At 42.0% G+C, this 72,089-nt stretch overlaps 1 protein-coding gene across 1 annotated transcript; it reads right to left on the reverse strand.

Moving 5' to 3' along the window:
* Positions 1–7,140: 7,140 nt before the first annotated feature.
* On the reverse strand, positions 7,141–39,269 carry LOC115162088 (uncharacterized protein C14orf132). Its single transcript, XM_029713089.1, has 2 exons — positions 38,750–39,269; positions 7,141–7,789 (listed from the first exon to the last, which is right to left on the reverse strand). The coding sequence occupies exons 1-2, from the start codon at positions 38,774–38,776 to the stop codon at positions 7,568–7,570; spliced, it is 249 nt and encodes an 82-aa protein (XP_029568949.1). The 5' UTR covers positions 38,777–39,269; the 3' UTR covers positions 7,141–7,567.
* Between the last annotated feature and the right edge of the window lie 32,820 nt (positions 39,270–72,089).

Below are 72,089 nucleotides of genomic sequence, written 5' to 3' on the forward strand. Positions count from 1 at the left end.
AAATATTCCATTACCGTACTTCGAAGCATGTCAACCGCTGTTTAAAATCAATTTTTTATGCTATTTTTCTCGTAAAAAAGCGATAATATTCCGACCGGGAGTCGTTGTTTTCGTTCAAAGACGAAAGAATAAAAACATGGGGTCGCCTCGTGCATGCGCCTCCAGTCTCTGTTCTCTGATCGACCACTATGAAAATGCGCTAATGTTTTTCAGCCAGGGCCTGCAAAGCCACCATTCAGCTTTTTGCCACCTTCTGAGAGCCTATGGAAGCCGTAGGAAGTGTCACGTAACAGCAGAGATCCCCTGTTTTGGTTAGAGATGATCAAGAAGGCCAAGAAATGGTCAGACGGGGTACTTCCTGTACAGAATCTTCTCAGGTTTTGGCCTGCCAAATGAGTTCTGTTATACTCACAGACACCATTCAAACAGTTTTAGAAACTTCGGAGTGTTTTCTATCCAAAGCTAATAATTATATGCATATTCTAGTTTCTGGGCAGGAATAATAATCAGATTAAATCGGGTACGTTTTTTATCCGGCCCTGAAAATACTGCCCCCTATCCATAACAGGTTCACGCTTTTTTTGGTTACTACATGATTCCATATGTGTTATCTCATAGTTTTGATGTCTTCACTATTATTGTACAATGTAGAAAATAGTAAAAACAAAGAAAAATCCTTGAATGAGTAGGTGTTCTAAAACTTTTTACCTGTAGTGTATATTCCTTAATTCCATTCTTCTAATTTTAGGTTGTGTGTATTGTGTGTTTTGTTGTAAATTGTTAGATATTGCTGCACTGTTGGAGCTAGAAACACAAGCATTTCACTACACCCCCAATAACGTCTGCTAAACATCTGTATGTGACAAAAACAATTTGATTTGATTTAAATTTTCATTTAAAAAAAACTGTTTTTACGTAGAATTAAGCATAATGACTAGGTTGCAAGAAAATCTGTTAGAGGTGTTTGAAAAATGCTAAATTCTCCAACTTATGTTCACGGGGCCTAGATCCCTTCTGGATCACCCCCCAGCCGTCCTCACATACTTTGTGCCCCCTCAGATTTTGGGGGTGCATGATGCCCCTGTATGCACTGTATGAGCAGACTACAGTATTTGGATGTGTTCAGCATATACAAGTTCCATTGATGTTATTGATGAATCCATTTTGATAAAAATGTGTGGGAGTAATTTTCTTTCACATGAGACACTGCCTTACGTGGAGTGAAGAAGAACATAACACATTAGGATAATTCATGAAAGCTGTCAGGTCTTTCTACAGCCTACAGCTTGAGATAATCTTTTAACATTTTTATTCCACAAAATGTGTACCATTTTCCCAATGAATTATAGGAGAATAAAGACTGATATCTTCACGGCACAATTCATACAACTTTTATTTGAAAATGAAATCATTACATTTTTTGTCTTATTCTGAATGACAAAGCACTGCCACCTTCTGGTGTGATACTGTAGCATATCCGAGAAACTGGACCAAAGACAGTAAAGTCCAGAAGTGATGAATATTTTTGCCGGCATCCAATCCATATTAGCTGATTTATCACAGACAAACCTGTTCAAACCTGAAATGTTGAAACCATTCAGTCTGATGTTGTCTCTCATTCTCATCCACATCAGGCTCACAACAACAGCCAAATTAAAGCAGGTTCAACACCATCTCCTCCTAGATGTCTAAGAGTTGTTCATACGTGTGGAAAATGTGTTCACCTGACTCTGATGTCAAACTGATTGAGACCAGTGGAACCTATCTGCCAAAGAGCCGTCATGGAGGACACAGCCAGGCCTCATCCACTGTGTCAACAGCAAGTAATAAGCAGAGGTCTGGGCCATCAATCTCGTCAGCAGGTTTAACAGGGGATTGATGGGTTAATCAGAGGAAGAGCCAAAGCCAAGCAGTTGCTACAAGGAACCTCTCCTTCACCTGAATGATTATGTTCTAAATGAGAAGGCTTTGTTTATCATTTTTTAAATACTATTGTCACAGTTATAGACAAGTGCTAATTTAGTTTCTATTATCACGAGACAACAAACCCGTCCAATAGAATTTTCACTCTTTTTCTTTATGGGGCTAATCGTTCCTCTTCTTTCTGAATTCATCCTGGCACTTGAGCTGCTTCAAAGCATGCTGTTTTTGTTGGAATCTCTGTTCTGTAATCTTATCTCTTGAACATTGTTTTGGAATCTATTTATTAAACATTTTAGGCTATGGAAAAATCCATCAAGGTGAATCGAATGATGTTATGTATGGAAATGATATTGGTAACACTATGGAAACCATATCGCTCTATCAGATTACTCTGAGAAAGCGTTGCTATTATGGAATAAACTTGAAATTTCATGAATAAGCAAAGGTGAAAATTCGTGCATGACACTCTCATGTAAATGATCAAAATGCAATGCTTTGGTGTTGTGTTTCAATTGGTAGCTACCTTCTGTTGACTTCCAGTTCAATGGCCAATCCGCTTTCAAGCCTCGCTTAATCTTAATTAGAAGGGGAAACAACCGCATCTATCATGCTTATAATGGGATCTTCCTGACATCCGTCAAGCAGGTTTACCTCCAAGTCAAATTTGTGCTCTATGATAAAAAGGGCAGGGATTATTTGTTAAAAAACAAAGTCATTTTGGGTTTTACATTTGGATTTGTTTTCTCTGGCAGAATGCACTTTTAATATACAGTCATCATTTTATAGGCTAGGGGTGAGTTGAGTTACATGATTGGACATGGAATTTCTACTATAGTAAGCAATGGCAAATCAAAAATCCCATCCAGTGTAACATTACTGACATAGGAAGTCTAGATTGCTTTCTGCTGAACATACAGGAATATGTATTTTTTTTAAGTGGAGGTGTTGCCCAGTAAATGGCTTAATGAAATTTGAATGCACTTTCATTGATCCAATAAAGAGAGGAAAGCGACGTGTATCTAGTAATGGATTCTGGGATGTTGCCTTGAGTGTGACCTTGACCACTGGGGTGTTTCTAGGGTTACGCTCACCTCACACGCAGAAATGTTATGACTAAGAGGACAATAAAAAAGAGTGGAAAAGCTCTGGGAAATGACTCACTGACTAAAGCCAGGCATGGATTTGTCGTCCACACAAACAGATAAATTCAAACCATATTAGCAAAACTTAAACATTCTAGCTACCTTGACACCTGTATGGCGGCAGAAATATAGTGTGTCACTATTGCAAGCATCAATGAAGAAATTCAAATCGACACTCTGCTGTGCTTTTACTGACTGCCCTTTGTGCACCCTGGTTTCAGCGCTGGGATCAGGAGAGGGTTGGCTGGTCACGGCTTGCTTTGCAGCCCCAGTGAAGAGTGGTGTGTGCAGTGGGTCGGTGTTGGACGTGAGGGCTGTGCTAAGTGCGGCACAGCAGGGCACTGTGTGATGTGAATTCTCAGGAGGCAGCAGCTGTCCCAGAGGAGTGGAGTGGAGCAGAGACGGCGTGTCAGCTCAAGCCTGCGGTCCGGATTGTTGAGAAGTCCAGCTTGACTGAGTGTGTATCCATGCAGAATGCATAATGAGTGGTTACACACAGCGGCCCCTGTTTCTCCCACTCTCACATGCTGGGAAAAGAGCTGTACCTTATTCCACTGAAATGAGAAGTTATTAGGTAGTATTTTTTCATTCCGATCAAATTTGCTTTGTTTAGCAATGGATCGAACCTGGGCTCATTTAGAGATTTTGTGACATATTGGGTTTCTGGCTCTGTGTGTCATGATTGGCTAATAATGTGAAAGTGGAGTGAGGTGGCATATTGTCTGCATCATTATCACTATATGATTATCTGGCTTCTTGGCTTGAATGCAGCGTTTTAAAATCAATGTCACCAAATTACTCTGAGCATTTCTCCATAGCTTAGGTGCAATTTCTGTAGGCCACCGGCATTCTGTAGGCAACCGGGATTCTGTAGACCACTGGCATTCTGTAGGCCACCTGCATTCTGTAGGCCACCGGCATTCTGTAGGCCACTGGCATGATAAAAGTAATCTGAAACATCAGCGTTTCAATACCAACCAGTAGAGCTTCATATGAAACATAATGCAGCATTTCTGTGATCAATTGAGGTTGAGAAACTGCTTGGATATTGAAACACTCATCAGTCATCTCACACTGGTTAATGCCATTCAGATTATTATCTCTGAACATAATAATTATTGCATGTGAGGATGATATTGAGAATGAATGAAGAACATGAGAACATGCTTAATGACTTCTGTGACATATACTTGAATTATTTTTAGACAACTTTAATGAAATAACATTAGATCAAATAAAATGTATCCTCAAGGATGATTCTGTGTTTCTGTGAATGATCACACCCAGCCACATGACATTTATTGATAACATTTACCAAACTACATTTTAATAGTACATACATAATAACTGATACAAAAGACCATAGTTACACTGCAAGTGAAGAACAATGTGGATTATCACACCATCTATCTTTACAAATGGTATTTTCAGTAAGACCTTGAATACTTAGTTAACGAACTGGAACAACGTCATAATCAACTGCTCAGAGTATGCAGAGCGTACTCAAACATCCATGTATACGTCTTCTGAGTTATTGTCTTGAAAGAGTTTGCTGTTTGGACAATTTTATATGGATAATCTAGAATGGGGTTAATATCTGATTTCACATCAAATCCATCTACGCCCAAATTAAATTATATATATATATATTTTTTTTAATTGAGCTCAATCTCATAAAAAAAATCATACTTCTCCAGAAAAAGAGAGATTTCTTAATCAGCATATCATTAAGACCGCTTCAACAAGTCATCCATCTCTCCGTTAATGATTGATTAATCAAGGTTAATAACGGACCAACTTATCACACCAAACCATATGGATCGAAGGTCTCATCCATTATAATCAAAAGGACATTGTATCCCCTATCCCAGGACTACATCACGCGGTGACCGTCCCTGCCGTCACAGTCAAACAAATGCCAGCATCCCAAATGGTGCCCTATTCCCTACATAGTGCACTACTTTTGACCAGGGCCCACAGTGTGTTATTTGGGGAATAGGGTGCCATTTGAAAAGCAGACTTTGACTATTCACAAACTGTGACTGTATTAATGTTGTGTTTGACCTCCTGGGGTCTGCTCTACGATGAGGCAGAGACACATCAGAGATTTAGCCTCCCAGTCTCAACACTACACTTAAAGGGGAGCTTAGTGTCTGCCTGCTGAAATTTAGAGAGTGACTTTGGGGTTTGGAGGTGTGGATGCCCTCTGTCTGGTAACTTTCTCTGAATCCCACCGCTGACACCAATGTGCACCAAGGGCACACAGTAAAAGCAGTAGACAACTATTCTGGCTCTCCGGTGTAAACACAATATGTGAAGAGCAGGGCTTTCCTATCCTGTTCCTGGAGAGCTACTCTCCTGTAGGTGTTATCTCCAACCCTGTTCCTGGAGAGCTACTCTCCTGTAGGTGTTCTCTCCAACCCTGTTCCTGGAGAGCTACTCTCCTGTAGGTGTGTTCTCTCCATCCCTGTTCCTGGAGAGCTACTCTCCTCTAGGTGTTCTCTCCATCCCTGTTCCTGGAGAGCTACCCTCCAGTAGTTTTGCTGCAACCCCAGTTGTAACTGACCGGATTCTGCTCATCAACCAGCTAATTATTTGAACCAGGTGTGCTGTATTAGGGTTGGAATGAAAACCTAGAGGAGGGTAGCTCTCCAGGAACAGGGTTGGAGAGAACACCTAGAGGAGGGTAGCTCTCCAGGAACAGGGTTGGAGAGAACACCTACAGGAGAGTAGCTCTCCAGGAACAGGGTTGGAGAGAACACCTACAGGAGAGTAGCTCTCCAGGAACAGGGTTGGAGAGAACACCTACAGGAGAGTAGCTCTCCAGGAACAGGGTTGGAGAGAACACCTACAGGAGGGTAGCTCTCCCAGAACAGGGTTGGAGAGAACACCTACAGGAGGGTAGCTCTCCAGGAACAGGGTTGGAGAGAACACCTACAGGAGGGTAGCTCTCCCAGAACAGGGTTGGAGAGAACACCTACAGGAGAGTAGCTCTCCAGGAACAGGGTTGGAGAGAACACCTACAGGAGGGTAGCTCTCCCAGAACAGGGTTGGAGAGAACACCTACAGGAGGGTAGCTCTCCAGGAACAGGGTTGGAGAGTCCTGCTCTACTATATGAAATGCTTATGGTATCTAAGGGCAACCAGCAGTAGAAAACTATTTGAGCTCTAAAGCTCATATGTGGTGAGTATCATTCAACTTATGGTATCTAAGTTGACTCTTAATGTTATAGAGTATCAGCTAATGTATGATGTGATCGATGTCCACATGTAAAGAGCCTGTGTGTGTGTGTGTGTGTGTGTGTGTGTGTGTGTGTGTGTGTGTGTTAGGTAGATGTGCTAGGGAGTTTAGAGAGAGATAAACAGGTGTGCTGCACTGGGAACGAGAGACATGGTATCCTTGAGGCACATAGCGACAGAGATGCATCGCTATGGCAACTGGCAATTGTCGCATCCAGGGCTCATTAAAACTATTTGGCTTGGAAGGCAGTTTGGGTTACAATGTGTTTTGAGACTATAAAGAGGAAGAAAGATAATACTCGATCAAAATATACATCAAGACCGACATTGAAATGGTTACAGCAGTCATATCAAGATGTATGTACACTAGACTTGAATCCAAGTGACTTCTAAGTGTGAGGAATGTTGTTTCCACATGTAAACATCTGTGAAAAGTGTTCAAGGTGAACATCCATTCCTATAAATTGTAGTTCCCGCTCATATGGGTTTGAGGTCTGGTAGGAGCGTTTAAGAGAAATAGATTTAGGTTACCCCTACCATCTTAGATATAAATATGCTGGGAAAAGATTGTCTATTCAGCACTCAAGGCTCACTTAGGCAAAAAAGAGGAGAAAAGCGGAGAACTAGATTAACTTGATCCAAAACTGATACTGTCAGGTGGAACTATATTGTCATGCAGACAGTAAAGATCTTTAGACATTCTGTGTCTAGTATGTTTGTCATAAACTCCATATTTTGGGCAGATATATGTAGAATATAGTAACGACTGTGATGTTAAAGACATGTTAAAAACTTACCGGTGTTACTTTCCATTCAATGATCTCTAAACGCTCCAAACGGCACATTACTAAGGTTTTATTATCTGAATATTTTACGTCCAATGATTTCAAAATTTACCAATCACATCTGAGGGTATTCAGAGTACATCACTTTTCACTATTTAAAGCTTCATCAGAAAGCTTCATCAGAAATGTTAACATCTTAATGTATAGTCAACAGCACTAATGTATACAATATTCCATATTTTGACCTTTGGCTGCAGTAACATGACCAACATATTACACATATTAATTTCTGTAATTGTGAACAATGCCTTGTCTTTCAAATGCTTGGACAAGATGCCAATGCAAGAATCATTCACTGCTCTGTAACAGTGTAGACTGAGAGTGGCCGTTGGCTGCTGTGGTGTTCCTAGCTCATGTCCAAATGTCTTGTCCAGAAGCTTCCTCCTGCTGGCATGTCTCCATCATGGCTTCCACCACTCAGAAAGTGAAAGCGTACACCACTCCCACGACCACAATGTTCCCTATGGTGGCGGTGATTGCAATCCAAAGCCAGATGGCGTCGCGGGACATGGGCTCCCGCTCCGGCTGGTCATGGGCCGCCATAGAGGCGGCATGGACGCTGGCCGAGGAGTTGAAAAGTGAGTGGTCCGTGCTGTCGTCATCATTGGGCGAGTCCATGAAGGCCCCCGCCATGACCGACTGAAAGAGAAAATGAAGCGCATTCAACTCAGAGGGACAAATATCGGAGTTTTGCACAGTGCTTTAGACTTAGAATTACACTCATTTCATGTATAACTGGAAACACTGCTTCCCTATCAATATAGTCCAGAGGCCTAATCTTCTTCTCCCTTTCGATATTCATTAACTATTCAGTTCATTTATCTCCTTTCCAACGTTATCTTGGACTTGAGAAAGTAAATAGTCTGAAAACCTTGATGCTATGGCTCTGATTCATTGCGAATTCAGAACCCTTATCTAGAAAGGTGAAGCTATTTCAAATAGGCCATTGGAGCATTCAGTATATTAAGATTATTTGTAATACATTAAGACGTTTTCATTGAAAGCTATCTACAATAAGCTACTGGAATGCCAATGTTATGCTTTCTCCAGTGATAGTATGGAACCTATAGATTCCTACACCTACACATTCAGAACATACACACAGTATCTCAATACTATCGACAGTAGGGAGGAGGATGGCATGACAGAATCCATTATTCTTAGAAAATAATACACAGTTATACTCAGGTAGTCAAACCCCCAAAATACGATGGAGGGATAAGAAAAGTGTTCTCCTTCACACAGTGTGTAGCCTATACAACACCCATACCAGAAAATGACAAATCTGTCACTGAGGTCCCCTCTCATTAGAGGATGATGTGGTCCCGTGTGGCTCAGTTGGTAGAGTTTGGAGCTTGCAACGCCAGGGTTGTGGGTTTGATTCCCACAGGGGACCAGTATGAACATGGATGCTGTTGCTCTGGATAAGAGCGTCTGGTAAATGATGTGATGAGGCTGCTACCTGTTTCTGTGAACCCCTTCTGTGGTGATTAGTCTGTCACATGTGAAGGTAATTTTCAGTAGAGGGAAAGATGTATTTTGTGAACGTTGTCTGAAAGAAAATGCTAAATGAGAAAGAGGGCATAGAGTACCAGATCCTTTATGAGTGCCTTGTTTTCTGTGATTTCTTTAGGGATTGACTGTTTGCTCATTTATAGCAAATTCATGAGAAAGGGAGTTTGTGTATTGTACAGTAGGGGTACATTAAAGGTACAGCCAGAGTGACAGATTGAAGTCCCTAGAGACCTGGGCCCATATCCACAACGTGTCTCAGGGTAGCAGTGCTGATCTAGGATCAGGGTCCAGTTTCATAAAACATCTTAAGTACATCTTCCCCTTATCTTTTCCCTTAAAGTTTCTTTAACTTTAAGTCAGTTACACAAACCATTTTTAAGGTGAATTTCCCCCTTAAATTAAGTTAACAAGTTAAGGGTGCCCATGAGGTCCTTTAAGTGCTTCATTCAGTATACTGTAGATGCCAATGTAAACAGCATTTATGGAGGTGAATGTTGCTTTACTCTGACCTGGTTTCAAAAGGAAAACATCCACCAGCTAGCTAGGTACTTGGCTAAACCATGGAAGTTGCACTACCTGTTCACTCATGACTGCATGGCCAAGGCACGACTCCAACACCATCATTAATTTTGCAGACGACACAACTTGGTGTCCACCTGATCACCAACAACGATGAGACAGCCTATAGGGACGAGGTCAGAGATCTGGCCATGTGGTGCCAGGATAACAACCTCTCCTTCAACGTGATCAAGACAAAAGAGATGATTGTGGACTACAGGAAAAGGAGGACTGAACACGGCACCATTCTCATCGACGGGGCTGTAGTGGAGCAGGTTGAGAGCTTCAAGTTCCTTGGTGTCCACATCACCATCAAACTATCATGGTACAAACACACCAAGACAGTTGTGAAGAGGGCCCAACAAAGCCTATTGCCCCTCAGGATACTGAAAAGATTTGGCATGGGTCCTCAGATCCCCATAAACGTTCTACAGCTGCACCATCGAGAGCATCATGACTGGTTGTATTACTGCCTGGTACACCAGGTGGTGTCAGAGGAAGGCCCTAAAAATTGTCAAAGACTCCAGCCACCCTAGTCATAGACTGTTCTCTTTGCTACCGCACGGCAAGCGGTACCAGAGCGCCAAGTCTAGGTCAAAAAGGCTTCTTAACAGCTTCTGCCCACAAGCCATAAAACTCCTGAACAGCTAATCAAATGGCTCCCCAGACTATTTGCATTGTCATCGTCCCCCACCCCACCTCTTTTACGCTCCTGCTACTCTCTGGTTATTACCTATGCATTGTCACTTTAACTCTACCTAAATGTACATATTACCTCAATTACCTCGACTAACCGGTGTCCCCGCACATTGACTCTGTACCGGTACCCCCTGTATATAGCCTCCACATTGACTCTGTACCAGTACCCCCTGTATATAGCCTCCACATTGACTCTGTACCGGTACCCCCTGTATATAGCCTCCACATTGACTCTGTACCGGTACCCCCTGTATATAGCCTCCACATTGACTCTGTACCGTAACACCCTGTATATAGCCTCCACATTGACTCTGTACCGGTACCCCCTATATATAGCCTCCACATTGACTCTGTACCGTAACACCCTGTATATAGCCTCCACATTGACTCTGTACCGGTACCCCCTGTATATAGCCTCCACATTGACTCTGTACTGGTACCCCCTGTATATAGCCTCCACATTGACTCTGTACCGGTACCCCCTGTATATAGCCTCCACATTGACTCTGTACCGTAACACCCTGTATATAGCCTCCACATTGACTCTGTACCGGTACCCCCTGTATGGCTACAAAGCTAGCTACCTAGTTAGCTTGACATGCTAGAAAGTTATAGAAACAAGATGAGTAACTAAAATTATCTTCTGAATCAATTTGTTTCTCCTGTCATGAATGTAAAAGTCATATTTTCAGTCAGTGAATCAGGTCGTCTCAATGATAACCAGAGACTCCACGTGTCCAAATAATCATATTAATTATAATCAGAAAGGCCAAACTTATCCTAGATCAGCCCTATTTTGAGTTGCTTTGTGGATAAGGGCCCTGATCAAAGAAAGGGTTGTAATGACTTTTCCGTAGATCTGTTTTTCAGGTTTCCACCTGACTGCTCCAGCTATTCACACCTCAATGAGAATCAATAGTGAGGAATTAAAGAGACAGCTCATGTCAAATGTATTTCATCTCATGCCCAGTGGGAAAGCTATGGAGTATTACATTTAAGGATGTAATGTCATGGTTGTAAACTGGTTTTCTGGTTGAGAAGGTGTCAAATAATCAGGCTACCCAGAAGAAGGCACTGCCTTACCGATATGTTGGTTGGCTTACCCATTAAATTCTGCATCTGCGGTGAAAGGTGGCAGAGCTAGAGAGGTGTTTGTCAGACCATGAGACATCACGAAAATCAGTCTTGTCATTAAAACGTAAAGTGCCTTCGGAAAGTATTCAGACCCCTTGACTTTTTCCACATTTTGTTCCGTTACAGCCTTATTCTAAAATGAATTAAATACAATAAAGGTCCTCATCAATCTACACACAATTACCCATAATGATTTGGAAAAAACAGGTTTCTAGACATTTTTGCTAATTTATAAAAAACGTAAATATCACATTTATATAAATATTCAGACCCTTTACTCAGTACTTTGTTGAAGCACCTTTGGTAGCGATTACAGCATTGAGTCTTCTTGGGTATGATGCTACAAGCTTGGCACACCTGTATTTGAGGAATTTCTTCCAGCTCTGTCAGGTTGGATGGGGAGCGTTGCTGCACAGCTATTTTCAGGTCTCTCCAGAGATGTTAGATCGGGTTCAAGTCTGGGTCTGGCTGGGCCCCTCAAGGACATCCAGAGACTTGTCCCGAAGCCACTATTGCATTGTCTTTGCTATGTGCTTAGGCTTATTGTCCTGTTGGAAGGTGAACCGTCACCCCAGTCTGAAGTCACTGAGTGCTCTGGAGCAGAGTTTTCATCAAGGATTTCTCTGTACTTTTCTTCGTTCATCTTTGCCTTGATCCTGACTAGTCTCCCAGTCTCTGCTGCTGAAAAACATCCCCACAGTATGATGCTACCACCACCTTGCTTCACCGTAGGCAAGGTGCCAGGTTTCCTCCAGACATGAAGCTTGGCATTCAGGCCAAAGAGTTCCATCTTGGTTTCATCAGACCAGAAAATATTGTTTCTTATGGTCTGAGTGTCCTTTAGGTGCTTTTTTGGCAAACTCCAAGCAGGCTGTCATGTGCCTTTTACTGAGGAGTGGCTTCCATCTGGCCACTCTACCATAAAGGCCTGATTGGTGGAGTACTGCAGAGATGGTTGTCCTCCTGGAAGGTTCTCCCATCTCCACAGAGGAACTCTAGAGAAGTGTCAGAGTGACCATCGGGTTCTTGGTCACCTCCCTGACAAAGGCCCTTTTCCCCTGATTGCTCAGTATGGCCGAGCGGCCAGCTCTAGGAAGAGTCTTGGTGATTCCAAACTTCTTCCATTTAAGAATGATGGAGCCCACTGTGTTCTTGGGGACCTTCAATGCTGCAGAAATGTTTTGGTACCGTTCCCCAGATCTGTGCTTCAATACAACCCTGTCTCGGCGCTCTACGGATAATTCCTTCAACCTCATGGCTTGGTTTTTGCTCTGACAGTCACTGTCAACTGTAGGACCTTATATAGCCAGGTGTGTGCCTTTCCAAATCATGTCCAATCAATTTAATTTAACACAGGTGGACTTCAATCAAGTTGTAGAAACATCTCAAGGATGATCAATTGAAACTGGATGCACCTGAGCTCAGTTTCTTGTCTCATAACAAAGGGTCTGAATACTTATGTAAATCATGTATTTCTGTTTTTTCTATTTAATCAATTTTTGAAAAATTCAACAAATCTTTTTTTCAATTTGTCGTTATAGGGTATTGTGTGTAGATCGCTGTGGAAAATGTTTTATTTAATACATTGTAACGTTAAAAAAAATGTAGAAAAAGTCAAGGGGTCTGTATACTTTCCGAAGGCACTGTATGTAGCATCCGAACGGTTCGACCTACAAATCACGGAAAGGGGAGACTCATGAACCCGATGGTGTTCTCTCTTTTATTCTACGACCCCCACAAGTTGATTTCATTTATTTATTTGTATTTCACCTTTATTTAACCAGGTAGGCTTGTTGAGAACAAGTTCTCATTTGCAACTGTGACCTGGCCAAGATAAAGGATAGCAATTCGACACATACAACAACACAGAGTTACACATGGAATAAACAAAACATATAGTCAATAATACAGTAGAATAAAAGAAAACAAAAAGTCTATATACAGTGAGTGCAAATGAGGTAAGTTAAGGCATTAAATAGGCCATGGTGGCGAAGTTATTACAATATAGTAATTAAACACTGGAATGGTAGATGTGCAGAAGATGAATGTGCAAGAAGAGATACTGGAGTGCAAAGGAGCAAGATAAATAAATAAATACAGTATGGGGATGAGGTAGGTAGATAGATGGGCTGTTTACAGATGGGCTACGTACAGGTGCAGTGATCTGTGAGCTGCTCTGACAGCTGGTGCTTAAAGCTAGTGAGGGAGATATGAGTCTCCAGCTTCAGAGATTTTTGCAGTTCGTTCCAGTCATTGGCAACAGAGAACTGGAAGGAAAGACGACCAAAGGAGGAATTGGCTTTGGGGGTGACCAGTGAGATATACCTGCTGGAGCGCGTGCTACGAGTGGGTGCTGCTATGGTGACCAGTGAGGTGAGATAAGGCGGGGCTTTACCTAGCAGAGACTTGTAGATAACCTGTAGCCAGTGGGTTTGGCAACGAGTATGAAGCGAGGGCCAACCAACGAGAGCGTACAGGTCGCAATGGTGGGTAGTGTATGGGACTTTGGTGACAAAACGGATGGCACTGTGATAGACTGCATCCAGTTTGTTGAGTCGAGTGTTGGAGGCTATTTTATAGATGACATCACTGAAGTCGAGGATCGGTAGGATGGTCAGTTTTACGAGGGTATGTTTGGCAGCATGAGTGAAGGATGCTTTGTTGCGATACAGGAAGCCGATTCTAGATTTAATTTTGGATTGGAGATGCTTAATGTGAGTCTGGAAGGAGAGTTTACAGTCTAACCAGACACCCAGGTATTTGTAGTTGTCCATGTATTCTAAGTCAGAGCCGTCCAGAGTAGTGATGCTGGACGGGCGAGCAGGTGCGGGCAGTGATCGATTGAATGGCATGCATTTAGTTTTACTTGCGTTTAAGAGCAGTTGGAGGCCACGGAAGGAGAATTGTACGGCATTGAAGCTCGTCTGGAGGTTAGTTAACACAGTGTCCAAAGAGGGGCCAGAAGTATACAGAATGGTGTCGTCTGTGTAGAGGTGGATCAAAGAATCACCAGCAGCAAGAGCAACATCATTGATATATACAGAGAAGAGAGTCGACCCGAGAATTGAACCCTGTGGCACACCCATAGAGACTGCCAGAGGTCCGGACAACAGGCTCTCCGATTTGACATACTGAACTCTATCAGAGATGTATTTGGTAAACCAGGGGAGGCAATCATTTGAGAAACCAAGGCTGTCGAGTCTGCCAATAAGAATGTGGTGATTGACAGAGTCGAAAGCCTTGGCCAGGTCAATGAATACGGCTGCACAGTAATGTCTCTTATCGATGGCGGTTATGATGTCAATTAGGACCAGCGTGGCTGAGGTGCACCCATGACCAGCTCTGAAACCAGATTGCATAGCGGAGAAGGTACGGTGGGATTCGAAATGGTTGGTAATGTGTTTGTTAACTTGGTTTTCGAAGACCTTAGAAAGACAGGGTAGGATAGATATAGGTCTGTAGCAGTTTGGGTCTAGAGTGTCACCCCCTTTTGAAGAGGGGGATGACTCCGGCAGCTTTCCAATCTTTGGGAATCTCAGACGATACGAAAGAGAGGTTGAACAGGCTAGTAATAGGGGTTGCAACAATTTCGACAGATAATTTTAGAAAGAGAGGGTCCAGATTGTCTATGGGTCCAGATTTTGCAGCTCTTTCAGAACATCAGCTATCTGGATTTGGGTGAAGGAGAAATTGTGGGGGCTTTGGCGCGTTGCTGTGGAGGGTGCCGGGCAGTTGAGCGGGGTAGGGGTAGCCAGGTGGAAAGCATGGCCAGCCGTAGAGAAATGCTTATTGAAATTCTCAATTATAGTGGATTTATTTAAAGTGGTAACAGTGTTTCCTAGCCTCAGAGCAGTGGGCAGCTGGGAGGAAGTGCTATTATTCTCCATGGACTTTACAGTGTCCCAGAACTTTTTTGAGTTAGTACTACAGGATGCAAATTTCTGTTTGAAAAAGCTAGTCTTCGCTTTCTAACTGCCTGTGTATATTTGTTCCTAACTTCCCTGAAAAGTTGCATATCACGGGGACTATTCTATGTTAATGCAGAATGCCACAGGATGTTTTTGTGCTGGTCAAGGGCAGATAGGTCTGGAGTGAACCAAGGACTATATCTATTCCTAGTTCTACATTTTTTGAGTGGGGCATGCTTATTTAAGATGATGAGGAAGGCACTTTTACAGAATAGCCAGGCATCATCTACTGACGAGATGAGGTCAATGTCATTCCAGGATACTCCGGCCAGGTCGATTAGAAAGGCCTGCTCGCAGAAGTGTTTTAGGGAGCGTTTGACAGTGATGAGGGGTGGTCGTTTGGTCGCAGACCCATTACGGATGCAGGCAATGAGGCAGTGATCGCTGAGATCTTGATTGAAAACAGCAGAGGTGTATTTGGAAGGCGAGTTAGTTAGGATGACATCTATGAGGGTGCCCATGTTTACGGATTTGGGGTTGTACCTGGTAGTTTCATTGATAATTTGTTTGAGATTGAGGGCATCAAGCTTAGATTGTAGAATGGCCAGGGTGTTAAGCATGTCCCAGTTTTGTCACCTAGTAGCACGAGCTCAGAACATAGGCAGGGGGCAATCAATTCACATATGGTATCGAGGGCACAGCTGGGGGCAGAGGGAAGTCTATAGCAAGCGGCAACAGTGAGAGACTTGTTTCTGGAAAGGTGAATTTTTAGAAGTAGAAGCTCAAATTGTTTGGGTACAGACTTGGATAGTAATACAGAACTCTGCAGGCTATATTTGCAGTAGATTGCAACTCCACCCCCTTTGGCAGTTCTATCTTGGCGGAAAATGTTATAGTTAGCGATGGAGATTTCAGGGTTTTTGGTTTTCCTAAGCCAGGATTCAGGCACGGCTAAGACATCCGGATTGGCAGAACGTGCTAAAGCAGACGGTTTACGGTTACAGAAGTCAACAAATGAGAGCACCTGGGGAGTGGGAGTGGAGCTAGGCACTGCAGGACCTGGATTAACCTCCACATCACCAGAGGAACAGAGGAGAAGTAAGATAAGGGTACGGCTAAAGGCTATACAAACTGGCCGTCTAGCACGTCCGGAACAGAGAGTAAAAGGAGCAGGTTTCTGGGCACGATAGCATAGATTCAAGGCATAGTGTACAGACAAAGGTAAGGTAGGATGTAAGTACATTGGAGGTAAACCTAGGCATTGAGTAATGATGAGAGAGATATAGTCTCTAGAGACGTTTAAACCAGGTGATGTCATCGAATATGTAGGAGGTGGAACAACATGGTTGGTTAAGGCATATTGAGTAAGGCTAGAGGCTCTACAGTGAAATAAGACAGTAATCACTAACCAGGACAGTAATGGACGAGGCATATTGATATTAGAGAGAGGCATGCGTTGCCAAGTGAACATATGGGTCCATTGAGTGGTTGGGCTGACTGGGTACACGGCGATTCAGACAGTTAGCAGGCCGATGCTAACAAGCTAACAGTTAGTAGGCCAGGGCTGAACAAGCTAGCAGTTAGCAGACCGGGGCTGGCAAGCTAGCAGTTAGCAGACTGGGTTAGCAAGCAAGCAGTTGGCAGACCGGGGCTAGCAGTTAGCAGACCGGGGCAGGCAAGCTAGCAGTTAGCAGACCGGGGCAAGCAAGCTAGCAGTTAACAGACCGGGGCTAGCAAGTTAGCCTTTGGGGGACGTCGCAATGGGGGTAAGTCTGTTTTTTCCTCCTCGTGTGGTGACGTCGATAGACCAGTCGTGGAATTAGTAGGGTTCTAAGTAGCTCTCGGTAGCTAGTAGGCCGCTGTTAGCAGAATGGGCCTTCAGCGGACGTCGCACCTGAGGGGCCTGTTGGAATCCTCGGGCAGATTATGTCGGTATTCCAGTCGTAGAGGATCGGCAGGGTTCCGTGCCCCGTACCGACAGTAGAAGGGTTCCGGATATTGTAGCCCAGGAGTGGGCTTCGGTGGTAGCACAGGAGCCCTAGCTTCAGGCTAATTGGTGTTTGCTCCGGGATGCAAACGCTAGCCAGGAGTAGTCACCTGGGATTGCGGGTAGCTAGTTGCGAAGATCCAGATGAAAATGTTCAGAGTTTGCGGTGAAATCCGGGGATATGGGGAAAAATTTGGTTAAATAATAATAGGTCCGTTATGCTCTGGTTTGAGTAACGTTGTTCGAACTGGCGAGAGCTTTCCGAGCTAAAGGTTAGCTGATGACCGCTAGTAATGGTTTTCTGACTGATAGCTGGTAGGTAGTTAGCTGGCTAGCTTCAGTTGAGGGATTCCAGATCTGAAGTAAATAGAAATACTTTAGAAAAAAACAGATCCACACCACATTGGGTGAGGCGGGTTGCAGGAGAGTATTTAGAAGGTGAGGTTTAGGAAAATATTTTTTAAAAGATATGAGAAGAAAAAGATGTAAAAAGATATATACACTGCGTGCACAATTATTAGGCAAGTGAGTATTCTGATCTTATCATTGTTTCTATTCACATTTTCGAACTCCAAACCATATAAACTTGAATGCTTATTGGATTTAATCATTTTCAGGTGATATGTATTTGTGTAATGAGGGAGGGTGTGGCGAAAGTGAATAACACCTTATATCAAGGTGTGCATAATTATTAGGCAGCCTCATTACCTCAGGTAAAATGGGCCAAAAAAGAAATTTAACTGACACAGAAAAGCCAAAAATGTAAAATGCCTTTCAGGCGGATGCGACACTCTTTAAATAGCTAAACTATTGAGGTGTGACCACCGGACATTCAAACGTTTTGTTGCGAATAGTCAACTGGGGCGCAAAAAACGCATGGGGAAGAAAAGGTGCAAATTAACTGCAAAAGACTTGAGAAGAATTAAACGTCAAACTTCCAGGAACCCATTATCCTCCAGTGCCACCATATTCCAGAACGGCAACCTACCTGGAGTGTTCAGAAGTACAAGGTGTCAAGTGCTCAGAGACATGGCCAAGGTCAAGAAGACTGAAACAAGACCACCACTGAATAAGATTCACAAGTTGAAGCGTCAAGATTGGGCAAAGAAATACCTGAAGACAGATTTTTCAAAGGTTTTATGGACAAATGAAATGAAAGTGACTCTTGATGTACCAAATGGATGGGCCCGTGGCTGGATCAGTAATGGACACAGGGCACCACTTTGAGTCATGTGCCAGCAAGGTGAAGGAGGGGTACTGGTATGGGCTGCTATCATTGAGGATGAGGTAGGTGGACCTTTTCGGGTTGAAGATGGACTGAAACTCAACTCCCAAACCTACTGCCAGTTTCTGGAAGATTCTTTCGTCAAACAGTGGTACAGGAAGAAGTCCTCAGCATTCTAGAAGGCCATGATCTTTATACAGGACAATGCTCCATCACATGCATCCAAGTACTCCACTGCTTGGCTAGCCAGCAAGGGCCTCAAAGATGCCTGAATAATGACCTGGCCCCCTTCCTCACCTGACTTAAATCCTATTGAGAACTTGTGGGCCCTTCTCAAACGTGAGATTTACAGTGATGGAAGACAATACACCTTTTTGAACAGCATTTAGGAGGCCGTGGTTGCTGCTTCAGTGAAAATTGATCGTGAACAGATCAAGAAACTGACAGACTCCATGGATGGAAGGCTCATGGCAGTTACTGAAAATAAGGGTGGCTATATTGGTCACTGAATATTTTTGAAAGGCCAAAAATGTTATATAATTGTCATTTTGTGTTACTTATCTGTTACACTTTAAACATTTAGAATATTTTTGTAATTTAGTTGCCTAATAATTGTGCACACTTATATATTTCCCTGAGAAAGACAAAACTCACTTTTCCTTTGTTAAACATTCAGGTTTGAGGTTCAATAACATTTTGGATTGACTGAGAGCATTGTGTTTGTTCAACAATAAAATGAATCCCGAGGAATACAATTTGCCTAATAATTGTGCACGCAGTGTACAAGGGACATGACAGGACAAAGACAAAGACATCTGACTGCTACGCCATCTTGGATTCACAATGGATTCACAAAGTGTCACGGGACTCGTCTATATGTAACCGGTACCAGTAAAAAGAAATTAATGGTGTATGAAGGTTTTGTGCCTACCCAAAAATGTGTTTAAATATGCGTAAAAAAATAAATATATATATATATGTGTAAAAAAAAAATATTGTATCTCCTAGATATAGGACAAATACTTAAAATCTTGTTTCTTAATATTTTGTTTTTGACTGTTTTTTGCCATTCATGAATGAGTCATTTAACGCGTTTCTCTGGGCTATAGTAGTAAAGGCCAGATTCAAACCATTCAATTGAAGAGAAGATTCAAACCACTTGAAACAGAACTGGGGAATGTGAACAAAGAATCCATTGTGTAAATGGTTTTGAAACATTCTTTTTTTAAAAGCTAAGTACCCTGTTAACTAACGACTGCTTGATTGCTATTTAATGCTGTCAATAATTTGAATTCAATAAATACCTTACAAGGTTAATTAACTAAGAAAAACTGCAATGACATAAAAGTGTTGTTTCCATCACTGTTCCTTATTCCATCTTCTTAACATCACTGTCATACACACACAGACACACATACACACAGACACACATACACGTAGGCACACAACAACCCGACTGCCCCAGAGACCTACCCTCAAAGCCTGTGTGCCTTTGAAGACAAACCATTCTGTCCGAATGAGAGATGGAGCCAACAATTGCTTATTCGTTAACATTGGATTACACAAGTTCAGCTCCAACTAACCATTAAAGTGCTACGTTCAGGGTAATAGAGGTGTCTGTCACAGCCATAACGCCTTTTTGAAATGGCTTTCTGGCATATATATTGGCTTCCCAGTGTAGACCGTGCTAACTCACAACTGAGACAATAATTAAGAGACATCGACAAGATGCTAGGTCTGGAGCCTTGGTACTGCCCTGGCTAGACGACCTAGATTTATGAACTCAATTCAGTTGATTTTCGGCGCTCGCTCTTCATCACTGTCACAATCACATTCTACGTAAATCTCCAAGTGTACAGTTGGTCTTTTTATTCATTGTGCTTTCTCCGCCTCACAATTTCTTGTCTTGCTCGTATATATTTTGTTAGGATACCCACTGATCCTTTACATAATAAATGTGAAAAGAAGTGTAAGATGCATCATTCACAATATCGCTTGTGTTAAATATGACCACTTATTGTAGTATACAGTACATTACGCTAGCACATCCATAGAACACCATACTTCTGTCAATTTTTTAATCAGGAGAGAAAACAATGCATTTCAACAGAGCTCCCATAGGAATGAACATCCACCTCTGGTCTCTTGGCCCTCCCACCCTTATGGGAGGTCAGCTCCTGCTCAGCGCAGTCAAAGCTCTTCTCTGTTCTTATACCCCAATGGTGGAAACAGCTTCCCCCTGAATCTAGGACAGCGGAGTCCCTGTCCATCTTTCCAAAACGTCTGAAATCTTACCTCTTCAAAGAGTATCTCAGTCTTGTTCCCCCTTGCACTTGTCTTTTCCTACTAGCACTGACTTTTCTGATGACTTCTATATACAGGAAACATTTACTTACTACAACTGTGATATGTGGCTGTCTCACATAGCTATCTGAAGATGACTGTAAGTCAACTGTAAGTCGCTCTGGATAAGAGCGTCTGCTAAATGACTAAAATGTAAATGTAACATCAACAGAAAACAAACCACATCCTGGTATGAGTGTCAGGATAGTTCCTGTATGTAAGTGGCTGTCAACCCTACAGCCTGTACTGGAGCATATTTGTTAGAGAGCACTTTAGGATTCTTCTTTACAATGCAGCTGTCAGAAGCAGTCACTGTTTCTTTACGTTTCTACGGGCAGTTCCTCAAATAAGCCTTCAGCCTGTTGTTAGTCATGGCACTTTGCTCTCAGTTCACTAGGGATTCTTTACAATACACTACTCTGATGATACAAACTAGGTCCAGGAGAGATACTTGTGTAAAGAGATGGATCTAGATTCAAATCTCTCTTTAAGAGATGTCTCCCACACTACCTCCAGAGGTAGACATCTACACCAAATACACCGTCTGAGTGGTACAGTGCACAAGGGTTCTCCCACACCACATATCCTTTCAATAATTACCTTATTTACATTAATACCAGAAAACAGTATTTTTGCTCTGTTAACCAAATTGAAAATGAAAGGCTTTTAAAATATGCACACATTTGTGAATCATTGCATTAATAAAGTGTGCAACATTGTGTGCAATATGGCTTAAATGAGAAGCATCTGCATAGTTTGAATTGCTATCCCTATTTTGTTTGTCTATATACTATGGTATTTACTGGTAAGCTAATAGCTACACTCACACATGAAGCAGGAATGTACCTTTGGCCACACCACAGCCAAGGTTAGTGTAAAGAGAAAATGAGAAAATCTGATGATGAAGAGTGATAGATCTCACTAGACTTATTATAGTATTGTAAATGGCCCCCAAATGATCTTCCGTCCTATTCACCGGGTGCACCTCCATTACTCGGTGCCCAAAAGTTGTGATAAGTCCAGTCAATCTGGAAGGAGGCTAACAACTTTTTGTCTAAATTACACTATAGTGTCCTGGAAATAGGATGACATTGCTCAAGTAGACAAATATTTAGTAGAAAACAACTTTGCTGTCATCATCTTGTCAAATTTACTTTAGACAGATGACAATGTTGTCATTAGCTAGCAAAGGTTGTCAAAAATTTAAAACAATACTAAAGTTAGCTAGCTAAAATCCAGTGATCTCCCCTCAATCTTAGCTAGCTAGCTAAAGTTATACTGCATATAAAGTCAACATGGTGACATTAAAATGATGACAAAAGCTTTTCCTACTAATTATTTACCTCCTTTTGAAATGTTGTATTTCCAAGCCACTGTAATGCACTTCTGATGAAATCTTCATCAGCGCTCATTAACAATGCATTGAGTAGAATGCTCTTTCGGGTATGAGTCCAAAATGAATGTTCAAAAGAATATTGTGACGAAATGTGCAACCCATGAATAGCCAGAGGTTTCAGCAGGAAGAAAAAGGATGTAACGTGTTCAATCGCAAGTACAGAATCAATAGCCCAAAGCTGCTGTTTGCTCAGCGGAAACATAGAATGAGCGCTCACATGTCCACTTTGAACTGAAAACATAGTAGTGACACTGAGCACTTCCATCAGCTGTACATTACTCACCTGTGAAGAGCACTCTCTCTTATTTAAAAAATCACTCTCTTGTACAAATGGATTATTGAGACAATGGGTTTCAACTGTGACATTCTCCTCTCTTCTCCTAAACACACTGAAAATATAATCCATTAACTGTGTACACTCATTCAAATGTTTGGTATTTGGTATTTTTTTCGGATCCCCATTAGCTGTTGCAAAAGCAGCAGCTACTTTTCCTGGGGTCCACACAAAACATGAAACATGACATAATAGAGAACATTAATAGACAAGAACAACCCAAGAACAAAACTACATACATCTTTTTTTCATGGCACACGTAGCCTTCATATCAATACATACACACAAACTATCTAGGTCAAATAGGGAGAGGCGTTGTGCCGTGAGGAGTTGCATTATCTGTTTTATGAAACCAGGTTTGCTGTTTATTTGAGCAATATGAGATGGAACGGAATTCCATGCAATAATGGCTCTATATAATACTGTATGCTTTCTTGAATTTTTTCAGAATTTGGGGACTGTGAAAAGACCCCTGGTGGTGTAACAGTGTAGGTTCCGTCCCTCTCTTCGCCCCAACCCGGGCTCGAACCAGCGACCCTTGCACACATCAACAACTGACACCCACCGAAGCATCGTTACCCATCGCGCCACAAAAGCCGCGGCCCTTGCAACGCAAGGGGAAACCCTACTTCAAGTCTCAGAGCGAGTGACGTCACTGATTGAAACGCTATTAGCGCGCACCACCGCTAACTAACTAGCCATTTCACATTGGTTACAGTGGCATGTCTGGTGGGGTGTGTGTGTGTCAGAGCTGTGTGTACGTTGACTATGCGAACAATTTGGGATCTTCAACACATTGTTTCTTATAAAAAAGAAGTGATACAATCAGTCTCTCCTCAACTCTTAGCCAAGAGAGATGAGTATGCATAGCATTTATATCAGCCCTCAGATTACAATGAAGAGCAAGACGTGTCGCTCTAAAGACAAGACAAAACTAGACCCTGCAGAACTTGCTTTTTGGAGTGTGGTGTCAAAAAAGTAGAGCATCTCTTTATTACGGACAGACCTCTCCCCATCTTTACAACCATTGAATCTATATGTTTTGACCATTACAGTTTACAATCTGAGGTAACGCCAAGTAATTTAGTCTCCTCAACTTGTTCCACAGCCACACCATTCATTACCAGATTCAACTGAGGTCTAGAACTTAGGGATTGATTTGTACCAAAAACAATGCTCTTAGTTTTAGTTTTTGTTAAGGGTTTCAATGACTTCATTAGCTGTGGATGCTGATGTGTATATGGTTGAATCATCAGCAAACATGGACACACATGCTTTGTTTAAAAGTCATTGGTAAAAATAAATAAGTCTTCTTATTATCAATTTATTTCAACCAATCATCAGTCATTTGTGTCAGTGCAGTACATGTTGAGTGCCCTTCTCTATAAGCATGCTGAAAGTCTGTTGTCAATTTGTTTACAGGGAAATAGCATTGTAATTTGTCAAACACCATTTTCCCCAACCGTTTACTAAGAACTGACAGCTTGTTCCAAGCCATTATCATGCTTTCATTCATACAAACCGAGCAGGGAAAGCACACGCGTCTACAGAAAATGCCCCAAAGCGAGTTTCACCCATTTAATAAGGCTGTAACTGTATAATTATTGAGGGCACTACAAGCTTTTGAAACGTCCACATACTGTAGGGCTGGAACAATTACTGTATAGTTGTGTAACCAACGATTATGGATCAAGATCGCCATGAAGATAAAATCACTGTCATAACCGTTAAATATGCAGTACCAGTCAAAAGTTTGGACACACCTACTCAATGGTTTATCTTTATTTGTACTATTTTCTACATTGTAGAATAATGGTGAAGACATCAAAACTATGAAATAACACATATTGAATCATGTAGTAACAAATGAAAATCTATTTAATATTTAAGATACATCAAAGTAGCCACCTTTTGCCTTGATGACAGCTTTGCACACTATTGGCATTCCCTCAACCAGCTTCATGAGGTAGTACCCTGGAATGCATTTCAATTAACATGTGTGCCTTGTTAAAAGTTATTCTGTGGAATTTCTTTTCTTAATGCGTTTGAGCAAATCAGTTGTGTTGTGACAAGGTAAGGTTGGTATACAAAAGATGGTCTTTTACCAAATAGGGCTAAGTCCAAATTATGGCAAGAACAGCTCAAGTAAGCAAAGAGAAACTACAGTCCATCATTACTTTAAGACATGATGGTCAGTCAATTCGAAAAATGTCAAGAACTTTGAAAGCTTCTTCAAGTTCAGTCCAACCATCAAGCGCTATGATGAAACTGGCTCTCATGAGGACCACCACAGGAAAGGAAAACCCAGAGTTACCTCTGCTGCAGAGGATAAGTTCATTAGAGTTACCAGCCTCAGAAATTGCAGCCCAAATAAGTTCTTCACAGAGTTCAAGTAACAGACACATCTCAACATCAACTGTTCAGAGGAGACTGCGTGAATCAGACATTCATGGTCGAATTGCTTTAAGGAAACCACCACTAAAGGACACCAATAATTATTGGCTTGGGCCAAGAAACACGAGCAATGTACATTAGACTGGTGGAAATATGTCCTTTGGTCTGATGAGTCCAAATTTGAGAATTTTAGTTTCAACCGCCATGTCTTTGTGAGACACAGAGTAGGTGAATGAATGGTGAAGTCAAGGCATACTTAACCAGCATGGCTACCACAGCATTCTGCAGTGATACGTCATCCCATCTGATTTGCGCTTAGTGGGACAATTATTTGTTTTTCAACAGGACAATGACCCAACACACCTCTAGGCTGTGTAAGGGTTATTTGACCAAGAAGGAGAGTTATAGAGTACAGCATCAGATGACCTGGTCTCCACAATCACAAAACCTCAAACCAATTGAGATGGTTTGGGATGAGTTGGCCCGCAGACTAAAGGAAAAGCAGCCAATAAGTGCTCAGCATATGTGGGAACTCTTCAAGACTGTTGGAAAAGTATTCCACATGAAGCTGGTTGAGAGAATGCCAAGAGTGTGCAAAGCTGTCATCAAAGCAAAGGGTGGTTACTTTGAGGATTTTCTTTTTTTATTTCTTTTTTTATACTTTTTTGGTTACTACGTGGTTCCATGTGTTATTTCATAGTTTTGATGTCTTCACTATTATTCTACAATGTAGAAAATAGGTAAAATAAAGAAAAACCCTTGAATGAGGAGGTAGGTTCCAACTTTTGACCTGTACTGTATATATACAGTGCCTTCGGAAAGTATTCAGACCCCTTAACTTTCTCCACATTTTGTTACGTTACAGCCTTATTCTAAAATGCATTAAATAAATAAAAAATCCTCAGCAATCTACGCACAATACCCCATAATGACAAAGCAAAAACAGGTTTTTAGAATTTTTTGCAACTTTATTTAACATAAAAAAACTGAAAAACCTTATTTACATAAGTGTTCAGACCCTTTGCTATGAGACAAGAAATTGAGCTCATGTGCATCTTGTTTCCAATTTTCATTCTTGAGATGTTTCTACAACTTGATTGGAGTCCACCTGTGGTAAATTCAATTGATTGGACATGATTTGGAAAGGCACATACCTGGCTATGTAAGGTCCCACAGTTGACAGTGCATGTCAAAGCAAATACCAAGCCATGAGGTTGAAGGAATTGTCTGTAGAGATCCGAGATATGATTGTGGCGAGGCACAGATCTGGGGAAGGGTACCAAAACATTTCTGCAGATTGAAGGTCCCCAAGAACACAGTAGCCTCCATCATTCTTAAATGGAAGAAGTTTGGAACCACCAAGACTCTTCTTAGAGCTGGCCGCCCGGCCAAACTGAGCAATCGGGGGAGACTTTAGTCTGATGAGTCCTTGGGCAGGGAGTTGACCAAGAACCCAATGGCCACTCTGAGAGAGCTCTAGAGTTCCTCTGTTGAGATGATAGAAGCTTCCAGAAGGACAACAATCCTTGCAGCACTCCACCAATCAGGCCTTTTAAGTAGAGTGGCCAGACGGAAGCCACTCCTCAGTAAAAGGCAAATGACAGCCTGCTTGGCGTTTGCCAAATGGCACCTAAAGGACTATCAGACCATGAGAAACAAGATTCTCTGATCTGAATAAACCAAGATGGAACTCTTTAGCCTGAATGCCAAACGTCACGTCTGGAGGAAACCTTATACCATCCCTATGGTGAAGCAAGCTGGTGATGGCAGCATCATGCTGTGGGGATGTTTTTCAGTGGCAGGGACTGGGAGACTAGTCAGAATTGAGGGAAAGATGAACGGAGCAAAGTGCAGAGAGATCCTTGATGAAATCCTGCTCCAGAGCGCTCAGGACCTCAGACTGGGGTAAAAGTTCACCTTCCAACAGGACAACACCCCTAAGCACACAGCCAAGACAATGCTGGAGTGGCTTCTGGACAATACTCTGAATGTCCTCGAGTGGCCCAGCCAGAGCCCGGACTTGAAACCGATCAAACATTACTGGAAAGACCTGAAAACAGCTGTGCAGCGACACATTTTGCTATTCAAACAATTATAATGGTGACCGTGGTCATTTGGCTGACCAATACCGGCATCCAAAATGTCATGACCGTCACAGCTCTACTCCACACAGCATCAGCCACGTCTACCTGTCTCATAGCTACTACTTCCTCCCTCAACAAACAGAAAAGGACCCAACAATCAAAAGGTGTCTAAAACTTGAGAAACCAATATGACATGCTATCAAACAAAACATAAAGTGAAACACTTTCATGGATGCACACGTATAGCAAGTTTGGCTCATTGGCTTTGTTTACGAACTTGAATATGGAGTCCAATACCTATAAACCCCTGGTTCACATCACAATAAAACTCTGAGCTGTATTACTATTTTCCAATACAGACATTGTTACTCTATGTGCTATTAAAGACCAGACATTTAAACCTGCTATATCCTGACCTATGTAGATTTGTGGAAACAAGCTCATTCCATGTCCCTCAGTGATGCCTCCATCCTTCCATCGCTATGGTAATATATTCTATTCAAATCAAGCACACTTCGTCGTCTTAAAGGATATCACTATTTTGCATAGTTCATAACCAACCAATTGATTAGGAAAATGTGTTACAATTATTGGATTTCTGCCTCCACAATCCATAGTCATGGAATTTTTATAGGTCATATCGAGCCTACCTCAACTTAATGAGTGTGGTGTTTCATTTATAGCATGGAAAGCAATGCAGGAACATGCAACTAGTTTCTCTTTACACAGTAATATCTAGCGAGGCACCATTTCCCAAGTCTGATTGAGTCTAGGCGAGACCCAGATGTAGACACAGGAGGCAAATGGTTAGAGTCTTTGTTGTTTATTTAATCCAAAAGGAGTAGGCAAGAGAATGGTCGTGGACAGGCAAAAGGTCAAAACCAGGTTCTGAGTCCAAGAGTGGCAGACAGGCTCGATGTCAGGGCAGGCAGAAGGGTCAGGCAGGAGGGTACAGAGTCCAGAAAAAACAGGCAAGGGACAAAACCAGGAAGACTAGAAAAAGAGAACAGGAGCACAGGAAAAACACGCTGGTTGACTTGAAAACATACAAGACGAACTGGCACAGAGAGACAGGAAACACTGGGATAAATACACTGGGGAAAATAAGCGACACCTGGAGGAGGTGGAGAGAATCACAAAAACAGGTGAAACAGATCAGGGCGTGACGAACATGTGAACTGCTATTTTAAGTGTCGATAAATGAAGAAGAATGATTTGGCACAATATTATTGCGATATAGCATACTACAGTGATATACCACAGTATATCGGCCAGTAACAATATTATATTGAATTATCAATTTTATATTAGTGCCCACCACTACTAATTTCCCCTAAAAGTTTGTGTCTGGGCTCAGAGTGGGGCTAACCACATCTCTATAACATTGGCGGCCATCCAGCGAATTGAGCAAGACGTCCATCAACCACCCAACCTCGACATGGAATATTCCCCACGCTGTGATTATTCCCCTCCTGCTGGTTCACCGCCTGGGTGAGTCTTTACTGTGGTAGTATGCAGCCGGGTGATGCCCACCTAGCAGACCGTAAAGCACACAGAGGTGCTGTGGTAGAATGCAGCCGGGTGATGCCCACCTAGCAGACCGTAAAGCACACAGAGGTGCTGTGGTAGTATTCAGCCGGCCAACTAGCAGACCGTAAAGCACACAGAGGTGCTGAGGTAGTATGCAGCCGGGTGATGCCCACCTAGCAGACCGTAAAGCACATAGAGGTGCTGTGGTAGAATGCAGCCGGGTGATGCCCACCTAGCAGACCGTAAAGCACACAGAGGTGCTGTGGTAGTATTCAGCCGGCCAACTAGCAGACCGTAAAGCACACAGAGGTGCTGAGGTAGTATGCAGCCGGGTGATGCCCACCTAGCAGACCGTAAAGCACACAGAGGTGCTGTGGTAGAATGCAGCCGGCCAACTAGCAGACCGTAAAGCACACAGAGGTGCTGTGGTAGTATGCAGCAGGGCGTTGCTAACCTAGCAGACTGTAAAGCACACAGAGGTGCTGTGGTAGTATGCAGCCGGGCGTTGCTAACCTAGCAGACTGTAAAGCACACAGAGGTGCTGTGGTAGTATGCAGCTGGGCGTTGCTAACCTAGCAGACCGTAAAGCACACAGAGGTGAATGGGATCTCGGAGTGTTAGCGCTGCTCTGGGGCTGGGCTCCATGTGATGTAACGTTATCCACTGGGCTGCATCACAGGGACGAGGCTGCTTAGCGTGAGGACACTCATCTGTTCCTTCTCAGGCTAACAATGTCAGGAGGGAACAACAAAATGCTCTTACACACGCACACACACGCACGCACACACACACACACACACACACACATACAAACACACACGCACACACACACACACGCACGCACACACACACATACACACACACACACACACACACACACACACACACACTCACACACACACAATGAAAGGAGGGAGCAAAAAAACGGCCACACACAGAGGCATGTTTTCCTCTGAAAAATAATCCCATAAAGAGTGTATATCAACAGCCTTGCCAAGCTAATGAAGAATAGTAGGTTTCATTATGTACCTTACTGAGCAAACGTCTCCCAAGGAGTCTGGTATGATAGTACAACTTATGGATTGTACAATGCGTATGTTTGGGAAGAAATAAACAATGTCATACCGAGTTTTCCTGTATGCACCGTAGACAGCCTGTAGGCCAGATAAAAGCCACAGAGGCGACCTATTTGCTTGGTTGTAATAAAGATATTTCAGACGTTTTACACCACAGCCCCCAAGTTCATCTACAGCTACCACAGTCAAGAAATTTCCATAGAGAATACATACAGGAGTGAATGAGGAGTGAACTTGGCCACCTCGATCAGGAACCGGGCCTCTGATTTGAATGGTGCCGGAGAGGATGGCTGCTGTTTTATTGGCTCTTAACCAACCGTGCTATTTTGTTTGTTTTTCACATTGTTTGTAACTTATTTTCTACATAATGTTGCTGCTACCGTCTCTTATGACCAAAAATAGCTTTTGGACATCAGAACAGCGATTACTCACCTCGAATTCAACAAATATTTTTCTTTAATGAGACGGACTAGAAGGATATACAACAAACACCCGAACAGGCCTTCATCCCTGTCATTCGCAGGAGAAAGAAACTGAGATTTCGCGCAAGGAGATCGGGGTGCCTTGTGAGGATCAGGCAACGAGTGGCTAATCTTCCTTTGCCATCCGTACTGTTAGCCAATGTTCAATTGCTGGAAAATTAATGGGACAAACTAAAAGCACATATATCCTACCATCGGGACATTAAAAACTGTAATATCTCATGTTTCACTGAGATAAAGCAGGAAGCACCAGTGACTCGGTCTTTGAAAAAGTGGTCAGATGAATCAGATGCTAAACTACAGGACTGTTTTGCCAGCACAGACTGGAATATGTTCCGGGATTCTTCCGATGGCATTGAGGAGTACACCACATCAGTCACTGGCTTCATCAATAAGTGCATCGATGACATTGTCCCCACAGTGACTGTACGTACATACACCAACCAAAATCCATGGAGTACAGGCAACATTTGCACTGAGATAATTGGTAGAGCTGCCGCTTTCAAGGAGTGGGACACTAACCCAGAAGCTTATAAGAAATCCCGCTATGCCCTCCAACGAACCATCAAACAGGCAAAGCGTCAATACAGGACTAAGTTCGAATTGTACTACACTGGCTCCAATGCTTGTCGGATGTGGCAGGGCTTGCAAACTATTACAGACTACAAAGGGAAGCACAGCCGAGAGCTGCCTAGTGACACGAGCCTACCAGACGAGCTAAATAAATTCTATGCTCGCTTTGCGGCAAGTAACACTGAAACACGCATGAGAACATCAGCTGTTCTGGACAACTGTGTGACCACGCTCTCCGCAGCCGATGTGAGTAAGACCTTTAACCTCTCTGGGCTAGGTGGGACTACTCAACAGCCAGTTGAATCCCGTGGCGCGTTATTCAGTAATGCAGTTGATTGGTAAAGAAGACATGAATATGTGTTGGGGTTCACATCCATACAAGCATTATACTCTGATCTTTACCTCAACAGTGTGAAATACACATGTAAATAATAAACTAAATGTAGATAACTTTTGCTGTCCATTGGCTTTATAAACATTCTCATCTTGCGTATGTCTATAGTGAATTATCTAAACTACGATGAGATAATGTTGTACATTAAACTCTACAATATTTTTCTGGTCCTCGTTGGGTGTACTAAATGTCAATTATTAATGATCTTAAACAAACAATGATAATGTCTTGGAAACATTTGCAAATTGAGATCTGAGCAAAATAAAATATCCCCTGTCTGAAATATCAAACGAAAAACGATTTATCCATCTAAACATAGCCTAATTGCTCAGTATGAAAGTTGTAACTTTAGGCCTATTGGATAGGCTACAGTTGACAAGCCACATTGATTAGCCCATGTAGGATAAAACAATGTTTTTCTCCTAAAGCAATAACCTGTTTTGTATTTGTAAAGTAGGCAACCTTCCCCCACAGCCATTTCCTCCACCCGTTTCCCTGGCAATTCCATTGTTTTGGTGGAGTTCTGTTGACCTCTAATTACTGCATCTATGGGGAATATAATGTCTAGAATGAGCATTATGATGCGTTTACATGACACTTCCAAATCCCATGGCAGCCATGTTAGCACCCCATTAACATTACATGGGGAATATTTAAATAATGCTATACTCCCGAGTCGATTTTCACGTAATAATAAGGAATTCCCCTTGACCATGCCCACAAATTGGGGAAAATAAACATTCTTTCCCATAGACCCCAAGTGTAAAAGAGGCAACTTTGTGGTTGATTTTTAGGTGCTGTGTCGCGCAATGTAAATGTAACCAGGTCAAAAAGCCCAACCTACAGTTCACAATGCTCCCACATAGGGAATAGAGCCTGCTAGAAGAGCCCTGTGTCAGGGTATGTGTGAAGGGCTGTAGGAAGTCAGGCGCAGGAGAGCAGATAGTTGGTAGCAAAACGGAGCCTTTTATTTGGCGACCCAAAAGCACACGGCACAAACTAACACGAAATACAAATAAGGGTTTAACATAACCCAGCTTAACCAGCCTAGCGTGCGCATACATGAACAGATAAACAATACCACACAACGACATGGGGAAAACAGAGGGTTAAATACACAACACATAATGAGGGAAATGAGAACCAGGTGTGTGGAAAAACGAGACAAAACAAAAGGAAAATGAAAAATGGATCGGTGATGGCTAGAAGACCGGCGACTTCGACCGCCGAACACCGCCCGAACAAGAGAGGGACCAACTTCGGCAGAAGTCGTGACACCCTGTGGCTTCAGGCTATTCAGCATGGGAGAGTGGGAAATTTAGGCAACACGTAGCTATAGGTCTATAAGGGGAAACACTTCATCTAGGTAAGACATTTAACTTGTTTAGTATAGTCCATGTGTAACTCCACTCACTACTTGTATCTGTATAGTCAATTTGTTTGTGTTGTTGGTCTTGTCGGTCAGTAGCTAGCTCACTCACTCACGTGGTTGCTAGCACCGTCATGAAAAGGGACAATACAATACAAATCTACAGTGTTCCACAGTGCAGAGGGCTACAGATGTAGGATCTTAATTTGCTCTCTTTTGTTGCTGAGAATTTTCCTACACTATAGGAGATGCAAACTTGTAGTGTATTTGAGTTTTGAAAAGGTTGTTAATGTTTGTAATTTCCACTTTGCAATTTCAGACTTGATTTGCCCTAACAAAAAATGTATCAACCCCTACAACAATGTCCATTAATTATAATCCACATAATAATTCACATTTCCTATTGCTGTAGGATTATTTTCCTGCTGTAGCAAACTGGCGCAAATTAAGATCCTACATCTGTATAGGGATGATCCTTATTGTACACTCCTACCGTTGGCCCCATTTTATTATACTGTTCAGGATGAGTCACTGGGCTGATAGATGCCCTCCAGTAAGTCTGACTTGAAATCCATGACCAGTTCACAGGCCAGGAGCAGGACTACTGTATTGGTTTGTCCCTCCCCCACCCTTTACTGATGATGAGTTACACAGGATGTGGAAGCACTGACCCCAGGTCAGTTGCGTCAAAGCGTGGAGTCTACTGTAATGTGACATAACCAGGGTAGAAAGGGGACCTCAGGCTCCTGCAAGACACCAGCTCAGATATAGCCTTCAACATGCAAAATCTTTGTAGGGGCAGTAAGTAGCTATGGCACTGTACAGTTGTTTGTACGGGATTGTGTATTCAGTCAACTATTTGAGAACATAGACCATATCATCATCATGGAGAGTAAGATCTACGGTAACCTAGGGAGAACACAATATAATGGTTCCGTACTTACAAAACCTGAAGAATATCAGTCGTCTTTAAACAAAGATGAACTTCTCTTCTACTCCATTAGGCTTGCCTGAATGTAAATAACACATTTAAATGTCTCTGTATCTCTAAATACATCAGCAATTAATTAAAATGTCCAAAACACAGAATCATGATTTTTCCCATTCAATAAAAACATAATGAAAAATATAATTCACATAGAAAAATTGTCTGATAACAGAACTGATGCTCTGCTATGCAAGTCAGGTATAGGTGTGGGAGGCAGGTAGCCTAGTGGTTAAGAGTGTTGGGCTAGTTACCGAAAGGTTGCTGGTTTGAATCCCCAAGCCAGCATGGTGGAAAAATCAGGCATTCTACCATTGAGCGAGGCAGTTAACCCCCAACAACATCTGATGTTGATTAAGACAGCCCCACACACCTTCCATTACATGCAGAAGAAATATTTCAGTTGAATGTATTCAGTTGCGCAAATGACTAGGTTTTCCCTTTTTGTCTGTAAGGTTAAATATTGTAACTCATAGACAAGCTTGTTTGTTCACATCGTATCTCCATTAATAGAGAGAACAAGAAAACTCTGGAGCAGGGATGAGTAAACCAGACGATGTCATTTATGACCACAGTCTCATTTGTTCACTTGACAATGGCTGGACTAGGGGTCAAAACATCTTTAAAGACATTTTTTAAATCCATTACGTTTGGAAACAGGGTGCTCTGCTTAGGCTGCTTCCTTGTGAAGGCAGCTCAGAGAGAAAGGCACCCTCTGGCTACAGCGATTGACTCACTAACTCTGTGGCCTCCCCCTCAATGACCTGCCATTTTCATTTGCACTCCAATTTCCTTTCTCTACAGGGTAAACAACCTATGAGTATCATGGGTGTACATCATCATGTATTCTCACACGTTGTGAGACATAATCACCCTCTCCACAGAATGTGCTTATCTCTTTTTTTTGTTGCTCTAGTCACCCTGATTCAGATATCTACTGCTTGATCCGATTTCATGCACTGTGTCAGAGGTCTCCTGAGAAGTGGTAATCCAAGAAACATCTCACAACTGCTTAATCTTCTCTGTGTTTCTGTTCCACACGCACACAAACACACACACACAAACACACACGCACGCGCCACCCTGGAGAGCTGTTGCCAGCCCACAATGTTTCAACCCTCATCTGAAAGTTCCTTCATTCAGAGAAGGCCAGCTAGCTCAAGCATCACAAATTACTACTGGAGAGCTGGTAGCCAGAAGCCATCGTTATCTCCCTGCTAATTACAGTACATGCACTCTGACACACCCTGGGCTAAGCCGAGGAAAATCAGCTCTCGTAAAATAATTAAGCCTATTTGCCGCCTGTTGGTAAGTCCTGAAGACAAGACCTTGGTTGGTGAGATGATCAGAAGGATAGTGTCAAGGTCTTAGAGCAATTCGATCTGGTGGCAGTCGAGCGGGTCAAGAAGTGACAGCGCACTTCCTGATCCTACTGTACCCACATCCATATAGCGTGTATAGCTGCAGCAGATCCAGCACTTACAGTATGTCTACTATGACCATCACTGACTAGCTATGTTGAGCTAGCTGACTGGCTTTGTTGAGCTGGCCGACTGGCTTTGTTGAGCTGGTTGACTGGCTTTGTTGAGCTGGCTGACTGGCTATGTTGAGCTGGTTGACTGGCTGACTGGCTATGTTAAGTTGGCTGACTGGCTGGCTGGCAATGTTGGGCTGACTGACTGACTGGCTATATTGGGTGGACTGGCTGACTGACTGGCTGGCTATGCTGGGCTGACTGACTGACTGATTGGTCAGCTACATACCTACAGTCATCTTAACTATCAGTTCCATTCAGACAGAGGGTTTAGGTTCAGGACCAGTTGTAGCCTACCCACCCTCTACAAACCTATGGAAGACACTCACAAGCATCTCACTTACTGACAGTTGACGTGCGCTGTATGTTAATGTAGCAACAAACAGTATAGAATAGCATGAGAGCATGAATTAGAAAATACTAACGTGGTGGATTGATGCTGAGATCAGTATATGTGACAAATTACATACACAGCATGAGTCTTGTAGAAGCAGCAGAACGGTTACTTTTTAGTTTAGGGTAGAAACATGACATTGTCAAAAGCAGTGGCCGAGCAGAAAGGAGAAATTCAATTAAAGTTGGAAAAGGTGTCAGTATCACTGGCAAGAGATAAACGGAAAAGCCTAGGGAGCAATAATGGGAAATCTTGATTGCAATCATGGTCATTATGAGAAAAAAACTTGCAAACTTCAAGCATCCTTCATCATCTGTCAAAAATAATATAGCCCACGATAAATTAGCATCAAGGGCACAAAATGACGGGTACGAATATAGGGAAAGTTATTTGGCTCATTACAAGTTGGCTCCTCTTTCAGATCAAAGCTAGCAGAGCAAGAGAAATGTGTCATCAGAACATCTTATCCATGTCAGCCTCTAGGGCCTGTCTAAATGGTGTTTTCTGAGCAAAAATGATCATTATCTAACTCAAGGAAAGAAATGGGCCGGTGTGGGATCCTCAAGGAAATAAGTGGGCCGGTGTGTTTGAAATGCCAGCGCCGATTTCTGGTCCCAGTCCACCCCTGACCAACAGTGTAATACAGTTAGATGCAAAACAGATGATTGTTCTCTCTCGCTCTCTAGTTTCCGATGAACATATATGAAGTCATAAGGAGATGGAAGAAAGAAATGGAATAATAACAATGGAATAATAACAATGGAATGAGAATGCAATGAGAATGGAAGTAATGAAACAAGAGTGAGCGGGAAGTTAGAAACTGAGGCTCTGAGTGCCTAATCGCAAGCTCTCGGAAAACCTCTTCTGACACATTGCTCCAACACAGGTCTGCTATGACAGAACTTGGTAACTAGGCAGGCTCTCCAGCATTAATATTAAGGTGACTACTTCCTGTCTGTCAGCCAGGGCATCGAGGGCGAGATGACACTGGGCAGAGCGGGGAGCATGGTAGAGAGGCCAGGCAGAGAGACATGGCGCCGCTGACAGAGACTAATGGAGTGCTCGCTCAAGGTGGCAGGCAGAGCTGTGTCAACCCCTCTGTCTGACTGATGACGTCCTCCCATCGGCCATCACTTCGCAGCTTTGAAAACTTTTATCTCTATATCAGAAAGCCTGTAAATACAAGGGACTTCAGATGGTAGAGCATGGCTCAGATGGTAGAGCATGGAGCTTGCAAATGCCAGGATTATGGGTTTGATTCCCGCTGGGGCCACCCATATGGAAATGTGTAGACATTTGACTGTAAATTGCTTGAGATAAAACCTAATGACATATTTATATGAGCCATACACCCATGGCTAACACCCAAGCAGCAGTCAAAGATATTGGATGGGACTAACAAGTGACAAAGAAATAACCATGAAGATGTGGTTTTGTGTCCAACACTAAGACTGAGGTCATCTGTCTCTAAGACCAGCTCACAGGCTACACCAAACTGATATACCTCACAAGCTGAAGGCTGAGGTCATCTGTCTCTAAGACCAGCTCACAGACTACACCAAACTGATGTACCTCACAAGCTGAAGGCACATCCTGATCTTATAGACCACAACTGGGTGATAAAGCATCATGTGGTCTATACACACCATCATGTGGTCTGAACACTATCCTATCTCTGCTCTTGACAAGAGCAGAGGTCGGACACAGGTAAGTAGGATAGGGGTAAGTAGAATCCAAGAAAGTAGGATCCAGGTAAGTAGGATATGGTAAGTAGAATACATGTATGTAGGATGGGGGTAAGTAGAATGTAGATAAGTAGGAAACAGGTACAATTGTCTTCTCTCCCCTTGCCCACCCTAATGACACCCATGTTTTCTAAAAGACATAGCTTGCCACCTTCATTTATATGCATGAGCAGCCCTGAGGGCATCACACTCATAATCAGATAAAATAAAGTGGGCTAGCAATAAAAATCAAGGTGAGTCATAAACATTTGTCCAACATTTGTCCATGGACAAGTTTAATTTATTAAAGTCTTTATGTGGAGTTACATGTTCAAGGTCGTGGTGGTCCCGTATGGCTCAGTTGGTAGAGCATAGTGCTTGCAACACCAGGGTTGTGGGTTTGATTCCCACAGGGGACCAGTACGAACATTTATGCACTCATACTCTAGATGAGTGTCTGCTAAATGACTAAAATGACTAAAATGTAGAATTGCATTGTGAATCTCATATTGGTACTATGACACAGTAGCCTGCCATTATACTATCTTAATGGATATTGATCAACTCCAAGTCTTTTGTAATTGCATAATATAGATCTCATCTGGGCTGATTCAATTTGATTACGTTAATTATCCTGTTGATTACAAAGTTGTCTGACAACATTTCAGTCAGATATAACAACTGCATTGATGATCAGAGGAACATCAGGATGAGTAACATAATGGAACATGGTTGAAAACATACATGCATAGATTTTTTATATTTTATTATTAGCCTACATATTTCATCACATTACATTTCATTAATTAAAATTATCTTTAGCCTTATCTAAACTGAACAAAAATATAAACGCAACATGTAAAGTCTTGGTCTCATGTTTCATGAGCTGAAATAAAAAATCCCAGACATTTTCCATAAGAACAAAAAGCTTTTTTCTCAAACATTTTGTGCACAAATTATTGTGTTATTGAGTATTTCTCCTTTGCCAAAATAATCCATCCACCTGACAGGAGTGGCATATCAAGAAGCTGATTTAAGCAGCATGATCATTACACAGGTGCACCTTGTGCTACAGTAGGGACTTAAAAGTACACTTTAAAATGTGCCGTTTTGTCACAGAACACAATGCCACAGATGTCTCAAGATTTGCAATTGGCATGCTGACTGCAGGAATGTCCACCAGAGCTGTTGCCAGAGAACTGAATGTTCATTTCTCTACCATATGCTGCATCCAACATCGTTTTAGAGAATTTGGCAGTACTTCCAACCGGCCTCACAACCACAGACCTCTCCACCCCAGGACCTCAACATCTGTCCTTTTCACCTGTGGGATCGTCTGACAGGGTGCTGGGGAGTATTTCTGTCTGTAATAAAGCCCTTTTGTGGGGATAAACGAATTCTGATTGGCTGGGCCTGGCTTCCCAGTGGGTGCAACCCTGCCTAGTCATGTGAAATTCATAGGTCAGGGCCTAACTTATTGATTTTAAATGACTGATTTCATTATAAGAACTGTAACTCGGTAAAATCATTGAAATTGTTGCATGTTGCGTTTATATTTTTGTTCACTATAATATTTAAGATCGTATAATGTTCTATTGGCTACTGACCAAACATACCGTTTTGAATAAATCAACAAGTTGGTTAACCTAATAAAATATGATATTGATGTCAAGATTTAGGGTGGGAACCTCGAACGTTTATTTCAGCTTGTTGATGACAAAATCAAGTTCACCGAGAGAGAAACTTCGTGCGTATCCCTACTCTTTGTCGGCAGGCTATAATTGACGGCATACACAGACAGACGCCATACAGAATATTTTTTTTGTTTTGTTCTTTACTACCTTATGCACATTAGTAGGCTTTTCAAAATATTCGTTAAAATAATTATTCTCCGACAATTGCATGGAAACCCCACATAACTTCTATTGATTAATAATAACAAAAATGTCACTAGGACTTACCTGCGCAGCCATAAATGAGAGATCCATTGTGATACGCGTGTACACCTTTGTCTATCTTGAAACAGTGTCGAGTCGCCCTTGTATTCCCCAGAAGGACATTAGAACGTTCTTCCCATCAAAATTGCATTTTCAGATCCAGACAACGTTTATAGCGTATGAAAGTGCAGCCGGCTAGGCGACTATGGAATTTGAACAGACGAAAGCATTTACAGAGCGAGGGAAAGAGCGCAACAGCCGAGAGAGAAAGAGAGAGAGACCCTTTATTATCAACAGAACCACAAGATCCTGATGTCGTCGCACCTTTCGCCCCCTTTTTGAATAGCCTACAGTGACATGAACCCTAACTGCTAATCACGCAGTGTTTTCCTAGTGATGACGGAGTCTAACAGGTTTGTTTCGCCCACTCGTCGCACATTCATCAGTTCATTTTGAGATACAACAAGATACAACACGATTTAACTCAAAGCTCATTGGGAGTTTGGAAGAAGGAAATGCAATGTCTAAAAGGGATGAAATAGTCAATTCAAAGTTTAGGATAGCTTTGAGAGCGAAGATCATAAAATATACACAGGTAATGAACTCTCTAGTGTAGTGTAGTAGCCAAGATTTTATGTGTATGCAAATGACTTTCAGTCAGGGTAATCACCTAGATCAGAGCTATAACTGCTACTCCAATGGTTTATTTCTAGTCATTTAAACAAAGTGTCCCAGCTTCCATCTTGGCCATTACACCATTAATGTCCACTGACTATTCCACCACTTCTTAATATGATATGGAATACAAATTACAGTACATCATATTGGTCTTCCAGCTGATATCCTATCCCAATACGTTCTATATTGCTTAATGATATTCTATTTATACATTTTAACCAGATAAATTATAACCAGATAATTTATGACCCTAGCCTTTTGGGGGCCCTAAACAAGCAATTTTCTAACACATTTCCTGCAATTCTACACATTTTGCCACTGGGGCATAGAGAAAATGTTGCCATTTTGAAGAAAGTTTTCTGCAATTATACACATTTTGCCATGGGGCATTGAGAATTTTTAGCTGTTTTATAAAACATTTAATGCAATTTTACTCATTTCGCCATGGGGCAGAGATAATTATTTTGCGATTTTACAGTTAATTTCCTGCAATTCTACCCATTTTGTCATGGGGTGGAGAGAAATCTTTGCATTTTTCAAGCTAATTTCTTGCAATTCTACACATTTTGTCATGACTAATGCTATCGAAGTGAGAATGACCATCAAAATCAATTGTGGTCCCCTGGAGGTCAGCGCCCATGGGCACGTGCCCTGCGTGCCCGGTCGGTATACGGCCATGATTACTACAAGTTTAGGTAAGTGGCTAGACTAGCTACCAATCAAAAAATTGTTAGCTGACATGGCTAATTGAGTGACTGTCAGAAACTGACATTGCAAGCAAAAACTGCTGATGCCCAACCAAATGTAGAAATTGCACCTGGTTTATTCTAATATTCTTACTCTCAATAGTAAGTTGAGTCCCCGACTGTTTAAAAAAAAAAAAGTATTTAAATGGTCAGGGGCCCCCAGCGGCCGCTTATGTCGCTTATGCCTGGGGCTGGCCCTGATTGATGTATCATCTCCGGGACCCAGACAGAAATTCCCCATGGGATCTCTTAAACTCATCAATATTTCATCCATGGCTTTTTTCTAGCCTCTCAGGAATAATTTGGGTTGGGGAGAAACTAACCTGCTGAGCAACCAACTACCTTTTAAACAAACTGTCAAAAGGGAGCGCACCTTGAAAGAAAGTTAGCGGAGAGAAATGACAATGAATGCTCCCAACAGGTCCGCTTGTTACCAGGAGGCCTACATTGTTTGTTCCAAAGCATCTGGCACACCTGAGGTCAGGGCGAGTTAATGTTGTGGCAGCTGTGTGTGAGGGAGCCTATGAATACCATCATCAGCCAATAGTAGGAGACGGGGCACAACAGATCAGCATATAATAGACTTTGCATGTAGAATCCTCCTTGTCCTGAGGTACTGGTACACAACAGAGAAATAAAACATCTGATGGGGGAAATGTAAAGTGTTGCAATGTTGTTAATAAATACTATGCTGGCAGTACTAAAGGTTTCTGTGAGAATGGGTGCTTGTTTGGGTAGATAGATTATAAAAGTCTACCAGAAAGAGAGAAAAGGATGGCAATGCCCAAGAATGGACTGCAACTTTGATCGGTTTTCATATGTTACTCTTTTAAAAATCAGACTCAACTTGACTGTAGTCTTTCATTTTATACCTCAATTTCATGACCCCCTCCACCTTCTTACAGGTAACACCCTTCAGCCCGGTCAAAGGTCATGTCCAACAGTACTCCCCTCAAAAACACTGAAATGGCACTGTACAGTACAGGATATTAACTGTACAGTACAATACAGAAAAGCTGCATTCTGTGTTTTATTATGACAGTTATTACAATATTATTACTTCTCACATGGTCACGTGGTAATGAATTACTCTGCTACTTTACAAGTCATTATGTCCATGGTTCTGGGTGAAACAATACAGCCATATCGACATGCTCCATACCAGCTCTAATTTTGACCATAAACCCGATAAGGCATACAGTGACGTGCGAAAGTATACACCCCCCTTGGCATTTTTCCTATTTTGTTGCCTTACAACCTGGAATTAAAATAGATTTTTGGGGGGGTTGTATCATTTGATTTACACAACATACCTACCACTGTGAAGATGCTAAATATTTTTTATAGTGAAAAAACTGAAAACCTGAGCGTGCATAACTATTCACCCCCCTAAAGTCAATACTTTGTAGAGCCACCTTTTGCAGCAATTACAGCTGCAAGTCTCTTGGGGCATGTCTCTATAAGCTTGGCACATCTAGCCACTGGGGTTTTTGCCCATTCTTCAAGGCAAAACTGCTCCAGCTCCTTCAAGTTGGATGGGTTCCGCTGGTGTAGAGCAATATTTAAGTCATACCACAGATTCTCAATTGGATTGAGGTCTAGGCTTTGACTAAGCCATTCAAAGACATTTAAATGTTTCCCCTTAAACCACTTGAGTGTTGCTTTAGCAGAATGCTTAGGATCATTGTCCTGCTGGAAGGTGAACCTACATCCCAGTCTCAAATCTCCAGCAGACTGGAACAGGTTTCCCTCAAGAATTTGCCTCTGCCGATGAAAAACATCCCCACAGCATGATGCTGCCACCACCATGCTTCACTGTGGGGATGATATTCTCAGGGTGATGAGAAAAGCCCAGCTCTGTGGAGTGTACGGCTTAAAGTGGTCCTATGGACAGATACTCCAATCTCCTCTGTGAAGCTTTGCAGCTTCTTCAGGGTTATCTTTGGTCTCTTTTGTTGCCTCTCTGATTAATGCCCTCCTTGCCTGGTCAGTGAGTTTTGGTGGATGGCCCTCTCTTGGCAGGTTTGTTATGGTGCCATATTCTTTCCATTTTTTAATAATGGATTTAATAGTGCTCCGTGGGATGTTCAAAGTTTCAGATATTTTTTTATAACCCAATCCTGATCTGTACTTCTCCACAAGTTTGTTCCTGGCCTGTTTGGAGAGCTCCTTGGTCTTCATGGTGCCGCTTGCTTGTTGATGCCCCTTGCTTAGTGATGTTGCAGACTCCGGGGCCTTTCAGAACAGGTGTAGATATGTGTAGACACTTAGATTGCACACAGGTGGACTTTATTTAACTAATTATGTGACTTCTGAAGGTAATTGGTTGCAGCAGATCTTATTTAGGGAGATCATAGAAAACGGGGTGAATACATATGCCCGCACCACATTTTTATTTTACTTTTTTTTTTTTAAACAAGTAATTTTTTTCATTTTACTTCACCAATTTGGGCTATTTTGTTTATGTCCATTACATGTAATCCAAATAAAAATCTATTTAAATTACAGGTTGTAATACAACAAAATAGGAAAAATGCCAAGGGGGGATGAATACTTTTGCAAGGCACTGTACCTAGTGCAAAGACACTGCCTATAAGCTCTCAGCAACAAGATACTGCCTCAGAGCTTCCAAAGCGGGCAATCACTGAAGTTATAATTAAGATGCTGAAGATAAAAGCAATGCTCCCTAGCGACTTACCACTATCGTTGTTTGGTAAAAACGACATCCCAGGTGTCTATTTAAATCTCGGGATCACTGTGGTGTAGATGGTGTAATTGTTTTAGTGTCATGGTGTTTTAGCAGTAAAATGTTGTTTTGGTGCTCAGAATGCATCAGATTGAGTCAGTGGAGCTTTTTGCTGAGTCTTGCTGAACGGTTGAAGTTGGGATGAGGAGGCATTGCCATTTCACGTTCCCACATATCCACTTCCACACTTGTGGCTTTATTTGTGATGTAACATGATTTTCTTTCAGCTTTCCCTGTTTTTATTGGTCTCGAGCCTTTCAGGCCTCTTGTTTGAATATTATAAGGCTATGTTATTGGGGCCTAAGCTGTCAAATAAGGGTTCATGGAATGACTCGCCCTGTTTTGAGACACATAGAAAGAGAGAATGTGTTTGGAAGCTTGCCAGGTTTATATAACACCACTCTTGTTCTTTCTTTGGGAATGAGATTACCATAGAATGGCGTTTGATTTACAGCTTGGGTTGTGAGTCGTTGGTTTGTTCCATCCAGATTCAAATGGAATCCCTTGGTAACCCTACAGTATATCATTTTGAAAGCCGCTGTCTCAAGCCTTGAGACTATAGTCGGATTCAAGTGGACCCTCCTTTATGTGCAGCTATACATGGTAGGTCTTATACCTGTGGGCGTTGTCTCCAAGGACATGACGATCTCCTGTGACAGACACCATAACTCGTGGCGAGGTTTGAGATCTGAGCTCCTCATGGTACATGTAAATTAGAGGTGTCCTGATGTCTTGTCCACCTGTTTGTTCCAGACAGTCTCAGACAGCCCTGGCTGCTCCCCCTGAACCCATTTGCCGAGTGAGACCCATTTCTGTGGTCGTCTCGGGGAGGTGTCTGGCACTCTAAGTAAGAATGTGTATATTTTTCAGTGACCGCTCAGACGTGCACGTGTGGGGGAATACGTGGTTTTGTGTGTATGTGTGTGTTTTGAGGGACTCCAAGGGTTCAGATTTTCTGCTCCGGTTGGTCCACTGTCATGTGTGTGGCTGACCTATACTTTGTGAACTCAGCTGCTGGCCCAGAACCCCCCCCCCCCCCCCCCCCACACACACACACACATATAAATAAATATCCACACCTTTTGGATGTGTGGAGTCTGCCTCTAGCAATACAGACTCAACATCATGATGGTATGTTAGACACAGCAGAGGTTACCACAACAGAAAGCTTTATTCATAGCAGAGACCAGGATCATGTGTGTGATGTCAACTTTGTCCTCGGAGGAAAGAAGTCGCGGTTGGTTTTCTGTGGCACAGTATCTTCCTTTCCATTAAGATAGAAATGACAACAGTGGAGGGTTGCACTCTTAAACAAACTGAATTGATGGTCCTTGTACTACAACATTCTTTTAAAAGTCAATCTCCATAGAGGTCAAAAGACTTTGCTTACAGGTGGAACAGAGCAGCGACTCCAATGTCTGCACCTTCAGTCAGCTGGAGATCGAGACAGGCCAGAGTAACCTCCAGCAATTCCTCAAGAGTTATTTCTGCATGATGGGTCTAGTTTCCTGACCGGAAGGAACAGACTCATTGGATAGCTTCACAGACGTGACCTTTAGTTGAAGGGAAAATAAAGCTTTTTGTGCAATGCCACAGTCAATAACTCCAGAAAGTTCCTTGTGCAACGCCACAGTCAACATCTCAAGAAACCTTTTTTTTTACACTTTTTTTGGGTGTATACACATTCCATGCTATAAATTGTAGTCATAGAAGTGGTGTAGATTTATTGTACTTAGTATAATGAAGCTAATCAAAATGGTGTAGATGTATTGTAGTTAGTATGATGAAGCTAAACAAAATGGGGAAGATTTATTGTAGTTAGTTTGATGAAGTTAATCAAAATTATTTATTGTAGTTAGTATGATGAAGCTAAACAAAATGGGGTAGATTTATTGTAGTTAGTATGACGAAGCTAAACAAAATGGGGTAGATTTATTGTAGTTAGTATGACGAAGCTAAATAAAATGGGGAAGATTTATTGTAGTTAGTATGATGAAGCTAAACAAAATGGGGATGTGAGAAAGGAAACCCAGAGTAATAAATCAAATCAAATTTTATTGGTCACACACATGGTTAGCAGATGTTAATGTGAGTGTAGCGAAATGCTTGTGCTTCTAGTTCTGACAGTGCAGTAATATCTAACAAGTAATCTAAAAATTCCCCAACAATTACCTAATACACACAAATCTAAAGGGGTGAACGAGAATATGTACATATAAGTATATGGATGAGCGATGGCCAAGCGGCATAGGCAAGGTGCAGTAGATGGTATAAAAAACAGGATATACATGTGATATGAGTAATGTAAGATATGTAAACATTATTAAAGTGGCATTATTTAAAGAGTCATTGTTTAACCTCTCTGGGCCAGTGGGACGCTTGCGTCCCACCTACTCAACAGCCAGTGTAATCCCGTGGCGCGATATTCAAATACCTTAGAAATGCTATTACTTCAATTTCTCAAACATATTACTATTTTACACCATTTTAAAGACAAGACTCTCGTTAATCTAACCACACTGTCCGATTTCAAAAAGGCTTTACAACGAAAGCAAAACATTAGATTACGTCAGCAGAGTACCCAGCCAGAAATAATCAGACACCCATTTTTCAAGCTAGCATATAATGTCACATAAACCCAAACCACAGCTAAATGCAGCACTAACCTTTGATGATCTTCATCAGATGACAATCCTAGGACATTATGTTATACAATACATGCATGTTTTGTTCAATCAAGTTCATATTTATATTAAAAACCAGCTTTTTACATTAGCATGTGACTAGCATGTGACTATTGGTGAATTTACTAAATTACTCACGATAAACGTTCACAAAAAACATAAAAATTATTTTAAGAATTATAGATACAGAACTCCTTTATGCACTCGCTATGTCCGATTTTAAAATAGCTTTTTGGTGAAAGCACATTTTGCAATATTCTGAGTAGATAGCCCGGCCATCACAGGCTAGCTATTTTGACACCCACCAAGTGTGGTACTCACCAAACTTCGATTTACTATTAGAAAAGTTTGATTACCTTTGCTGTTCTTCGTCAGAATGCACTCCCAGGACTTCTACTTCAATAACAAATGTTGGTTTGGTTCCAAATAATCCATAATTATATCCAAATAGCGGCGTTTTGTTCGTGCGTTCAAGACACTATCCGAAGGGTAAAGAAGGGTGACGCGCCCGACGCGTTTCGTGACAAAAAAATTCAAAATATTCCATTACCGTACTTCGAAGCATGTCAAACGCTGTTTAAAATCAATTTTTATGCGATTTTTCTCATAAAAAAAGGCGATAATATTCCGACCGGGAGTCGTTGTTTTCGTTCAAAAGAGAGAAAGTAAACATGGTGTCGGCTCGTCCACGCGCCTCCAGTCTCATTGTCCTCAGATCGACCACTATCCAAATGCGCTAATGTTTTTCAGCCAGGGCCTGCAAAGCCACCATTCATCGTTCTGGCGCCTTCTGAGAGCCTATGGGAGCGTTAGAAAATGTCACGTTATGCCAGAGATCCCCTGTTTTGGTTAGAGATGATCAAGAAGGCCATGAAATGGTCAGAGAGAGCGCTTCCTGTTTGGAATCTTCTCAGGTTTTGGCCTGCCAAATGAGTTCTGTTATACTCACCATTCAAACAGTTTTAGAAACTTTAGGGTGTTTTCTATCCAAATCAAACAATTATATGCATATTCTAGTTACTGGGCAGGAGTAGTAACCAGATTAAATCGGGTACGTTTTTTATCCGGCCGTGCAAATACTGCCCCCTATCCCCAACAGGTTAACCTCTTACATCTAGGCATCCGCTAGCGGAACCCCGTTCCGCCAGCGGAACCCCTAGCCAACAGCCAATTGGATCGCATGGCGTGAAATACAAAAACAACTAAAATACCACAATTCGATTTTCTCAAACATACGACTATTTTACACCATTTGAAAGATTAACCTCTCCTGAATCCAACCATGTTGTCCGATTTCAAAAAGGCTTTACAGCGAAAGCAAAACATTAGATTACGTTAGGAGAGTACAAAGTCCAAAATAACCACACAGCCATTTTCCAAGCAAGCATATATGGCAATAAAACCCAAAACACAGCTAAATGAAGTACTAACCTTTGATGATCTTCATCAGATGACACTCCTAGGACATTATGTTATACAATACATGTATGTTTTGTTCAATCAAGTTCATATTTATATCCAAAAACAGCTTTTTACATTGGTGCGTGATGTTCAGAAAATGTATTCCCACCAAAAACTTCCGGTGAATTTACAAAAATACTCATCATAAACGTTGACAAAATACATAACAATTATTTTAAGAATTATAGATACAGAACTCCTTTATGCAATCGCTGTGTCAGATTTTAAAATAGCTTTTCGGTGAAAGCACATTTTTCAATATTCTGAGTACATAGCTCGCCATCACGGCGAGCTATTCAGACACCCGCCATGTTCGGGGCAACCTAAACTCAGAATTAGTATTAGAAATATTGTATTACCTTTGCTGATCTTCGTCAGAATGCACTCCCAGGACTGCTACTTCCACAAGGAGTGCTACTTTTGTTCGCAATAATCCATAGTTATGTCCAAATACCTTCGTTTTGTTCGTGCGTTCAGGTCACTATCCAAAGGGTAACGCGCGAGCGCAATTCGAGACACAAAAAGTCAAAATGTTCCATTACCGTACTTAGAAGCATGTCAAACGCTGTTTAAAATAAATTTTTATGGTATTTTTAAAGTAAAATTGCGATAATATTCCAACCGGACAATAGTGTATTCATTCAAGGAGGAAAAGAAAAAACAGTGTGCTCGCGGGAAGGCGCATATCCAATCTCTTTGTCCTCAGGCAGACCACTCAGTAACTGAGCTCCTATACTCTGCCCAGAGACAGGAGAAGGCTCAATCCACTTTCTGAAGGCTTTAGACAGCCAATGGAAGCCTTAGAAAGTGCAACGTAACAGCACAGATACTGTAGTTTCGAAAGGGACTAGAAAGAAGAACGACATTTCTCAGATCCTACACTTCCTGGTTGACTTTTTCTCAGGTTTTTGCCTGCCATATGAGTTCTGTTATACTCACAGACCCCATTCAAACAGTTTTAGAAACTTAAGAGTGTTTGCTATCCAAATCCACTAATAATATGCAAGAGTAGTAACCAGTTTAAATCGGGTACGTTTTTTCATCTGGCTGTGAAAATACTGCCCCCTATCCATATCAGGTTAAAGTGACTAGTGATCCATTTATTAGTGTCCAGTGTTTGGTCTCAATGTAGGCAGGAGCCTCTCTGAGTTAGTGATTTCTGTTTAGCAGTCTGATGGCCTTGAGATAGAAGCTGTTTTTCAATCTCTCGGTCCCAGCTTTGATGCACCTGTACTGACCTCGCCTTCTGGATGATAGCGGTGTGAACATGCACTGGCTCGGGTGGTTATTGTCCTTGATGATCTTTTTGGCCTTCCTGTGACATCGGGTGTTGTAGGTGTCATGGAGGGCAGGTAGTTTGCCCCCGGCGATGTGTTGTGCAGACCGCACTACCCCCTGGAGAGCCGTGCTGTTGAGGGCAGTGCAGTTTCCGTACCAGGCTGTGATACAGCCCGACAGGATGCTCTTGATTGTGCATCTGTAAAAGTTTGTCAGGGTTTTGGGTGACAAGCCAAATTTCTTCAGCCTCTTGAGGTTGAAGAGGCGCTGTTGCGCCTTCTTTACCACACTGTCTGTCTGGGTGGATCATTTCAGTTTGTCTGTGATGTGTACGCCGAAGAACTAAAAACTTTCCACCTTCTCCACTGCTGTCCACGATCATCTCCTTTGTTTTGTTGACGTTGAGTGAGAGGTTGATTTACTGTCACCACACTCCGAGTGTCCTCCCCTCCTCCCTGTAGGCTGTCTCGTTGTTGTTGGTGATCAAGCCCACTACTGTTGTGTCGTCTGCAAACTTGATGATTGAGTTGGAGGCGTGCATGGCCACGCAGTTGTGGGTGAACAGGGAGTACATGAGAGGGCTGAGCACACACCCTTGTGGGGTGCGAAGTGGAGATGTTGTTTCCTACCTTCACCATCTTGGGGCAGCCCGTCAGATAGTCCAGGACCCAGTTGCACAGGGCGGGGTTGAGACCCAGGGCCTCCAGCTTGATGATGAGCTTGGAGGGTACTATGGTGTTGAATGCTGAGCTGTAGTCAATGAATAGAATTCTTACATAGGTATTATTTTTGTCCAGATGGGATAGTGCAGTGTGCGATTGCATCATCTGTGGACCTGTTGGGGCGGTATGCAAATGTAATTGGGTCTAGGTGGCGGTGATATGATCCTTGACTAGCCTCTCAAAGCACTTCCTGATGACAGAAGTAAGTGCTACGGGGCGGTAGTCATTTAGTTCAGTTATCTTTGCCTTCTTGGGTACAGGAACAATGGTAGCCATCTTGAAGCATGTGGGGACAACAGACTGGGATAGGGAGCAATTGAATATGTCTGTAAACACACCAGCCAGCTGGTCTGCGCATGCTCTGAGGACGCGACTATGGATGCTGTCTGGGCCAGCAGCCTTGCGAGGGTTAACAAGTTTAAATGATTTACTCACGTCAGCCACAGAGAAGGAGGGGGGGGGGGTCTTTGTTAGCAAGCCGCGACGGTGGCACTGTATTATCCTCAAAGTGGGCAAAGAAGGTGTTGAGTTTGTCTGGAAGCGTGATGTCGTTGTCCATGACGTGACTGTTTGGTTTTGTATTCCGTGATTTCCTCTAGACCCTGCCACATACGTCTCGTGTCTGAGCTGTTGAATTGCGACTCTGCCTTGTCCTTGTACCAGCATTTCGCTTGCTTGATTTCCTTGCGGAGGGAATAACTACACTGTTTAAATTCAGCCATATTTCCAGACCTCTTTCTATGGTTAAATGCGGTAGATCGCGCTTTCAGTTCGCGCTTTCGCCATCTATCCACGGTTCCTGATTGGGTAGTTTTTAATAGTCACAGTGGGTACAACATCTCCAATGCACTTCTTAATATACGCACTCACCGAGTCAGCGTATAGGTTAATGTTGATCTCTGAGGCTGACCGGAACATATTCCAGTCCGCGTGATCAAAACAATCTTGAAGCGTGGCTTCCGATTGGTCAGACCAGCGTTGAATGGTTCTCGTCACTGGTTCGTCACTGGTTTATCCTCTTTTCTACCTGTAAGACGGAACGAGCAAGATGGCGTCGTGGTTGGATTTACTGAAGGGAGGGAGAGGGCTTTGTATGCATCGTGGAAGTTAGAATAGCAGTGATCGAGAGTATTAGCCCTGCGAATTGTGCAATCTATATGCTGATATAATTTAGGTAGCCTTATTTGCTTTGTTAAAATCCTCAGCTACAATAAATGCAGCCTCCGGATATATGGTTTTCAGTTTACATAGAGTCCAGTGAAGTTCCTTGAGGGCTGTCTTGGTGTTCGCTTGAGGGGGAATGTACACAGTTGTGACTATAACTGACGAGAATTCTCTTGGTAGGTAAAATGGTTGTAAGGAATTGTAAGGACTTCTAGGTCGGGTGAGCAGAAGGACTTGAGTTCCTGTATGTTGTTATGATTACAACATGGGTTGTTAATCATAAAGCATAAACCTCCGCCCTTCCTCTTCCAAGAGAGGTGTTTATCTCTGTTGGCGCGCTGCATGGAGAAGCTCGGTGGCTTAACCGATTCAGACAAAATATCCCGAGAGAGCCATCTTTTCGTGAAACAGAGAATGTTACAATCTCTGATGTCTCTCTGGAAGGCAACCCTTGCACTGACTTTGTCCACCTTGTTGTCAGGAGACTTGACATTGGCGAGTAGTATACTCGGGAGCAGTGAGCGATGTGCATGTCTATGGCGCCTGACCAGAATACCGCTCCGTCTGCCCATTCTGCGCGTCGTTGTTTTGGGTCGGCTACTGGGATCAGATCCATTGTCCTGGGTGGTGGTCCGAACAGAGGATCTGCTTCGGGAAAGTCGTATTGGTCGTAATGTTGGTAAGTTGACGTTGCTCTTATATCCAATAGTTCTTCCCGTCGTCATGTAATAAGACTTAAGATTTCCTGAGGTAACAATGTAAAAATTAATACATAAAAAAACCCGAAATACTGCATAGTTTCCTAAGAATGCGAAGCGAGGCAACCATCTCTGTGTAACGTCTGCTTCCAACTCACACCGTCAAACATGTAGATCCATTGAACGCAGATCACTTTCCAGCCCACTTTCCAGCTCACACTCTCAAACACCTAGATCCCCTGAATGCAGCTCACTCTCCAGATCCCAATCACCTGAATTATAATCACTTGTTCACACACCTGTATGTCTTTATCACACACTATTTAGTTCAGTTCTTTGCACCCCATCACTGTGAGGTATTGTTTGTCACACGTCTTTAAGAGCTCTGTTTCTTCCCGTGATTTACTCCTCCGGGTTATGATAGTTTTTGCCTGCCTCACTAACGATGCCTTTTGCCTATTCTCTGCCTATACTTTAGCCTATTGGATTTCCTGTTATCTACCTATTGCCTGATCTCCCGGACTACGTTACTAGCCTTTTCCCTGCATGTACTGTTGCCCTTTTGGACCCCTGTGGACCCCACCTTCTGCCTGCCCCTGGACCCAGCTACCTGCCTCCTCCTGTGGTCCTTTGCAATAAACACCTGCTGCGCCCTGCGCTTGAAACCAACTCTCTGTCTCCCCTCGTGTTCAATACACTCTGTCGGCGCCATGGTTGATATTCAGTACATTGTTATGGATTACTCTTTGGAGAGGACACCCTTCAATGCACAATAAATACTGACTCCAAAGACAAACCTTCCTCCCAATCTAAAGACCAATCCAGTATCACCCCGTTTCCCCATTCACCTTGATGAAGGACAACCCCTCCCTCTATGTACAGTAGATAAAGCCAACCATTGATGATGCATGTCAAGGTGTTATATATCTTATTACATAAGAGACACACATGAATGCCATGATTGGACCAGTGCAGAGTGATAGAGCAATGATGTGTGTAACTGAGAGGAAATTAATTTCTGCCAAGGCCTCCAGACAGTCAATAGAATCGCTGATGGGGCCTTTATATTATGTACTAACAACAAATCAATTAGTCTGATACTTTCTTTGTCTTCACTTTTTCAAATTTTGACGCAGCAAGTAAAATATATCAGAACATCTTTAGAAATAGATCGTTTTTTGGCCGTTTGATATTTAGTGTGGTCACTTCTTCTTTTGGCATGGCAACTGAAATACAATACACATTTAGTTTTCAGATTCTTTCTACTGTTTATGGAGGCTACGTACTTTTAAGAGTAAGTTCTAACTAATCTCACACCTGTTTGATTTCTCAGTCAGGCTTGTACTAAGTATAAAAGTTGGCTTGAGAAAACCCTTTGCTAGTGTGCAATTTCATATTTATCTTTTATTTAGGGTAAAAAAAAAACTACGGGCTTTGGCGTACCTAATGACTCCAACTAAACACCCTGGATAGGGGCTGCCTCTCGTAATATGTGTGTGTGTGTGCACGTGTGTGTGTGCTGATCAGACATAGGCAATGGGAAGTGTTGGGCACAGAAAGCTTAGAAGAGGAACACAGAGAATCTTGTTAGCATTTTAGAGCCCTAGTGTAAGTCAGGAGAGAAGGGGTTGACATGGTTCTAAATCCTTGTGGGTATCTGGTCACCTTAAAGTGGAACTGACAGCATTTTAATGACTTTGCAGATATGAAACAAACAGACAATCACAATACCAGCAAAGAATATCAAATTCCCAGTTTTTGCAACAAAAACAACTTTATAAGAGGTTCTATTTGACAAAAAATTATGTGATGTATAGTAAGGCAGAATAGATGGATTCAGTTCAATTCATGATTAATATATGAATATAAACACAAAATGTAAGTTGTTGTTCCCATATTTCATGAGCTGAAATAAAACATCCCAGATATTTTCCATACACACAAAAACATTCTTTCTCTCAAATGTCTCTCAAAAGCATTTTTCATTTTCCAAGATAATCCATCCACCTGACAGGTGTGGCATATCAAGAAGCTGATTAAACAGCATGATCATTACACAGGTTCACCTTGTGCTGGGGAGAATAAAAGGCCACTCTAAAATGTGCAGTTTTGACACACCTCACAAAGCCACAGATGTCTCAAGTTTTGAGGGAGCGTGCAATTGGAAAGCTAACTGCAGGAATGGTCACCAGAGCTGATGCCAGAGAATTTTATGTTAATTTCTCTACCATAATTCTCCAATGTTGTTTTAGAGAATTTGGCAGTACGTCCAACCGGCTTCACAACTGCAGACAACGTGTAACCACGCCAGCCCAGGACCTCCACATCCGGCTTCTTCACCTGAGACCAGCCACTCAGACAGATGATGAAACTGTGGGTTAGCACAAATAAAGAATTTCTGCACAAACTGCCAGAAACCGTCTCAGGAAGCTCATCTGCGTGCTTGTGGTCCTTACCAGGGTCTTGACCTGACTGCAGTTCAGTCGGGTAACAGGCACACTGGAGAAGTGTGCTCTTCATGGATTGATCCCAGTATCAACTGTGCCGGGCAGATGGCAGACAGCATGTGATAGCGTTGTGTGGGCGAGCGGTTTGCTGATGTCAACGTTGTGAACAGAATGCCCCATGGTGGCGGTGGGGTTATGGTATGGACAAGCATAAGCTATGGACGACGAACACATTTGCATTTAATTAATGGCAATTTGAATGCACGGTGATGCTGTGACGAGATCCTGAGGCCCATTGTCGTGACATACATTTTCAGCATGATAATGCACAGCCCCATGTCGCAAGGATCTGTACACAATTCTGGGAAGCTGAAAATGTTCCAGTTCTTCCATTATCTGCATACTCACCAGACATGTCACCCATTGAGCATGTTTGGGATGCTCTGGATTGACGTTTACAACAGTGTGTTCCCGTCCCCGCCAATATCCAGCAACTTCGCACAGAAGAGGAGTGGGACAACATTCCATAGGCCACAATCAACAGCCTGATCAAATCTATGTGAAAGAAATGTATCGTACTGCATGAAACAAATGGTGGTCACAACAGATCAGATCAAATCAAGTTTATTAATAAAGCCCTTCTTACATCAGCTGATATCTCAAAGTGCTGTACAGAAACCCAGCCTAAAACCCCAAACAGCAAGCAATGCAGGTGTAGAAGCAGAAGCAGAAGATACTGACTGGTTTCTGATCCACGCCCCTACTTGTTTATAAAGATATCCGTGACCAACAGATGCATATCTGTATTCCGAGTCATGTGAAATCCATAGATAAGTGCTTAATTAATGTATTTCTATTGACTGATTTCCTTATATGAACTGTAACTAGGTAATTTTTAAAAATTTGTTTCCTGTTGCATTTATATTTTTGCTCAGTTTAATTTCTTGGTAGTTGAACCAATATTGTTATCAGGTTGTAAATCACAGCTGGCCTGCTACATTGTGTGCTTCCTCCGGCCATTTGGGATACAATATTTCAGTTTCAATGACTCAATACTTTGGACAATAATGGACAAATGTAACTACGGAAGTCTACGGTGATCTAATAGTTGTGACCGACCAACTCGATGTAGCAACATTTTGAAATGGATAAAAGTATAGACCTATAAAATTGTATATCATACACTACAGTTGAGGAACAATGGCATACACTACAGTTGAGGGAAAATGGGAAAGTAATTCTGCTTTGAAAGTTGATAAACCCACCTTTGAGAAAATGGCCCCTGATTGTTTTGGTTCACCTAATGGAGAGCTCGTCGTTGTCTACACACATTCAGCATTGTTCACAACCTGTTAACTTCTTGGTGACAGGGGGCAGTATTCGGAAATTCAGATGAATAACGTGCCCAAATTAAACTGCCTGCTACTCGGGCCCAGAAGTTAGGATATGCATATTATTAATATATTAGATTTGGATAGAAAACACTCTGAAGTTTCTAAAACTGTTTAAATGATATCTGTGAGTATAACAGAACTCATATGACAGGCAAAAACCTGAGAAAATATCCAACCAGGAAGTGTTTTGTACTTTTTCAAGTGATTGCCTATCCAAACTACAGTGTCTGTGGGGTCATTTTGCACTTCCTAAGGCTTCCACTAGATGTCAACAGTCTTTAGAACCTTGTTTCATGCTTCTACTGTTACTGGGGAGAGAATAAGAGCTGTGGACTGCCTGAGACCAATGAGTTGTTTACTGCGCGGTCACGCAGGCGGGCGGTCACGCAGTTGCGCAGTCACACAGGCGCGCCGCTCCTTCTTTTTCCTCTGTAATGAATACACTATTGTCCGGTTGAAATATTATCAAAGATTTATGTTAAAAAGACCCTAAGGATTGATTGTAAACATCGTTTGACATGTTTCTACGAACGGTAATGGAACTTTTTGACTTTTCGTCTCGGGTTTTGCGCTCGCGCATTATACCTTTGGAATAGTGATCTGAATGCGCAAACAAAACGGAGATATTTGGACATAGATATGGAGTTCCGTTTTAGGACCACTATTGTTTTCACTATATATTTTACCTCTTGGGGATGTCATTCGAAAACATAATGTTAAATTTCACTGCTATGCAGATGACACACAGCTGTACATTTCAATGAAACATGGTGAAGTCCCAAAATTGCCCTCGCTAGAAGCCTGTGTTTCAGACATAAGGAAGTGGATGGCTGCAAACGTTCTACTTTTAAACTCGGACAAAACAGAGATGCTTGTTCTAGGTCCCAAGAAACAAAGAGATCTTCTGTTGAATCTGACAATTAATCTGGACAGTCGTTTCAAATAAAACTGTGAAGGACCTCGGCGTTACTCTGGACCCTGATCTCCCTTTTGAAGAACATATCAAGACTGTTTCAAGGACAGCTTTTTTCCATCTACGTAACATTGCAAAAATCTGAAACTTTCTGTCCAAAAATGATGCAGAAAAATGTATCCATGCTTTTGTTACTTCTAGGTTGGACTACTGCAATGCTCTACTTTCCGGCTACCTGGATAAAGCACTAAATAAACTTCAGTTAGTGCTAAATATGGCTGCTAGAATCCTGACTACAACCAAAACATTTGATCATATTACTCCAGTGCTAGCCTCCCTACACTGGCTTCCTGTTAAGGCAAGGGCTGATTTCAAGGTTTTACTGCTAAACTACAAAGCATTACATGGGCTTGCTCCTACCTATCTTTACAATTTGGTCCTGCCGTACATACCTACACGTACGCTACGGTCACAAGACGCGGGCCTCCTAATTGTCCCTAGAATTTCTAAGCAAACAGCTGGAGGCAGGGCTTTCTCCTATAGAGCTCAATTTTTATGGAATGGTCTGCCTACCCATGTGAGAGACGCAGACTCAGTCTCAAACTTTAAGTCTTTACTGAAGACTCATCTCTTCAGTAGGTCCTACGATTAAGTGTAGTCTGGCCCAGGGGTGTGAAGGTGAACGGAAAGGCTGGAGCAACGAACCGCCCTTGCTGTCTCTGCCTGGCCGGTTCCCCTTTCTCCACTGGGATTCTCTGCCTCTAACCCTATTACAGGGGCTGAGTCACTGGCTTACTGGTGGTCTTCCATGCCGTCCCTGGGAGGGGTGCGTCACTTGAGTGGGTTGAGTCACTGACGTAGTCTTCCTGTCTGGGTTGGCGCCCCCCCCCTTGGGTTGTGCCGTGGCGGAGATCTTTGTGGGCTATACTCGGCTTTGTCTCAGGATGGTAAGTTGGTGGTTTGAGATATCCCTCCAGTGGTGTGGGGGCTGTGCTTTGGCAAAGTGGGTGGGGTTATATCCTGCCTGTTTGGCCCTGTCCCGGGGTATCATTGGATGGGGCCACAGTGTCTCCTGACCCCTCCTGTCTCAGCCTCCAGTATTTATGCTGCAGTCGTTTATGTGTCGGGGGGCTAGGGTCAGTCTGTTACATCTGGAGTATCTCTCCTGTCTTATCCGGTGTCCTGTGTGAATTTAAATATGCTCTCTCTAATTCTCTCTTTCTCTCTTTCTTTCTTTCTCTCTCTCGGAGGACCTGAGCCCTAGGACCATGCCTCAGAACTACCTGGCATGATGACTCCTTGCTGTCCCCAGTCCACCTGGCCGTGCTGCTGCTCCAGTTTCAACTGTTTTGCCTGCCTGTCCCAGACCTGCTGTCCCAGACCTGCTGGAACCCTGACCTGTTCACCGGACGTGCTACCTGTCCCAGATCTGCTGTCCCAGACCTGCTGGAACCCTGACCTGTTCACCGGACGAGCTACCTGTCCCAGACCTGCTGTTTTCAACTCTCTAGAGACAGCAGGAGCAGTAGAGATACTCTTAAAGATCAGCTATGAAAAGCCAACTGACAATTACTCTTGAGTTGCTGACTTGTTGCACCCTCGACAACTACTATGATTATTATTATTTGACCATGCTGGTCATTTATGAACATTTGCACATCTTGGCCATGTTCTGTTATAATCTCCACCCGGCACAGCCAGTAGAGGACTGGCCACCCCTCATAGCCTGGTTCCTCTCTAGGGTTCTTCCTAGGTTTTGGCCTTTCTAGGGAGTTTTTCCTAGCCACCGTGCTTCTACACCTGCATTGCTTGCTGTTTGAGGTTTTAGGCTGGGTTTCTGTACAGCACTTTGAGATATCAGCTGATGTATGAAGGGCTACATAAATACATTTGATTTGATTTGATTTAATTTTGAGTTTATCGAAGAAAACAAAAATTTCTTGTGGGAGTCCTGGGAGTGCATTCCGACGAAGGTCAGCAAAGGTAAGTGAAGATTTATAATACTATTTCTGAGTTTTGTTGACTCCAGAACTTGGCGGGTAACTGTATAGCTTGCTTTGATGGCTTAGCTCTGTACTCAGAATATTGAACAATGTGCTTTCGCCGTAAAGCTATTTTGAAATCTGACACCGCGGTTGCATTAAGGAGAAGTATATCTATAATTCTTTCAATAACTGTTGTAAATTTTATCAACGTTTATGATGAGTATTTTTGTAAATTGATGTGCTCATTCACTGGAAGTTTTGGGAGGCAAAACTTTTTCTGAACATCACGCGCCAATGTAAAATAGGGTTTTTGGATATAAATATGAACTTTATCGAACAAAACATACATGTATTGTGTAACATTGAGTCCTGGGAGTGTCATCTGATGAAAATCGTCAAAGGTTAGTGATTCATTTTAGCTGTATTTCTGATTTTTGTGACGCCTCTCCTTGCTTGGAAAATGACTGGGTGTTTTTTCTTGTCTCGGCGCTTTCCTAACATAATCTAATGTTATGCTTTCGCCATAAAGCCTTTTTGAAATGTGGTTGGATTAACGACAAGTGTATCTTTAAAATGGGATATAATAGTTGTATTTTTGAGAAATTTGAGTCATGAGATTTTTGTTGTTTTGAATTTGCCGCCCTGCTATTTCACTGGCTGTTGAATAGTGTGTCCCGCGGGTGGGACGCTAGCTTCCCACATGTCCCAGAGAGGTTTTAAGCCTTAGCCCCACACTTGAGGCCATGATTCACAGAGTGAGTATGATAGTGTACTAGCTAAACAGCCAAAGATTTCAAGACTAAAGGCTGGTTAATAATACGTCTATCGACATGTCTGTAGACAGTTGTCGCAGTGACATTATGAACATTCTATTGTTGTCCGACATCAAAATTGTCATAATGAAGAAGTGTAAACACAAAAACAACAGGCTTCATGACATCAGCAGTCTGGTGGTCCAAAATAGCATAGCTGGTTTATTTTAACACCAATAAATGTATTTCAATCTAGCAAACCAGGCAACTAAAAGCAACTTTCGAAACAATGTTCATGGTTTGTTTCTAGCTTGTTAGCTAGCTAGCTAACATTAAGTTAGCTGGCTATCCAGTTCAAATAATGACCATATCAAATAGCTGACATTTTAACTTTAGCTAATTTGTATTCGTTATCACAGGAAAATAAACTCACAACAATATTTTAATCGCAATATGTTAATCGCGAGCTATTTACAGAAAATAGCTTACAATTGTGAGTGTGACTAAATAGGCCATTCTAACGAAGAATTGTAGAGCTTGGATACTGTCTTGTTGGCCTAATGTTATATCCTAATTTGACTTTGGTGCAGGTCATATTGTTATTTATATTACCATCTCTGATAAACACACACTATATCAAATCAGATCTCAGTTTATTTGTCACATGCACAGGATACAGAAGGTGTAAACGGTACAGTGAAATGGTTGCTTGCATAGTCAAGTCTTTTGTTTAGACATGTAGCTAGCTAGCTAGCTAAATAATTAACCATAATCCCAACTCATAACACTACTACCCTGCATGAATCTGCTGTTAGCTAAAACTGACTAACTAGCAAGGTTCAGTGTTAGCAAATGCGAATGGCTCTGAGATACGAATAATATTACTACACAGATCATACACGTAACGTTAGCTAGTGAGCCAGCCAGCTAATGTTAGTTAGCTAGCTAACAATATGCTTTAACTTGCAATGAAATTACTTTTACAACATTAGAAAAGTATATGAAAATGTAGCTAGCTAGACTCTCTTCCCCGTATACATGGATGAATGCTTCTCCCTTTCTGCCATGGATCCCATGGTTGCCCTTAGTTTGAAGATGTAATCCGGAGACAGGTGTTTTATTCAACAGCCGTCTTCTAAGCCGTTCTAAGGCAGCGTGGTTGTCAGTACATAAAAGGATCAAAGAGTCTCCACATAGACAAAGATATGCTTCTGTATGATAGAATCCTGCTATTTGTGTGGGGAAGCAGTTCTAGTAGGCATTTCTGCCCAAAAATGCATTTTGATAAAAATAAATGTTTATTTTCAAATGCCTCTCCTGTAAAGTAGTGACGAGTGACATACGCCTAGTTTCCTGAAACAAGTCACAATTTGGTCCGATAAAAAAAAAATGTGAAAGTGCATTTCACGATCTGACATAATGGTAGCCTACTTTTATTTGTTTCTAATAACCATAGATCTCGGTCTATTTTTAAGCATTTTGAACAAAGAGCCATTTGGGAGCCTACTGAGACGGCTCTTTTTGGTGAACGGAGCCAAATGAGCCAACTCATAGAAAAGACTTGAAGTGCCCAGCAATAGTTGTTTTATCAATAGGACTGTAAAGTTCCAAAATGTAAGAGGATTCCTGTGGTATTTACATATTTGCAGAAATCCATGTAGGTGTATTTTGTGGCTTTCGGTGAATGCTTTATAATGATCTAAAGTAACGCTGTTGCTACTGCCTGTTAATACACAGTCCAGTACAAAGTGAATGATGGCAGGCCCGTGTGGCAAATGACTTATTTGCATATAGGCCTACTATAGCTCTGATTGGCTATGGCATACCGGTCTGTGTAGACTACGGTCCTGGACTAGACAGATGTTTTTTGGGTGGGGGGGTTATTTACTGCATTGTCTATTAATTGTCTAACTGCACGGCTGCTTTTCCATTCTTTATTGCTATAGAATTTTCACAAATGCCTTACCCTACGTTATACCCAAGCATTCTATGAATGTATGAAAATGTGAAAATGACCATATCTAAGAGCTCACAGGTCAGAAAATGTAAAAGAAAGTCTCCAGTTTCTTCCTGGAGGTGTATATGAACAGATTTGAATAATATTTCATGTTGCTAAAATGCTGTCAGTTCCACCTTAAGTATTAAAGCCTTTATTACCTGATTGACAATCTTTAGGAAACTACCTTAAAATAGCATCTCAGGCTCCCCAAAGATGGAAGCCACTCAACTAAAGCCAGTTGGGACCCTAGGGACAACCTATCCATTGGTACTTGTTTTAGAAATGTACAGAACCAAATCAAAATCAAATCAACATTTATTTGTCACAGGATACAGCACGTGTAAATGGTACAGTGAAATGTCTACTTGCAAGCTTTTCCTCAACAGTGCAGTATTATATATATATATATATATATATATATATATAATATACACACTTACACACAGTACCAGTCAAAAGTTTAGACATACCACCTCATACAAGGGTTTTTTCTTTATTTCTTAATTTTTACTATTTTCTACATTGTAGAATAATAGTGAAGACATCAAAACTATGAAATAACACATATGGAATCATATCGTAACCAAAAAAGTGTTAAACAAATGAAAATAGATTTTATGTTTTAGATTCTTCAAAGTAGCCACCATTTGCCTTGATAACAGCTTTGCAGGTGAAGACGGTTGAGAGAATGCCAAGAGTGTGTAAAGCTGACATCAAGGCAAAGGGTGGCTACTTTGAAGAATCTAAAACATAAAATATATTTTCATTTGTTTAACACTTTTTCGGTTTCTACGTGATTTCATGTTTTATTATGTAGTTTGATGTCTTCACTCTTATTTTACAATGTAGAAAATAGTACAAATAAAAAAAAGCCTTGAATGAGTAGGTGTGTCCAAACTTTTGACTGGAACTGTATATATATATACAGTATACAGAATATATACAAAAACCATTTCACTTCTTATTTAAAAAACTATTAAATAAGATGGACATCTCATGAATAATAATCTGAACAGGCTGGTGGTGCATATGGCTTAGTGTGGCTAGACAGGCGGAGGTGTAAGGGTCTGTGGCATCCCCTGTCAGGACCAATCCTGCTCCCTACACGGATGGGAACCGATGGTGTGACCACCTTTCACTTCTGATATCCTTCCTCTCCTCTCGTTCCAGAAACAGTGTGCAGTTGATGTCAAGTAATTACCTACTGGGGTTTTCTTTGTCTCTGATGTTTCTGATGTGTCTTACGTTTTTTGTTATGAAGCAAAGCAGATATGTTTTTCATTCAATGTTATATAGTGTACCATACATTTAACCAAAGATTATAGGGTGGTCTTCGCAGATCCAGGTTCACGTCTTATCCAGGTTCCCTTCTAAGCCTGGTTCACTTCTAGTCCTGGTTCACTTCTAGTCCTGGTTCACTTCTATTCCTGGTTCACTCCTAGTCCGATAGAGAGATCAAAATTAATGTAAATAATATAATGAAAATTCTCAAAGGCACGAGGGTTAGCTCAATTAAAAACCACTTTACATCACTGTCTCTACATCAATGTCAAAGGACCCGATAATCAATGGCCTTATCCTTCGACATCTTCTATAGCACAGTAGGACTACATTAAAGGTAATACCACAGAGTTTCTAAACCCAGAGGAGCAACGTCTCAAGACTTCCGTGAACGCTTGCGAAACAGACCAAACACACCAGGCCGGGGTTTGGGGCTTGATAAGTCAATGAGAGAAGTGAAAAATGATTCCTTAGTTGTTCATTTTCTTGAAATCTAATGGCGCAACCTAGATTTGAGCCAATGTCTTAAGTATATGAACATGTTATTACTCCAACCTCGTAAAAGTGACAACCTGACACGTTTTCATTTTCATTTAAAAAAAGTATATTGAAGGAGTGTCTCTGATTTGACGGCCTGCACATGCGCAGTTCAAATCAAATCAAATGTATTTATATAGCCCTTCTTACATCAGCTGATATCTCAAAGTGCTGTACAGAAACCCAGCCTAAAACCCCAAACAGCAAGCAATGCAGGTGTAGAAGCATGGTGGCTAGGAAAAACTCCCTAGAAAGGCCAAAACCTAGGAAGAAACCTAGAGAGGAACCAGGCTATGAGGGGTGGCCAGTCCTCTGCTGGCTGTGCCGGGTGGAGATTATAACAGAACATGGCCAAGATGTTCAAATGTTCATAAATGACCAGCATGGTCAAATAATAATAATCACAGTTGTCGAGGGTGCAACAAGTCAGCACCTCAAGAGTAGATGTCAGTTGGCTTTTCATAGTCGATCATTGAGAGTATCTCTACCGCTCCTGCTGTCTCTAGAGAGTTGAAAACAGCAGGTCTGGGACAGGTAGCACGTCCGGTGAACAGGTCAGGGTTCCATAGCCGCAGGCAGAACAGTTGAAACTGGAGCAGCAGTACGGCCAAGTGGACTGGGGACAGCAAGGAGTCATCATGTCAGGTAGTCCTGAGGCATGGTCCTAGGGCTCAGGTCCTCCGAGAGGGAGAAAGAAAGAAAGAGAGAATTAGAGAGAGCATGCTTAAATTCACACAGGACACCGGATAAGACAGGAGAGATACTCCAGATATAACAGACTGACCCTAGCCCCCCGACACATAAACTACTGCAGCATAGATACTGGAGGCTGAGACAGGAGGGGTCAGGAGACACTGTGGCCCCATCCAACGATACCCCCGGACGGGGCCAAACAGGCAGGATATAACCCCACCCACTTTGCCAAAGCACAGCCCCCACACCACTAGAGGGATACTTCAACCACCAACTTACCATCCTGAGACAAGGCCGAGTATAGCCCACAAAGATCTCCACCACGGCACAACCCAAGGGGGGGGGGGGGGGCGCCAACCCAGACAGGAAGACCACGTCAGTGGCTCAACCCACTCAAGTGATGCACCCCTCCTAGGGACGGAAGGGAAGAGCACCAGTAAGCCAGTGACTCAGCCCCTGTGATAGGGTTAGAGGCAGAGAATCCCAGTGGAGAGAGGGGAACCGGCCAGTCAGAGAGAGCAAGGGCGGTTCGTCGCTCCAGAGCCTTTCCGTTCACCTTCACACCCCTGGGCCAGACGACACTCAATCATAGGACCTACTGAAGAGATGAGTCTTCAGTAAAGACTCCCCGTTCAGTGCAAGATGACCGTAAGACCTGATGCCATGTTTCTACGCATGAGCTTAGCTAGCCAACATCGCCATGACATCGCCTGCAAGTGTGATCAGGGATTTCTATTGGAGAAGCAGTTTTCTTCATACTGTACTATCTTTTTTATTACTGTAGATCTGCGGTAGTTCATTATAACTCTTTCTGTAAGGTGACCTGGGTGTGCGCGGTATTACAGTCATGTCCCTGAGGCTGAGCCTGGACAAGCTTATTAAACTGACAAACAAGAACATCAAACGCAGGGAGAACTGGGTCATACAGCTGCAGCCGTGCATACTGTACACACACAATGTCCCATTGTTTATTGTTGTCTAATCTACATGCCCACACAGTATACATAAATCTATATAAATACCTGGGTTCAAATAGCATTTGGAAACTCAACGCAACACTCAGAATACTTGAACTCTCGTGTGGCACACTAACTAAAACAAAAGCTAGTTAATTTATGACGTCTAGCATGAGGAAAAGCTGCTCTGATGGACGTCTAATGGATCATGCTGTAGTCTGAGATTTGAAGGGTGAGCCGGTTTTAGAGCCGGTCGGAGGCTGACTTAATTGTCAGACAGTGCATAGTCCCAGCAACACAATAGTCCCAGTAAATAAAATGTTGCTTCCCAACGGACTGATTTAACGTTTAGAAAAATTGCAGGGAGTTATAACCAAGCAGCCATCCCTGATCCACTGAGACTGAATGCCACGTAACTTGGAACACACGCAATCAGAACATCTAGTTTCACCACCTCGCTCACCCTCTTTATCTGTCCAACTATTCCTCTCTTTCTTTCTCTATCTACAGTGTCTCAATCTGTCCAACTATTTCTTTCTCTATTTACAGTGTCTCAATCTGTCCAACTATTCCTCTCTCTGTTTCAATCTGTCCAACTATTTCTTTCTCTATCTACAGTGTCTCAATCTGTCCAACTATTCCTCTCTGTTTCAATCTGTCCAACTATTGCTCTCTCTGTTTCAATCTGTCAAACTATTCCTCTCTCTGTTTCAATCTGTCCAACTATTCCTCTCTCTGTTTCAATCTGTCCAACTATTCCTCTCTCTGTTTCAATCTGTCCAACTATTCCTCTCTCTCTCTATCTCTCTCTGTCTCTCTCTCTCTCTCTCTCGCTCTCTGTCTCTCTCTGTCTCTCTCTCTGTCTCTCTCTCTGTCTCTCTCTCTCTGTCTCTCTCTCTGTCTAATCGCCATCTGTCTCTCTCTCTCTGTCTCGCTCTCTGTCTAATCGCCATCTGTCTCTCTCTCTCTGTCTCTCTCTCTGTCTAATCGCCATCTGTCTCTCTGTCTCTCTCTGTCTAATCGCCATCTGTCTCTCTCTCTGTCTAATCGCCATCTGTCTCTTTCTCTGTCTAATCGCCATATGTCTCTCTCTCTGTCTAATTGCCATCTGTCTCTAAGTGTGGGCTCACTGGGCTGTGATTTATTACTCGTCCCAGTCTGGTGCCACACATTGCTTTTAATGTCTGATGAACAAAACAGAGGAGAACGGGAGGAAAAATGAAACATGGAAACAATCAATTGTTTAGTAGTTTGTGTAGGTCGATCTAATTTGAATGCAAATGGATAGAAGCTCTCTGGTTTCGGGCTTCCATTTATTGTTTATTCTGCTTTATGCTAATTATCCAATTGAACAGCTCATCTCGATTAGATTGTCTGTACAAAATCAATGGTACATAATGGGAAGAATTAAACAATCTCTTAAGGGAAAATAGGCATTTAGTGTGAGTTCCCAGCAAACCAAAATTGTTCTGTGAAGGTTCCCAGAACATTCATTAGGTCACAGCGAAAGTTCTCATAACACCAAACTGTCCAGTTGTGGTGATGATTGTAGAATGTTTGTATAAAACATTCATCTGATTTTGCAAGAATGTTCCTATAACACATTTATTCTGTTCTTTAACGGTTCCCAGAATGTTTTATTTGATTGTGGGAACAGTCTGCTGAGAACAATGTGTGGACATAACAAAATATATGTTCCCAAAACACAAAAACTGTCCAGTTGTGCTGATGATTCTACAATGTTCCTTTTAGGGTGCAAAAACATTCACCTAGAATGTTCCAGGAGGACATTTATTTAAGGTTCACATTCTGGGAATATTTAAAGAAAATATTAAATGTGTTCTAGAAATGTTCTTGCAAAATCAGGTGAATGTTTTGCAAAAACATTCTACAATCATCACCACGACTGGAAAGTGTGTGTGTTATGAGAACATGTGCCGCGACCTAAAAAATGTTCTGGGAACATTCACAGAAACAATTTTTGGTTTGCTTGGAACTCAAAAGAAATAAAATATAATTGTATTTGTCACATGCGCCGAATACAACAGGTGTGGACCTTACAGTGAAATGCTTACTTACAAACCCTTAACCAACAATGCAATTTTAAGAAAATCCCTTAAAAAAGTACAAAAAAAGCGCAAAACATTCCTTTGATGTTGCAAGAATGTTGACAGAACATCCTTTCTGATTTTTTTAAAATGTTCCCAGAACATTTAATTAGGTTCTGGGACAGCGTGGGTACATTAGAAGAGATTGTTTCCCAACACAAAATATACTCAGTTCTGATGACATTCAAGCAATGTTTAAAGTTAAAGACATTCCCTTAATGTTGTAATAATGAAATAAGTCTGTTTTTATGAAGTTCATAGCATATTTTTTTTAGGTTTAACATAATATTCCATTGCTGTTAACACAATATACCTTGTTTTGGAGGTCCACATTTATAAAATTTGACATTTAAGTTTTACCAAAAATGACCACATTCTCAGCATGCAAATGTGTAGCTGCATAAGAAAGCCGATTGGAATAAATCCCCATTATGTTTCTCTCTAGATATAATCCAGATGTAATGGCAATTTGCATTTGTGAATTGTATTGTAAGTGATATAGAGACACATGGCATTTTAATTTCATTCACAAGACATTTGAACAACATTTAATCATATGTGTGCCCCTTGAGCAAGGCATTTAACCCTAATTGTTCTTTTTTAAATATATTTTAAATTGAACCTTTAACTAGGCAAGCGAGTTAAGAACAAATTCTTATTTACAATGACGGCCTACCCCGGCCAAACCCGGACAATGCTGGGCCAATCGTGCTCCGCCCTATGGGACTCCCATTCACGGCCAGATGTAATGCAGCCTGGATTCAAACCAGGTACTGCAGTGACGCCTCTTGCACTGAGATGCAGTGTTGCAGACCACTGCGCCCCTCGGGAGCCTTGATAAGAACGTCTGCTAAATGACTAAAATGTAAATGTAAAATGTTTTTTAAACTTCATTATGTTGACAATCTGCACATGTGGGGTTTGAACCGGCAATGTTTGGTTCCCTAGCTAAATCATTAACCCTCTGCACCACCAATCAATCAATTACATTTATTTATAAAGGCCATTTTACTTCAGCTGATGTCACAAAGTGCTGTACAGGGACCCAGCCTAAAACCCCAAACAGCAAGCAATGCAGATGGAGAAGCACGTGGCTAGGAAAAACTCCCTAGAAAGACCAGGACCTAGGAAGAAACCTAGAGAGGAACTAGGCTCTGAGGGGTGGCCAGTCCTCTTCTGGCTGTGCCGGGTGGAGATTATAACAGAACATGACCAAGATGTTCAAACGTTCATAGATGACCAGCAGGGTCAGATAATAATAATCCCAGTGGTTGTAGAGGGTGCAACAAGTCAGCACCTCAGGAGTAAAGGTCAGTTGGCTTTTCATAGCTGATCATTCACAGGTAGAGACAGCAGGTGCGGTAGAGAGAGAGTCTAAAACAGCAGGTCCGGGACAAGGTAGCACGTCCGGTGAATAGGTCAGTGTTCCATAGCCGCAGGCAGCACAGTTGAAACTGGAGTAGCAGCATGACCAGGTGGACTGGGGACAGCAAGGAGTCATCAGGCCAGTCCTCTGAGAGAAGAGAGAGAAATCAAGAGAGAAAAGAGAGAGAGAGAATTAGAGGGAGCATACTTAAATTCACACAGAAACAGGAGAAATACTCCAGTTATAACAGACTGACCCTAGCCCGCCGACACATAAACTATTGCAGCATAAATACTAGAGGCTGAGACAGGAGGGGTCGGGAGACACTGTGCCCCTGTGCCAAACAGGCAGGATAGCTTTGGCCTTTTTTGTACTTTGAACACTATTTTATCATGTGTTGAAAGTCTTATGAAATGTGATTTTGAAATTTAGAAAAGGTCCAATTGTTTTCTTATTTAGTTTGAAGGTTCTGAGTCTTTTTTTAAGAAGTCTATGAATACACAAGAATACAAGTTATTTAATAAAGGAAGGTTTATCCAACTAAAATCACATTATATAAGACTTTCAACACGTGATGTAGAAATACATTAATAAAATGTAGTGGTACAGTATGAAGAGGATTGGAACATTTTAATAACTCAGAAATTGTCGTCTGTGTCCTGATTGTCCATATTTGACTGGAAAGAAAACACAATACCAAAAGCTATTCCCTGGTCGCGCAGAGTTAATTATCTGGCTGAAGATTGCAGGTTCAATCACACATACTCTTTAACCATGTTTCTTTAGAATAGTTTTTTATTCAGTCAGAAATGCAGAATTTAGACTAACTGTAAACTCCCAATCATTGTGTAAAAAGTGACTGTTCAACTTTGAAAAACGCACCCGATGTAACTCCTACCTCCGACGCTTCATATGGTTCCCCCTGGCTTATTGTTCATGATCTGAAAAGCAAAAGTGATCCTAGATCAGCACTCAGAGTCTTGGATACCTTGTAAATATTGGCCCAGAAGTACACAGCATATAAAGAGGATGGATGGGCATAGTGATGGTGAATAACCCAGTTACCAATATATCCCTGGGTTAGTTATGTCTAAGAAGGCTAAAAAGGAAGCATGGAATTCCTGATTGATCATACTGCCATCGCTACTGGGAACGTGTCTCTTATAATGTACCCACGCTGTTCCCACAACCTAATGAAACATTCTGGGAACCTTTAAAGAACATCCAAAATGTGTTGTGGGAAAGTTCTTGTAACATCAGGTGAATGGTTTTTGCACCCTAAAATAAACTTTGTAGAATCATCCACACAACAGTTTTTGTGTTTTGGGAACATATCTTTTGTGATGTTCCTACAATGTCCCCACCAGACTGTTCCCACAACTTAATAAAACATTCTGGGAACCATTAAAGAACAGACTAAATGTGTTCTGGGAATGTTCTTGCAACATCAGGCAGATGTTTTATACAAGCATTCTATAATTAGGGCTGTTGCAGTGACCATATTACCGCCACACCAGCAAGACATGAGTCATGACCACAGTAAAAGTTCTACGTGAGCATTGAGTCATGGTAATCTCCTCTTATGCAGTTATCTACATGCCTTAGTAGTACCCAGCTCACTAACGATCATCAGGTTACTAATGGTTGGGTACACAGGGCTCTATTGTCCCTATAACCACTCTGACATCAATGCAAATCCAATCAAAAATCACATCAAACACTTATCATCAAAACAGTATTTGCTTTTAAAACTCACCTCACTGTGATCAATTTCAACAGATTAAAACTGAGTGGAAAACATGGTCATTGTGGATGTTGTTTCAAACCTAACACAACGAAATGGACAGATCTTACTAAGGTGATGATTAGTGGTTAGAGCGTTGGTCCAGTAACCGAGCTGAGAAGGTAAAAATCTGTCGCTCTGCCCCTGAGCAAGGCAGTTAACCCGCTGTTCCCCAGGCGCCAAAGACGTGGATGTCGATTATGGCAGCCCCCCGCACCTCTCTCATTCAGAGGGGTTGGGTTCAATGAGGAAGACACATTTCAGTTGAAGGCATTCAGTTGTACAACTGACAAGGTATCCCCCTTTACCTTCAAAACACCCATAAGCGTATTAGAGCTTATGCATATGCATAGGCCTATATATGAGCCCAAGCCAGAAAAAAAAACTACATTAAAATAATGATTGTGCTGTTATACAATACATAGCCTGCTGCATATTATGCATGGCAGAAAAACATTTTTTTTTTTAAATACGGATTTAAGATATCTTTGGTACATATTTGGTCTAGCCTAAATTAAACAAATTCAGAGTTAGCCTACAGTTCTTGTGAATTTGCCTTTAATTTTGAATAGCTTAATAATAGGGCACGTTTTATATTTTCATAATTAATAGCTGACACATTACCTTTAGCTACAGAATATCTCACCACCACGCGTTTCCATCTCCTCCATGCTGTCCTTCATTCCTTTCTCCAGTGCGCAGAGAGAGAGAGAGAGAGAGAGACAATCAACAGTTTAATGAAATCTGTTTTGTTGTGAAAACATGTTACTATCGATGTTCCAAAACATTTTTCACTTGGTTTCCCAAATGAAGCACTGGGTAGCTGCAGGAACAGGGTTGGAGAGCCCATACAGAATTTGGGCAGAATATGCTCTAAAGGCGTGATCAGTGGCTTGTATGCGTGGAAGCCTGGAGATACTAAACATGTTTATGTTAATTAACAGTCAATTCCCATGACACCAGTAGTCTTTTGCATGGCAATAACTGGTTGACAAAATGTAATATCTTATCACAGCCCTATCAATAATCATCACCACGACTGGACAGTTTTTGTGTTATGAGAACATTTGCTGCGACTTAATGAATGTTCTTGGGTACATTCACAGAAGCAATTTTGGTTTGCTGGGAAAACATTACAGGTATATTGTGATATTACATTACCTGGAAACCTAATGAGAACTTTTGGGGAATTTTCTGTGGTAGTTGTTAAAGATGGTTGTTGAATATTACAAGGATATTTAATTGAAAACATTTTGTTATCAAGGGATGTTATCACCCTAATTTTAGATAAAACCCTAACTAGAACTTAGCTAATGTTTTGGGAATATTTTCGATTTGCTGGGTTGGCTCCATTGAAAGAAATTCGATTAGATTGTTGTATGCCTACAAAGGACAGTAAAGTCCACTTACTACTCTAGGCCATCCTGTGTGTAGAAGACAGTACATGTGTATTGCTAGTCTCGTTACATACGTTCCATGTAGTTCTTACATTACATGGCATGACAATGACAGTAGACTTGGCTACAGCATAATACAGCATGGCTTGAGGTTACTTTATTGCATGCTTGCTTGTATGAAACAAGTCACTAAATATGTGCAGAGGCTTTCCCAGCAGACATATCTAAAGCTCTAGTGTTTCCATCTCAGGAACACAGCATGTCACATCCATTACCGAGGGGGATATGTGATGCAAGCCTGAGCTAACCTACATTTCCTGCCCGTGGTCAGATGCACTCTGCTAACTACAGTAGGTTATAAAAGGGTACAAACATGAACCTTTTGGGTTTCACCATATTCCTTATTTATATCATAAGCCACGTACAGTGCGTTTGCTGATTGACTGCATAACCACACTCCTAGAAAAAAAAGGTGCTATCTAGAACCAAAAAGGGTTCTTCGACTGTCCCCATTGGACAACTATTTGATGAACCCTTTTGGGTTCCATGTATAACCCTCTGTAGAACAGACTCTACATGGAACCAAAAAGGGTTCTACCTGGAACAAAAAATGGTTCTCCTATGGGGACACCCTTTCTTCTAAGAGTGTAGAGAATAACATTTTAATATCTTTATTTATTATTTAGTGTTCTCATAGTAACTGCCATATTAGTTTACACAGAGCTACAAGAAAGCAGGTTTTTGCCCTTAGGTTATCATAAGGATTAGGATAAAAACACACTGACAATATGACTGCAAATGTTAAGTACACTATATGTCATCTGTGACCTATAGGTAATTGCCCATGAAAAATCAAAATGTGTGTCATTGCATGGGATACGGTAAAGGTCACCCAAGCTGAAGACTGAATCTAAGATGACAAAATAATGATTACTTTATCCTACCTTCCTCTATTACAGTATATTCAGACTAATAACCAGGTTGACTGCTGAAAACACTTCCCGTTGTCTGAATACTCTATTGACATTTTCGCCCCCATCCTTTACCTCCCTCCCTCCCCACCAGAAAGTCCAGACTGTCACGGCAGTCAGATGAATCCAGTGCAGTCTAACTGTATGAGCGATGACCCCCAAGGCTCATCAGACTGCCATCCGATAAGGAGGTGGACAGGGTGCGTCCCACTCACTTCACTTCACGGCCTCATTAACTCTACCGTGCATGATGTCACATCTTTTTTAACCGTCCTGCATAATCACTCCAGGAACCACTCGACACAACTCGTTATGACAAATATTTTACACATTAACCCACCTACGGCATACTAAACAGCCACAAAAGAGCATAAAAACGTATTGTCAGACCATATAAAATTAACCTATTGATTGACAGATACCAGCTTTGACTTAATGTTGTGAAACATGGAGCTGGTGGGCAGAGTAGCAACTCAGTTTTTTTTCTGTCAGCTGATCACTGAGATGAGGGTAGAGAGGGGAAGTAGACAAGGGATGTGTCTGAGACAACTGCAAGATCTGGCAAGGCATTCTAGATCAGGGACATTCAAGCACCTTACAATATC

Source organism: Salmo trutta, chromosome 1 (assembly GCF_901001165.1).
Source record: "Salmo trutta chromosome 1, fSalTru1.1, whole genome shotgun sequence".
NCBI lineage: Eukaryota > Metazoa > Chordata > Actinopteri > Salmoniformes > Salmonidae > Salmo > Salmo trutta.

Bases quoted from the DNA above. Each gene is read 5' to 3' on its own strand.
- LOC115162088 (XM_029713089.1), bottom strand. From the start codon at position 38,776: ATGGATCTCTCATTTATGGCTGCGCAG. The intron at 7,790-38,749 runs GTAAGTCCTAGT...TTTCTCTTTCAG, and splicing joins TCTCATTTATGGCTGCGCAG to TCGGTCATGGCGGGGGCCTT.